The 72,089-nt window shown below is 31.8% G+C and overlaps 3 protein-coding genes and 1 long non-coding RNA gene across 6 annotated transcripts in view; 1 reads left to right on the top strand and 3 right to left on the bottom strand.

Annotated features, from left to right (window-relative positions):
- Positions 1-2,113, bottom strand: part of LOC129903260 (metal transporter Nramp5-like) — a 5,542-nt gene extending 3,429 nt beyond the window's left edge. The window contains exons 1-6 of the mRNA XM_055978768.1: positions 1,922-2,113; positions 1,737-1,815; positions 1,343-1,383; positions 1,165-1,243; positions 470-574; positions 15-124 (exon numbers count right to left, since the gene is read on the bottom strand). Of these exons, the coding sequence (XP_055834743.1) occupies positions 15-124; positions 470-574; positions 1,165-1,243; positions 1,343-1,383; positions 1,737-1,815; positions 1,922-2,026 (519 nt within the window). The 5' untranslated portion in view covers positions 2,027-2,113. The remainder of the gene's footprint in view (positions 1-14; positions 125-469; positions 575-1,164; positions 1,244-1,342; positions 1,384-1,736; positions 1,816-1,921) is intronic.
- Positions 2,114-18,129: 16,016 nt separating this feature from the next.
- On the bottom strand, positions 18,130-38,488 carry LOC129903571 (uncharacterized). The gene is made up of 10 exons (XM_055979124.1): positions 38,381-38,488; positions 21,416-21,979; positions 20,520-20,960; positions 20,259-20,435; positions 19,981-20,061; positions 19,565-19,675; positions 19,292-19,489; positions 18,975-19,243; positions 18,757-18,892; positions 18,130-18,564 (listed from the first exon to the last, which is right to left on the bottom strand). Exons 1-10 carry the CDS (start codon positions 38,486-38,488, stop codon positions 18,130-18,132), a joined length of 2,520 nt encoding a protein of 839 aa, XP_055835099.1.
- Positions 38,489-40,070: 1,582 nt separating this feature from the next.
- Positions 40,071-45,972, bottom strand: LOC129903570 (uncharacterized). Its single transcript, XM_055979123.1, has 5 exons — positions 45,843-45,972; positions 44,040-44,185; positions 43,510-43,739; positions 40,404-40,440; positions 40,071-40,310 (listed from the first exon to the last, which is right to left on the bottom strand). Exons 1-5 carry the CDS (start codon positions 45,970-45,972, stop codon positions 40,071-40,073), a joined length of 783 nt encoding a protein of 260 aa, XP_055835098.1.
- A 16,662-nt stretch (positions 45,973-62,634) lies between these two features.
- Positions 62,635-66,373, top strand: LOC129903085 (uncharacterized). Of its 3 annotated transcripts, XR_008770204.1 has the most exons (6): positions 62,635-62,907; positions 63,111-63,162; positions 64,448-64,563; positions 65,378-65,462; positions 65,608-65,690; positions 66,098-66,373. It is a non-coding gene; the product is annotated as an uncharacterized LOC129903085 (long non-coding RNA). The 3 variants fall into 3 exon arrangements; XR_008770205.1 differs by lacking the exon at positions 64,448-64,563; XR_008770203.1 differs by lacking the exon at positions 64,448-64,563 and having other exon boundaries at positions 63,105-63,162.
- The last annotated feature ends 5,716 nt before the right edge of the window (positions 66,374-72,089 follow it).

The following is a 72,089-nucleotide window of genomic DNA, read 5'->3' as shown; positions in this document are numbered from 1 at the left end:
TAGAGGAAACTTACACCATATCTCTGCAGGCCAATGAATAAAAGAGTACTGACACCAGTGCAAAGAACTCCAACCCAAACAGGAATATGGAACAATATATTAAGAGCAAATGCTGTCCCAATCACTGCTAGTAAGAACACATAAATAAATTATTTAAAAAAGAGTTAGATAAATAATGACCTTATACTTTTAATATAGAAGTAAATATGTTATTATATGTATATATTCATGTAATAATTAATTCAAAAACCTAAACAATAAAAAATAACTCTATATTATATAAGGCAAGTACAGTATAGAACATTATTGTGATAGGTAAAACTAAAGATTCTATCATTTTTCTAAATTTTACAGAACATTATTGAGTTGGTATATATAATTGGATTATTAATTTCTATTTTTCCTTTAAATTAAAGAAAAGGTATTATATATGTTTAATTAAATAATTAGAAGGGTTAAGAAGTGTTGCCTTCAGGAATATCTGCAGCTATGACAGCAACTTCAGCTAGCAACCATAAACAGTACTTAACAAATACTGGATATTCAGCCCTGCATAATTCTGATAAATGTTTCCCTGGAATTTTTTTTTAAAAAAAATCAAATGAAATTCCATAGAAAATATGCAATTCTAGAATGTGAATGTTTAATTAATTATTTGGAGTTGTTTGGTTGCTGGTTAAGAAATGAGTTATTTATATATAAAAACTAACATAGTTAATACTATGTTTGGTAGCTTTTTAGATGTTTTGTATAAAATTCAACAAAACAATATTCGTTCTTTGGTTATCATTTTACCATCCACATATATAAAATATATATATATATATATATATTATTCTTTTTCATCCATTTAAAAATTATCATTTTCTTTTTTAGCAAGTCTTTAATTTCAACATTCTATCTAGCATGTTTAAGACCATAAAATTAAAAATATTTTAGACCAGAAGATTCAAAAATCTTTTTTACTTTTTAAAACTTTGTGCCAAGTGAAAATAGGTCAAACAAATTGAAACGCAGAAAATTTAAGTTATATAAATTTTTATTTTATGCGAGATGAAAGATGGAATAACTAATTAAATTCTACAAACTAATTTTCGTATTACTAATACCCGGCTTAACTCTATTCAACAACCAAACGACCCCTTAATGTTTTGACTAACTTACCAGTGCTTACTCCAAGATTAGCAGCAAGTGATTGAATAATAAGAGCAAATATCAATCCAATGAGAATCACCCAAAGAAGCTGAGAAATTGAGAAACAAGTAATTATTAATTAATTAGACATATATATCTATTAGCTAAGCTTTTTTGTCCATACAAAAGTTTCTCATTTTTGCTTTACCTCATATCTATGGTTTGCTCCTGCTTGCAAATCAGTTTCCACTGTACCATTAATTTCCAAGAATAACAAGTTAGTATTACTTTTAAAACAAGAAAAAGTACACATAGATTAAAATTTTAGGGATGAAAATAAATACTCACTCCGTCTCAATTTATGTAGCACCTTTCGAATTTTTGAGATTCAAACAAATCTATATTTGACCGTAAATTTTTCATATATCTTTTAAATATTTTGAATTGTCAATTACTGTGACTTATAGTACTTTTTACATAGTTGAAAAAGTTTGAAGATTCTATGCGTAAGCTTTTTGGTCAAACTTAAACTGTTTGACTTTCAGAAAATGAAACGTGTCACATAAATTGGATCGGAAGAAATAGTACGAGTGATGACTTACAATTCCCAGGATCAAGATATGCCAAGGAAACAAGGAAACCTGGTCCCACATATGCAAAGAAGTTTTTCCAGCCATGTTTCTACATAATTAGGCAAGTCTTTAATTTTCATGAGAAATATTTTCAATATTTTGGGAGGTCTTAATTAAAGATTATATAAGGATGATGTAGATTAAAAATAAGAAACCTGGTGATCATTATTAGGATTTGTGGAAGAAGGTAATGGACTCTCAGTTACTGCCACAATTCTCTTGCTTCCTCCAATCACTTGGTTTTGCTGTTCATTCTCCATTTCTTTTTCCCTTTTTTCTCTCTTTTTTCACTCACTTTGACTACTAAACTCTTTGTGTTTACTTTAATGAGACTTAGATGTGTCTCCTTATTTATAGTGAACTAGTTTGAACACATTCTTGTTGTGATGTGATGTCAGGTAATTGAGAAGGCAAGGAAAGTTGTGGGATTGTTTTTGTTTTGATTAATTTCTTTATTTGGATGGTGGGGGACGTGTGGAGAATGCGTGTGCATGTGGTGTTTATACCAAATGAAACAATTTAACCTTAGTAGTTATCAACTAATTAAAGTGAAAATATATACGTATATCATTTGATCATAAATAAGTGATAAATATATGTATGAAAGAGTACTACACGTATTTTATATTCATTGATTTAGTATAAATATTCTTTGAATTTAATTAATACTCCCTCTATTCCATATTAACGGAATTTTAAAGCTTTTTTCATTGTTCAAAATAATTGAATTGTTCAAAATTCAAGAGAAATGTTTGAATCTTTTTTCATGTTTACCCTTTCCATTAATGAAATTTTGTAATTTTCTAGGAGTTAAACTGCACTACTTACAAAGTTATTCTCCAATAAGAGACAATTTGTATTTATGATTTCACATTGAATCATCTTTATGAGGCTAATTAAGCATAAAGGTAATAGAGGAAATTATGGTTTAAAGTTTGTCCTTAATTTTTTTTTTTAATAACTTTTGAAAATCAATTAATATGAAATTGAGGGAGTAATTAAGAATAGCATAATACATGACATCAAGGTGAGTCATGGGGCATGCCATTTGGGCAAGAGGGAAGTCTCCTTTAGTTCCTAACAACTTTAGATATTAATTAGGATAAACGATCAAGCTGTAGTATTTTTAAAAAATAATAAATAAATAATCATTCTAGTTCTAACTATTAGTCTGTTGCTACTAATATAAAAAATCCAATCCAGCCAATAGATATTAGCTGATTTGCTGTAACTATATTGGTTGAATCTCCTATAGAATAGGGACTTTTTTTATATATATATATGATTAGTTTCCGTTTTATTCTTTAAAAAATTGACTCAAAAGTTGTACTTTATTAAGTAGGCTATCACAATTTTGGATATGGAAGGTGTAACATTTTAAATGCTGCCTTATGGTTGAGATGGAACATATTAAACCTCCCCCCCCCCCTCCCAACATCAATGTCAAACCTACTAATGAAACAACAAGATCAATTTATTATAATTTATACTCTTCCTCTTTGATTGTTATGTTGTGTTTTGCAAGAGTAAATTTGATTAATTTGTAAAGTTAAATTAGATTATATTAATTTAATATTTTAAAATAAAATTTTAGATATTCAAAAATTATACGAAAAGTACTATAGATTGCAATTTTTTTCATATCAATATGGTGAAAAAATACATCTTAAATATTAGTCAAAATTCATAGAGTTTGACACTCAAAAACAATTATGACAACTAAAAAAAAATAGAGGAAACTTAACAAAATTGATAGCCTAAAGTTAAATCTTAATAAGCGGTCTCAAATATATTTAATAAAATTTGCTATTGAGTGCACCGTGCATCTCATGCCCTGTACGTGCATCCAACGTAAATTAGTAAAAAAATAATTCAAATCGTATATATATTATTGTTAAACATGTGTGCGAGGTATACATCTAAAGTAAAAAACAAAATAGTGCAAGCTTAAAATGATGATGATGATCCTATTTCAATAGACTAGATAGTTAAACTCGAAACAATCGAAACATTGTTTAAACTTGGGACAATTGTTTCTTGGAATAGTTTATTGAGCATAAGAGACTAGTATTATGTAACAACTCTCATGTCCGTTTTGTGATTTTCGTATGTTTTTCACGTTTTATCCTTTTCTATAGTTTCTGTTTGGTATTTATGACTTGTAGGGATGAATGACATGATTTCTAAGGTGATTGGACGGATATGGGGAAGTGTTCCAATTTTGAAGATTTGAAAGTTGAAAGATTTGACCAAAATTCAACATTCTAGGTAAACGAGTCTGGAATGGAATTCCGACTGTTTCATTAGGTCCAAAAGATAATTTTTGAGTTGGTGTGATAGTTGGTTTGAATCTCAAGGCTTTCAGGAGTGGTTTGGGTGATTGGTTTAAAATTGGAAATTTAAGAAACTTAGGGGTCGTTTGGTGTGAAGAATAACATCAAATAGTTTTGAGATAAAATTATGGTGCCACTTAATTTTGTTGTTTGGTTGGAAAATCCGGAATAACTTATCCCGAGATTAATAATTAGTACTGAGATAAGTTATTCCTCTCTTGGGTGGTATAGTAATTCCGGGATAACTTATCTCGAGATAAAATAAAGAAAATGACAAAAATATCCCTTTAAACCCTTTTTATATATCACTTTTCACATTCATGTATATTTACATTATTTTTAATACCATGTATAATAACATTTACAATCTTCACTACTCCTTATTTTTATGATAATTCTTTATATTTTTTAATTGAAAAATTAGGCTATACAAACATAATTTTTATTTATTAATTTATTTGACTAATTCTCATGTTTATTTATGTTTTGATTTCTCTACTACTAAATTACATATTTTTAATTATATATTTTTCTAGTCACTTGAAAGATTGTATTTTATATATCAACTAAAATGAAAACTTTAGTATTGTACAATTTAAGAGTGACATGTGCTTAAATGAAGTGATATAAATAATAAGTCATCTTTTACTTTAACAAATTTAAGATGAAAGTTCTATCTTTAAGCTAAATAAGATGAAAATTTTATTTTTAAGTACATATGGTACCATTATGAGAATGCACACACAAAAATATTTAAACTAAATAAGATGAAAATTTTATTTTTAAGAATGAATAACTAAAGCTTGCAAAGAACATATAAAAAACTAAATAAAGTGAAGGATATATTTATAAACAAATAATTTGTTCTTAAAATTTATGCAATGTATACTATTTTGAATACAACAAAATAAACCATCAATAAAAAATAATTCCAGCATAACTTTCATTCAAACCAAACGACCCCTCAGAGTTGACTTAGATAAACATTTGATCAAGACGTCTCCGGATCGACAATATAATGGTTCAACAGGTCCAAAACGTTGTTTTCAATCAAGTTATATATTTGGTTTGTTTTCATTGGATTTCGAATGAGATCCGACGGTTGATTTCGTGTTAGATCTGATTTTGCGCCATCTGCGCCCTTGAGTTGTACCTGAGGAGTTGCGCCTGGGAAGGCGTTGCGACGAGGAATGTTTCACAATCAAGTTATATATTTAATCTTTTTATTATTGTTTTTGAACATGAATTTTATGTATTATTTTTATATTTGTGTATTTTATTTGTAGGACTAAAATGATGTAAAGATGAAGAAATTTGGAGCACAAATAATTTTTTTTTAAAAAAGAAATCAAATAAGGAAATCAAGCAGGCATGTTAATAGATTAAATTTAAGAAAAAATCACTTATATACACAACTTATTTTATCATATTCTCTAAAATTCATTATCATTTGAAAAAATTACAAAAATTTCTACTTTCTCCTATTATCTGATACATCACTGTACGCGTTGTATCGGGATATCCGATACATCACTTTACATAATATAATACGTGATATATCAGGATGTATGTGATGTTTTCAAAAGTGCCATAAAAAAGGAATTTTGAATAATTTTTAAAAGAATAAGGATAAAGTATAATTAGAAAGAATTATTATGATAAAATTTACTAAATTTAATATAATAATATATAATATACAAAAAGTGCTGATGGAAGGAGGATCAATGCAATTTTGACTTACTTGCCACGTGGAAATATTTGAAGGCAAAGCAAGTTGAGGCGGCGGAAGTAGCAACAACTCGAAGGCGGCATACAGTTCGCAAACTCAATTTGGATTTTGGGTTTCTCAATTTGTTTTAGACTTAGTAATTTTATTGAGATTTTTTATATTTACAAACAGTCCATAAAAATAATTTTTACATACACATCACATAATATAGAACTAGAATTTTATAGTTTGAAATTTTTGAAAGAGTCGTCATGAAGGTCGAAGAATTTTAATTTATTCTTTTTTTCTATTTTATTATTTATTTGTATTATTGCTTTTTGGAAGATTTTTTTGGTATTATTCTTGAATTTTTATGATTAACGCAAGCTGGCTTAAATTTGATTATGTTCTTGAGATAATGAGCAGCTAAATTTCATAAATAGTGTTGCAGGATGAATTAACAAAGTAAGTTTATGTATAGGAGATTCTTGAATGCTTTTCAAATATGTATAGTTTTTTCCTTTGATTTGGTTGTTTTTTATCGGTGACCAACGTTATAACTCGTTTTATTCATACTTGCATGATCAAGGGGGTAATGAATGGGAAAAAGGATTATACAACGAAAATTTGAGGTTACCAATCCTTATCTAATAACTTGAACTTATCAGAAAATAACTATTTTGGGATCAAAGATAAGAATTTTTGCTAGATTTCTTCCTATGACAAGATTCTAACTCTTAATTTGCATTTTTTTCTATATTATCAATAAATTAGTGATTTAATGATATTTGGGGATTGAGAATTTTTTTCCTAAATATTGAAGAATGAAATTCTTAGATTTGAGGGTCGATTAGTGACCGATTTAGCTGATTTTTGATGTATGAGCTCTTCAAGTTATGGATAAATTATTTTTGAAGGAATTTTTTTAATTTGATGCTGGGGCTTGGGGTTAACTTTTTGACTTCATTTTCAAGATGATTCTTTTTATAGTAATATGAGTGTCTATAGACTCGCTTACTCACCTAGATTGCGTATTTGACCAGATTTGAATCGTCAAAGGCTTTAAGGAAGGGCAAAGCCATAATTTGACTTATTTGAATTCCAATTAAGGCATGTTGAGACTTTCTTTCACTCTTTATGAAGTGTTAGTGTATTGTTTGATTGAGTAATGGACAATGAGAGTCCCGTATATATAAAATGACAAATATTTATCCCGATATTAGTGCCATTATTTGGATTAATTGACTGTTTTACTTGTTTAGATTTATTCCTTGCCTTGTGAGCATGATTTAAGGAAATGTGGCTTGTATGATTCATATACATACTATATAGTTGATGGGTCTTTTACTCTTCTTTATGAATTTGGAGTCCGGACTATGATAATATCATGTGATAATATATAATTGTCGTACATAGGACTGCTATGAAGTTTCTAAATGAACCAAAAGGTTGAAAAGTGAGCTTGAAGAAATAAATAGACGTATGTACATTGTATTTATAAAGAAAGAACGAATTAATTGACTTATAATCTGTAATCATGTCTTGATTCTTGAAATGCGTAATAAAAGTTAAATTAGCGAAATAAGAAAGCTATAATTATATTATTATGTATACTAAATTCTCATTAGTAAAAATTACATGACTTGCTTTTCTATAGCATATTATATGGTATTTTCTCACTTCTGAGTAATTATTAATTAATTTTTATTTATTTTCAATCATGTTACATTTAAGGTACATTTGTTTCACATAAGAATTGAATACGATATTTTTATTTCATCCAAAAGCTATCCAATAATAATATGCTTAGTTTTTTTTTTGTTATAAGTTTATGGACTTCTTTTTATTGGGTATATTATGTAGAGAAATAAGATAATTGTAGAGATATGGTCGAGGAATTATTATTTGATCTTCTCAAGAAAATAATATTATAATTTTTTATAAACAAATTTTTATAATACTGGATCGCGCATTAGCATGGGTCTCTTTTACGCTTTTTGATAGGTATTGACCTGAAATCCTGAATTGCTAAAAGGACAACTTAAAGATATGTAAGACCTTTAATGATTAGCCACTCACATGTTTGTCAACCAAACGTTTTTGATAAATTCTCGGAATAGTTACTCATGTTTGAAAAATTGCTATGTAATATATTTTTTTGGACTATAATATCACCTAACTATTTATATCTTCTTCAAAATATATTAAACTAATAAAAACCTTCTTCTTTCCTAGTTGAATGTTATGTCACATTAATTTTTTTAATAATACATTTATGAGAAAAGGTTCAAAACTTAACGACCTAGTTCGGTCGTTATGGGTAGATCATTGGTGAAAGAATGTGGCCAGAAAATTTTTTGGGTAGTGACTAAAAAAATTTAGGCTAGGCCAGTCTCAAATGGAATCTAAGTGAGGGAGGTTTAGGGCAATCCAAAAATGGATTGGGGATAATTTCAGGGTGTGAATTAGTTTTTCTAGTAGCCAAGACATTAAGGAGTTCATAAGGCTTTTCGAAATCGAATTCGGGTAAGTAGAACTCCCGAAATTGAGCTTAGCATGAAAGGATTAGTTCGATATGTCCCTAGGTGGAGGTATGTTGTAAAAAAGGGCCTTTGGGGAAAACATCTGAGCTGCAATATCATGCAAGCCGCTATCGCGGGCAGAATTCACTATAGCAAGATATGTGCTCTATTGCAAGATGCTTGCTCTATAGCGGGTACATTAGGCCCTATAGCGGGGCATCGATCGCTATTGCGGAGCCGCTATAGCGGGATATGGCCGCTATAGCGGGGTAAGTCGAGATTTAGTGCAGAAAAATTTCAAAACCAGTCATTATTTAGCCATCTCATTTTGAAGAACTGCAAGGGCGACTTAGGGCATGTTTCACCAATTTTTCATCGTATTTATCGATTAAGGTAAGCTTATCACTTCCCCAACTTGTAAATTCAATTCTTAAGCTTTAGAATTCATGAGGATAACCTTGGGGAAGGGTTTTGACTTTATTTAATGTGAGAAAAGCCCTAACTTGGGTGGAATGATCATGAATTGACCCGAGGTTAGGATTTGAGTATAATATGAGTTTAAATAGGCAACTAACTTGATTATTTGTATGTATTTATTGTTTTAGACCAAGAACAATCAAAGGTACTGCAAAAAGAAAAAGCCCGGGTTCTTTGAGAGTTTTCAAGGCTTGATTCGAGGTAGATGATGGTTTGTGTGTTTTCGAATTATGTATGTATGCATGCCTACTTCTTTGTAGTATTACTTGTGTAATGCATGTGAAGGAAACTAAAAAGCTAATGTTGGAAATGACACCATATTGATAATCTCATGCAATGACTTTATTTATTTATTTGTGGCTTCAAGTGTTATTGTTCACTGTGATTATGATTGTCGTACTATTTTTGATTGATGGTTGGCTCGGGTACCACGCCGATACAAAATATCTATGTGGCTGGCTCGAGTACCACGTCGGTTGTCACGACCCAAGCCTAGGGCCTAGACGTGACACGGCGAATGAAACACCCAGAGATACCTCACCCAAGCCTCTTAGCATTCATTAAGCATTTCATTGGTAATGACATACAATAATAAGCGGAATAAAATTAAAAAAAAAATATTTTCCATTTGTGTCCAAACATACCTCTACTAATAGATTTGGCGGGGGCTAAGACATGTCCCTATCTCACCCTCAATATAAGTGTCAAGAAATGCCTTAATAAAAGTCTTACTATTCTACATAACACAAGCTTAAAATAAAAAGGATGTCGTTCCCGAAACATGGGAACTCACCACAAGAAATCTTCAACTAACTTGAGCTAGCCACGAGGAGGGGGTCGGGGAGTGACGTCAGTTCCTACATGGTGATATCATGTAGGCAAAAGTATGCGTTAGTACTTTGAATGTACTAAGTATGTGAGTATGCAATGCAATATATCATTATACAATAAGGTAAAATAATGGACCATACTAGAACCTTGTATTCATTCGAAATACCATTTGGATTTATGAAGCTTAGTCAATAAAATATAGAAACCATCATGATTCATAAAAGAAACTTAAATATTTTAGAGGTAGTCATGAGTCGTTATAAGAAACCATATACTTGCAAGATACCATGAATAGTAAATAAGTAATCCATAAACCTTTTGAAAGAAATCATTAGTTTTGTGAGAGCACATACTTTACCTTGTGATAGACATAGTAGACTTTACCTAAATCCCATAATGGAAAAGTCTAATTACTATACATCCCTCATTGTATCAAAATTACCCGATATTCCCTTTTTTTCAATTTTTCTGATACATTAATTTTGTATCTGATACATCAATTATCTAATGAGTAATTAATGAAGATCATCTATTTATGGATAGTATCTTTATATAAGGGATGATTGGTTCTTTAAATCAATTACTGAACTAATTAATGGGATTAATTTGGTTAAAAAAATAACAATTGTGTAGTTGAAGATTCAAGCAAAACAAAACAGAGCATAAATTAAAACCAACTTCGATTTCAATTTTTTTTTCCAGTTTTGGTGATACATAAGTTATGTATCTGATACATCAATTGTTAAAAAAATCAATTGTTATGTCCATGAAGATTCAAACCAAAAAACAGAGTGTCGTCCTGAATGAAAAAAACAGAGCATCAATTCATACTGAAGTTGATTTCGATTATTTTTTCACTTTTGCTGATACATAAGTTATGTATCTGATACATAACTTTAGCTATAGAATAGTTAATGCACATCAACTATTTATGGATAAAAGATTGGCTCTTTATATCAATTATTGATCTATTAAAGAAGGCGACAGTTATGTACATGAATTTTGAAGCCAAAAGTCAGAGCATCGTCTCCAAGGAAAATAACAGAGCATCAATTCAAAGCAAACTTCGCGTTTCATCAATTAATCGATATGAATATCCCGATACTACTGAGACATTCTGGAGTTTGGCAATCCAATATTACTTATGAACAATACAAAAGTGATGGAATCGTTGTCGGTGATAATATATCTTACTCAAATCTAAAAGCAGCAATAGCTGCTGAATTGAGTGTGGATGAATCAGAGAAAAAAATTGAAATCCGATACATAGTTGAAGGTAACTCATCGCCAATATATATTCGTAATGATATGGGTGTTAATTTTTACATAGAGTTGAAGAAGAAAAAGCCTGGTTTCGTGAATTATCCCCTGTGCATATCAAGCTTTGATATAAAAAGATGTGAGATAAAATTATTCGACAGTACATCTGGAGCAATCGTTTGTGCCGAATCAAATGTGAATGAGTCCCACATTTTTGGTTTAGAAGAATCTGGTAATGTTGCAAATTGTTATATAGCAGAATTGGAGTTGACGAACTACATAGATGATACAAATGGTGCGGAAGTGAAGGAGAATCAATTCTATAAGGATAAAGCAACTCTAGTTGATGTAATGGCCAAATACAAAATTAATAATGAATTTAATTTCAAGGTTAAAAGATCCGACAGTAAAAGGTATGCGCGTATTCTGCAGTTGGAAATTTTGATGTTGGATATTATCCAACAGTATGTATCAGATACATATGAATGTGTGTATCTGATACATTCTTAAAATAAAATAATTTTTCCTGTCATGATACATCGAAACTCCATTACTGTAACTCAGTTAAAAAATGATAATAATGCTGTCAGTATGTATCAGATACATATGACTCTATGTATCAGATATTTTTTTTTTTAATAATACATACAAAGAAACATGTATCAAGTACATGGGTTGACAGACTTCCTATCAATATGTCACTTTATTTGTTGATATTATATATGAAAAAATATTGGTATGATACATGTCAATTTTTTTATACAAATGCAGTTATGTGTTAGTATGCCTTTCAGACGGCTGTTGTTGGAGAATGAAAGCTTCATGTTGGAAAAAATCTGATATATTCAAAGTTAGATATTTCAATAGTGAACATTCATGTGCATTGAGAGATAGGATTTTCAACAAAGTTCATGCTACAAAGGCTTTTGTTAGTGCATTCACAGCACCTAAATTGGTTAATCATAAGAGAATTGTCACCCCTAATGATATACGAGAGGATATTAAATCAGCGTATGGAATTGATATTACCTATCAACAGGCATGGCGTTCAAAAGAGCATGCTTTGGAGATGTTAAGGGAAAAACCTGCTGATGGATATAGACAGCTGCCTGTATACATACATATTCTAAAAACCATATATCCAAATTCGTACATAAGTATGCACAAGTCATCAACTGATGAGTTCATGTATTTGTTCATAGCGTTAATGTAACACCCCAAATATTTCTACGCCAAGGCCCGTAGCATTTTTCATGTACGTATAGGATCGTACTCGATGAATTTAAAGGGCATTCATGAGTTAGGATATTCCTAAGTAATTCAAGGGTATTATATGTGATTTAGGGTCATAAGGGATCCCTACAACCAAGCCAAGTCCAAAGAATTCGTTTCGGCTAAGTTTTCGAATGAGTTCATATAAGGGTCAACTTCCAATGACCATATCTCTTTGAATATAAATAATTGGGTGGACCATGACCTATCAAATTAAAGGTCTTTGAGTCTTCTTTCCAACGCCACCGAGTTTGCCTCATTCCGAGTTTGGAATCAAAAGTTATGACCCTTTTTCCACAGACTATCGCTGCAGTGGGGCTTGGCGCGACGCGCCACTATAGCGCCCGAAACTAGCCTCAGTAGTTTGGGTGCTGGCGCGGCGCGCCAGCTATCGCGCCAGCAGGATTTTTGGCCCATTTTCCAGATTTTCTTTGAGGAAGGGCAAGTTGGACAATTCCCTAAATAATATATACGGACTTGGAACATTTTTAGGGTCAATTTCTGCACATTTTCACCTCCAAAGAACCCTAACTTTCACCCTCTTCTCTCTCAATTCATCTTCAACAAGATTTGCCCTCAAAAAAAAAATCAAGGATTCAAGCCTCCATTTCTTTTCAAGTTTTTTATTCAAGAGTTGACTCCTCAAGGTATGTGGGTTTTCATCCATGGGTTCTTCCACCCATGGAGCCCAAATATTTTTCTCAACTTTGTATATAAATTCTAAATGATGAAATCTTATGGTATTTTACATGATGATTCAAAATGCATATATTATGGTATACTTGAAGCTTATTATGTTTAAATGGATATGTTGACTCTTAATTTCAAGTGATGAGTTTTTAGGGATTTTCATACTACGATTTCAAATGTATAGATTGTTGAATATTTGAAGTTTATTACCTATATTGACTTATGTTGATTCATATTTACATGAAATGGATAGTTTATCAAGGTACTTATATGAAGGTTTGAAAGTAGTTTTAAAGTGCATATGGTGGGTTATTTTAAGATGTTTGATTAGATGCATTCATATCACTCTCATGCATACAAGTATTCTTTAAATGTATTTGAAAGTTATATGAAATGAACCCACCTAGTTCTCTTATGTTGAAATGAAGTTGGATTGAAAGTTTGACTCTAAATGAAAGTTTATGAATCAAATGCCTATATTTAAGGGAGTCTTGTGAAATGATTGAATGATTGATTGATAAAAGGGCTTCTTAGCCAAATTAAGATTTCAATGTGAAAGGACAATTCTCACATTGAATCAAATGAAATGTCTTTATGAAATGCTTGATTGATAAAAGGGCTTCTTAGCCAAATTAAGGTTTCAATGTGAAAGGACAATTCTCACATTGAATCAAATGAAATGTTTAAGGTTATGATATGACATGTTTGACCTCCCTATAGGCCGTCAATGCTTTTGAACATTTTTCCAAAATAGAAGGTCCGATTAGCATGGTACCTGGAATGCCATCACTGATTGTAGACCTAATTCTCTTATAAACCAAGGTTCATTAGTAGAACGGTAAATAGAGCATGGTAGTCATGATGATATTATAAACCAAAGATTTAATGAGTTATTCCACCGATGATGATTTGATGTCTAAAGTTATATAAATACTTATGTTATTATGATACTTAAATGTTATTCTACTGAGAGCTTACCTAGCACCGAGCTGGACAAGAGGCGAATACCCACGTCCCAGAACTACGTGCCACCGTAGGTATAAAGGAGATAGAGGCGAATACGCAATCTCTAAGAGGCGAGTACCCAAAATATCAAGGCTTAGTGGTGAGTACCCAAGTCTAAGAACTAGAGGTGAGTACCCGGTTCACATAATAGCTTAGTGGATCCACTTAGGCATGACGGAGTCTACCTTGGCAAGTAGTCTTCCCCTTTCTTCCGGTGTAGGGTTAACATCGGGACTCCATGTTATGGCTCACATGGTTTATGTCGGTTGATGGTCGCTCTCACAAAGGTACAAAGTCCCTCTTCCAATGTTTAAGATATATCATATGATATCTACTATGTCTATCACAAGGTAAAGTATGTGCTCTCACAAAACTAATGATTTCTTTCAAAAGGTTTATGGATTACTTATTTACTATTCATGGTATCTTGCAAGTATATGGTTTCTTATAACGACTCATGACTACCTCTAAAATATTTAAGTTTCTTTTATGAATCATGATGGTTTCTATATTTTATTGACTAAGCTTCATAACTCCAAATGGTATTTCGAATGAATACAAGGTTCTAATATGGTCCATTATTTCACCTTATTGTATAATGATATATTGCATTGCATACTCACATACTTAGTACATTCAAAGTACTAATGCATACTTTTGCCTATATGATATCACCTTGTAGGAACTGACGTCACTCCTCGACCTCCTCCTCGTGGCTAGCTCAAGTTAGTTGAAGATTTCTTATGGTGAGTTCCCATGTTTCGGGAACGACATTCTTTTTACTCTAAGCTTGTGTTATATAGAATAGTAAGACTTTTATTAAGGTATTTCTTGACACTTATATTGAGGGTGAGCTAGGGATATGTCTTAGCCCCCGCCAAGTCTATTAGTAGAGGTATGTTTGGACACAAATGGAAAGGAAATGTTTTTATTTCTGCTTATTATTATTTACCATTACCAATGAAATGCTTAATGATTGCTAAGAGGCTTGGGTGAGGTACCTTCGGGGGTCTCATTCGCCGTGTCACGTCTAGGCCCTAGGCTTGGGTCGTGACAGTTAAGGCCCTTGATGAGGGGATTTCAGTTTTGTCGACCAGTAGTTGTTGTTGACGGTGCACATCTTGATGGACCTTATAAAGGGACGTTTGTATCAGCTAGCACACTTTATGGGGCAGGTATTACTTTCTTATACTGTTTCTTATTGAATAACAGTGTGTCATCTCATTTTTCACGTTTGTTGTGATTCTGATGAATTCTAATAACTATTGTATCGCTATTATTGATTTATTAGGTGGCATATTGCCGTTGGCGTATGGTATTATTGATACGGAAAATGATGCATCATGGACGTGGATTTTTCAGAATTTCAAGAATGCATTTGGTCAGAGGGACAATATGTGTGTTGTATCAGATAGGAACGAAAGCATAATCAAGAGTGTAAGCATGGTATTTCCCAATGTTCCTCATTTTGCATGCATATAGCATATATGGAAAAATATGTGTACTAAATACAGAAGGAGCAAAGCTGTACTAAGTGACATCTTCTATTCAATGGCCAAGGCATACCGAAAAGATGAAGTCGATAAATTAATGGCCAAAGTTGAAAGAATCGATCAACGGGTGGTATAATATTTAAAAAATGCAGGATACGAAAAGTGGTCAAGGGTTCATGCCACTGTCAACAGGGGTAGAATGATGACTTCTAACACCGTAGAATGTATCAATGGATGTCTTGTTGAAGCACGAGAGCTGCCTATAATTGACTTTTTGGAGCAAACGAGAATGTTATTTGGTTCTTGGAACTGCAAAAATAGGGAAATAGCATCTTATACAAAACATACTTTGGGTACAAAATTCGAAGATATCCTAGTTTCAAACACGATCAAGTGTTCGCGAATGAAGGTACACAATACATACTTTCTGATACATATATACTGATACATCAGTTTTGGCACATGATACATACTTTCTGATACATACTTTCTGATACATATATATTAATACATCAGTTCTGATACATTATTTCTGTAATTGATACATACTTTCTGATACATATATGTGAAATTTATTTCTTGGTGGCTGATGATTCATCAGTTATGTATAACATGTGCTAATTAAATAATGAAACTTCAATTATGATACATAAGTTCTACATTTGATACATAAGTTCTGATACATATATGTAAAGATTATTTTCCTTCAGGCTGATGATTAATCAGTTATGCATAACATGTTTTAAATATATACTAATAAATCAGTGTAGATACATTAGTTGTGTAGATGATACATAAGTACTAATAGATATATGTGAAGTTTATTTATATCAGTTTGTTGCTTCGTCATTCAGGTATAGCCTATGCTCATTATACACTGATATATCAATTCGGATACATCAAATGTGTAGTTGATACATAAGTACTGACACATATAAACATAACATGTTTAAAATACATACTGATACATCAGTTCTGATACATCATTTCTGTAATTGATACATACTTTCTGATACATATATGTGAAATTTATTTCTTGCTGGCTGTTGATTCATCTGTTATTTATATCCTGTGATAATTATTACCCTTTTACATCAGTTCTGATACATAGTTGTGTATGTGAGGAAGCAGTACTAATAGATATATTTGAAATATAATTCCTGCAGGTTGTTGCTTCATCAGAATATCTTTATTCTGTTTACGAATTAGGTATAAGATACATTGTGTGTCTAGAGAGAAAAACATGCACTTGTGGTAGATTTCAACTAGACGAGATACCATGTCCACATGCAATTGCAGTGTTGAAGAGCAAGAACATTACTGACCTGCACCCATACTGTTCTGATTACTACAAACTAGAGGCGTTGGCAAATACTTATGAATTACCAATGGTTCCAATGCCAGATAAGAAAGACTGGACTGTTCCGAAGGAAATTTTGGAAGAATTTGTCTTGCCGCCAATATACAAAAGGATGCCAGGTAGACTAAAGAAAGGAAGAAAAAAGTTCGCTAATGAGAAGATAACAAGTAACACAAATTCTTGTGGACGTTGTGGCCACGAAGGCCACAACAGAAAGACTTGTAATTTCATTCCTAAATAGATATGATGTTTGTGGTATCTCGGTATACATTCTATTTGAATCATATAATAACATCTATTTTTATATTTTATATTTGAGTTTGACACGTGACATAAATATAAAAATCTTTTTTCAGTTGATATGTATCAAGATTATAACATTTTATTGCTATAATGTTTTTAAAAATAAAATACAGGACGTCTATCGGTTCGCCTTAACTTGGATAATGAAATCTCACATGGTTTATTTTTTGGATCGTTATTTTTCCAAACATAAATATTCTTGTCTTTTCGACAACCATAATTACACAAGAGTTGTGGGTGATACATAAGATCTTATTTGATATAGGTTGTAGATTATCATATGCAGTAAATCTTGATAAATACGAATCTGATACATAAGCAAGATGTATCATATACATTAAATCTTGAGACATAGAATTTTTATGCACAAAATTAATGTATCGGAATCATTAAATGTTGAGAAATGAGAATCTGATACATGTGCATGATGTATCATAATAAATAAACTGGATTCATGTATCAGAATTCACAAAATGTGACACTTATGAATGTTATACTCGATACAAGTTTGATACAGTAGAATATAAAACATAAACTTTGATTTTATATTCGATTTTGAAACCAGAGAAAAACATAGTAAATCTGATATATGGAAATATTAAAACATATTAAATCTGATACATTACAGTTTATGTATCAGATACATTAAAAGAATCAGAATCACCTAAAATGTTTACTATAAAAAAACTATTGGACATCAATCAGTTCTCCTTGGCTTGGAGAGATGTCTCTCCTAGGTTTTTTTGGATCGTCGTTATTGCTAACATAACCATCCATGGCCTTCTGACAACCATATCTCCATAAGAGTGCGGCATATCTTGAACGGAAGAATTCAGCGTTTAGTCCGGTATTTGGAATAGAAATTCCATCACTAAGATATTCAGCAAAAATGGCCAGGAAAACTCCACAATCCCTGCAAAGAAAGGAATACACAAGTTTAAAAAAAGTAAAATTGACATATGAATAATTTAGGTATACATAGCCGATGTTAATACTCACAAGCTGTCACTTTCCTGTTGTGCAACTCCTTCAACATACTCAACTGCAAATGGGTGATGTGGTTCAATCATGTTACCGGTTGATTTGTCCTTGTATGAATCAAGAGACGACTAATCAGAACGTTCGTTGTTGTCAAAGAAACCACTGTCTTGCAGGTATGTTGGTAGCATTGCTGCTATCTTTTGGATCTCTAGGAAAGGGTTGCTACTTCTTCGTCTAGGCGATGAATCATACACACGTATCAAACTCTCTTTCAAAACAACTACCGCAAGAACCCAATGAAAATCCCTGTCGCAGTTTACTGGAATATATACCTCATCTACCAAATGCCATGGCAAACCGGCTGGTATTGAGAAACCTCTTATTATATTCTTCACGGATCTCTCGTGATGAGCTGTAACAGTGGCCCTTGCCATATCTTCTTGTGTAGAAATGTTAGGTGGAAGGTGATAGTAGCGTGTGTGTGCATATTCGATGTAAATTTTGAAAATGCAGTTTGTCGTTGTGTATCGATACTGATTGCTCAACTGCATCTTCGATTTCTTCTGAAGGTAGTAAAATATTACATCGATGTGCTGCACATTTTAAGAAAGTATTAGTTATATAACAACTAGCATCATGTATCAGATTATGTATGTATCAGATACATTTATCTATATATGTATCAGATACATTAATATGTATGTATCAGGTAGTAAGTATGAGTTGTATCATATTATTTATGATGAAATTTTTACTTCATCGTTCCAGCATCTGTTCGGCTGTGACATTAGGTAGAACCAGTTCTTATCTTTAGAAAATGCCACTACAAAGTCCATTTTTTCAAAGCCGAATGTAGAGCACTTAGATCTGTAATGATCCTCCTTTGAATTCCTGAATAGAAACTTGTAGTTTAATAACATAACAAATATAATATACAACTTGTATGGTTATAAGTTGAATATATCATACTTACTTGTTGCCATGTGATTTTAGTAGTCCTTTATCTATCCATTGAGAGTAGTCTGTGACAAGCTCGGATGGGGGATGATAGCATATACCAAAACCTTCAAAAGGGTGTGTTTGATGCATAACAGCTGACAAATTTTCCTTTCCCTTTTCACTCGACCCAAAGTTTGAAAGATACGGCGACTGTAAGATCTTCGAAGGAATCTTGCTTCTTCGAAATGGTGTCTTCGCATAGTCAGACAATACATTGGCTTTTGATAGAAGAGTGGTTGGTAGCTGGCTATCGCGTAATAGACATTAATCCTGAACTTGCTCATGACTAACAGCTGTCAATGGCATGGCTGGTAATGTAAGTCCGTATATTAGAGAATCTATCACATCCAGAGTTTCGGTCGAAAATGGTGCTGAAGTATTGGATTCTGATGTGCTTGGTTTGATTTTTTCTTTTTCAATCTCCTCAACTTGCTCTTCTACTTTGTCAGTTTTATCATCGGCTACTCTTCCATCTTTCTTTCCAGTGTTCTACACGTAATGTATAACGTCATTAAAAAATTTAATAATGTTGACTTTATCTCAGTAATGTATTTGATACATTACCTGTAATGTATCAGAATCAACAACAAGCTGATCAGTATCTGATCTTTGTGGTTCCATTTGGTGTGCTGATACATCCTTCAATTGTGGTGTAAAAATTAATGTTTTCGGTTCCTACAAATGTTAAAAAAAACAATTACTTAATAAAAAAATGCGGATATCATACATTATCTTAAAAAACCAATTACTTAATAAAAAAACTGCAGATATCATACATCATCTACTACAATGTTATGTTGTGATACATCATCCACCTTTTGTATCTTGACGGATGGTTCATCTTTCTGGATACATAATAACATTTACTTATGATATATATGTACTAAATGTCTAGATATATATATATTTAAAGAGGTTGAGCTTATATAAAATATATATATAGCATCAAATTGTTCATCAATTTGTTTCTGATACATTACCTTTAATGTATCAGAATAAACCTGCTGATCAAATAATTCAGGAACATCTGCTGAAATTCTTTGTTCCGATATATTGTCCACCTATTTTATCATGGTGGATGGTTCAGGTCCATGAAAACATAATAACATTTACATTTGATACGTGACAATGAAAAGTATCCAGAAGTTTAAAAGCATAAATATCAAAAATTACATGATGTATGTACCTTAATATCTTCCTGGACATTAGATTTGTCATTTTTTTGGAGTGGGTCAGATTTATTTGCAAAATTGTGCACCTCCAATCCAGTAGGTGCTTCTTGTTGTTCAACCACATGGAATATTTGATCAAAATCATCTGTTTTAACTTGAGATGATGTGCCAGTCATTCGGTTCGCCATACTGTCGATGGCTTTCAAAAGATCAATGTGATTTGAATCAATTTTATTCTCCAAACGCTTGAACTTCCGGTCAACCTTGATACATGTATATGAAAAATCAGAATGTATCACCTAATTAAAAGTATATTGAATGTGATACATCTTAAAGTAAAAACTTACGTATCTCTTTAGAGACTTCTTAATGGACTTCTTCAATGCTTTGAATTGTATATGAATAATTTGATCCGAATGACCGGAAGATTCACCTCCTACAGCTGACTTCGCCCCTGGTACATTGTCAGGAGAAACAGGCTTTTCTGATTCATTTGGTGGTATGAAATCCTTGTGCATGTTGGCTGTTTCTACTTGAATTGGCTTTTTAGCAGGGGAAGTCTTCATTCTTTTGGAAGAAGGTGGAGAAGATTTATCAGCGACATGACTGGATCTCTTTAATAATTTTGTGGGTGGTGTTGTTGAAAAGTCCTCAAATCCTGGGACTTCATGAGGTTTTCTGAAATTGACCTTGGCAGCCGATGTTGAAGCTTCAGGTTTCTGTTGGCTGCCATGAATGACAATAGAGTCCATTTCATGTTGAGATTGGACAATGTTGGAGCATGGATACTGCAAAAAATATTGATTGATTGTCAGAAAACAATTGAATAATTGATAAATGTTAATGCTGATACATAAACATGATGTATCAGAAACACTAATCCTTCATACATGCTAAACTGATAGAAAAACAACATTATCTGATACATAAATGCAGATGTATCATGAGATGTAATTCTTGATACGTTATAATTTGATACATAAGATAGAGTTTTCATTAGCTGTAAATACTGATAAATGAGTTTCTGATACATACAATTATATGTATCAGAAAGGTTCTATAAAGTATATGTATAAGATACATTATATGTTGATACATTTATATCCTGATATATAAATATATGAGCTGATACATCTACTTTATGAATCAAATTATACTGTAACAAGGTCATGAATATATAATGTATCTTAGATTTTATGTATAATGAATCAGTGCATAAACGAATAATATTCAAAGCATGTACCTCACTGAAGATGGTAGACATGAAGGTCTCAAATTTTGGCTTCACGGTGACAACACGCCAGTTAAGAATTCTGGGAATTTTATTACCCACTCTTACAGCAATTTCAGAGGGAACTTGAGATGCACATTCATATATCCAAACATTCAGAGCGTATGGCATGCCGCCTAGACGATACATTTGTTTGGCATTTGAAAACTCCTGACGCATTCCTTTTATCAATTTTGAAAATGCTATTTTTCCCCATGGATATTGCTCATACCTACCATCTTCTACCATCTTAAAATCATCAACTGATATAGGTGCATCACCTAGTTGAGAAAAAATAAAAGTGTGGATGAAATAGAGAATGGCCATCTGAACAGCGTCTTCGTTTGTTTTCCATCCTCCAACTAGAAAACGCTCAACGAAACGAGCTTTGTTGACTCCATTTTTGGCACCAGGAAAATATAAAGACAATAATCTACTTGTTTGGTCATCAGAATACCGAAAGTCATTGATATTACCGGTACATCGCAAACCAGTAATGATAGCAAAATCATTTATTGTAAATCGTAGTATATTACCCTGCACATGACGAATGTGCAATTCTTCTTTGTTTTTTTGGTCTACCTCAAGAAGTAAGAGGCATTTGATGATTTGCCCTTGAAAATTGCAGTTTGGCATATCTAAGTAGTGACCAAATATGGATTGCCTAAATAACTTTATACCTTCTTCACCTATTGATGATTCAAAATCATCAAGAAAATTAGCCCTATATGCCGTTCTGAATCTCAATGGGTGGGACGGGATCTTCTTGATGATGTATTTCATTCCCTGCATTGACATGAAAATAGTTAAATACAACTTGAACTTTATACATAAATACGATGTATCATATGCATTAAAATATCTGATGCATGAGATGAGATTCTGATACATACAGAAGATGTATCAGAAGCAGTTATATATGCTGTATCAGAAATAGTAATTCTCAAAAAATTGCATTTGAAACGGACATTATGTATCTGATACATAAATGTAGATGTATCAGAATCATTAAAACTTGAAATAATAGAAACTGAGACTTAAACATAATGTATCAGAAATAGTAAATCTCAAAAAATTGCATTTGAAAAATACATTATGTAACTGATACATAAATGATATGTATCAGCTTCATTAAAACTTGAAACAACATAAACATGATACATAAATATGATCAGAATCATTAAAACTTGAAACAACATAAACGCGATATATTCTGATACATAAATGTATATGTATCAGAATCATTAAAAATTAAAACAACAGAAACGGACACTTAAAGATGATGTATCAGAAATAGAAAATCTCCAAAAAAAATCCTTTTAAAAAGACATTATGTATCTGATACATAAATGATATGTATCAAAATCATTAAAACCTTCACAAAATTTTCATTCTAAAACAAAAAACTTAATTGAACACATACCTTTGGGAGATTAGGGCGTGTTGTAACCCCTTCAATCTTGTTGTCTATTTCTTTGGGTGCATGTTTAACTGTAGCTTTCGACTTCAATTTCTCACGTAGCTTATTCATCACTGCTGGATCGTTACGATATTTGGATCTAACTTCGTCGTAACCTTCCCAAGACGAATTCGAACCAGGAGAAACAAGAATTCCTTGATTTTTATTGGACTGTTTAAGACCATGAACGGATTCCATATGTATTATTGAAGGTATGAGAAATAAAAATAGAAAGATTTACAGAAGAAAGCAAATGATAAAAATTTAGAAGATTTTTCAAATATTTTCAGAAGAAATCAAAATATACAAATTTTAGGAGAAATCAGATTGAATGAGGATGAAGTGAAATTCCATATAAGGAAAGATTAAAATATACCTTATTTGGAACCTTGAAATTGATTAACGGTTGAAGAGTATCAAGAGCAAATTAGGGCAAGGATGAAGGAAGATTTGGGATGTATCAGTGAGGTATAGAGAGAGAAAGGAAAAAGAGGGAATTTGGAAATTTTTTGGTGCATATGGGAATAAAAGTAAATATAGTAGGGGAATATGTGTAAAAGGGTAATTTACCCTTATAAGAAACCATATACTTTATTTTGTGATAGACATAGTAGACATCATATGATACATCTTAAACATTGGAAGAGAGACCTTGTACCTTTGTGAGAGCGACCATTAACCGACATAAACCATGTGAGCTATAACATGGAGTCCCGATGTTACCCCTACATCAGAGAAAAGGGGGAGACTACTTGCCAAGGTAGACTACTATATGCCTAAGTGGATCCACTAAGCTATTGTATAAAGTGGGTACTCACCTCTAGTTCTTAGACTTAGGTACTCACCACTAAGCCTTGATATTTCGGGTACTCGCCTCTTAGAGATTGGGTATTCGCCTCTATCTCCTTTATACCTATGGTGGCACGTAGTTCTGGGACATGGGTATTCGCCTCTAGTCCAACTCGGTGTTAGGTAAACTCTCAACAGAATAGACAAATTATAAAACATAAAGTCAATCATCGTGTGGGAGGGTCCATATCTACTACCCGTCCATTCTTCATAAGAACAAAATCATAGAATAGCTCCTTAACTTTGTCTCATGTGATGTGAGTGTAGACATTCCTTCATCACATATCTTTATCCATAAAAATATCTTTAGGGCCTTAACTCACCCTATCATTAATTTACTTGAATATTATAGACTCATTGTTCACAAAACTTATTTGCAAAGAGCACATTTAAACTCATTTGTAGACATTGTCAAACATTCATTTCAATTTTTGCTTTATCATAAAAAACTAGGTGGGTTCAAATAAATCAACTTTCAAGTCATTTAAATCAATGCTAGCATGTATGAGAGTGAAAGAATTTATCATTTAAAACATCTTAAAACAACCCACCAATATACTCTAAAACTACTTTCAAGCCTTCATAGAGGGGCCTTGATAAATCATCCATTTCATGTAAATAAGGATCACCATAGGTCAACATAGACAAACAAACTTCAAATATTTAAGAATCTATACATTTGAAATCATAGTATGAAAATTCCTAAAATTTCTTATCACTTAAAATTAAGAGTCAATACACATATATATCAATAGGAGTAAATAAACTTAAATATACCACAATCTATGCATTTGGAACCATTATGTAAGATAACATAAGATTTCATCATTTAAAAATGGAAATACTAGATTGAGAAAACTTTTGGGCTCCATGGGTGGAAGGACCCATGGATGAAAATCCACATACCTTGGGGACATAAAATCTCTATGAGAACTTGAGGAAGAATTGAGACTTGAATTGGAAACCCTAACCTTGTCTTGAAGCTCTTGGGAGAATTCGAGAGGAGAGGAGTTTAGTATATTGAGTCTAATTGTGAGAAATGAGAGGTTTAGAAGGTTTAGGATCTAGGGTCAATTCAGTCCCCAAAACGACCTCACTTTGGGAACAACACAAGAAATGACTAAAATGACCCTAAAATCTGGAAAATAGGCAAAAATAACTGCTGGCGCTATAGCTGGCGCGACGCGCCAGCACCCAAACTACTGAGGCTAGTTTGCCTCAAATTTCTGCAGAGATAGTTTGTGGTAAAATGGTCATAACTTTTGATTCCGAACTCATAATGAGGCAAACTTAGTGGCGTTGGAAAGAAGACTCAAAGAAATTAAATTTGATAGGTCCTGGTCCACACAATTCTCTATATTCTAGGAGATATGGTCATTTGAATTTGACCTTTATACGAACTCATTCAGAAAATTAGCCAAGACGAATTCTTTGGACTTGGCTTGGTTTTAGGGATTCCTTATGACCCTAAATCATATCTAATACCCTTAAATTACTTATTAATTAATCCTAACTCATGAATATACTTTAAAGTCATCGAGTGCGATCCTATACATACCTGAAGAATGGTTCGAATCTTGGCGTAGAAATTTTTGGGGTGTTACATCGGTACAAGATATCTATATGATTGTCTAGGGTACCACGTCTGGTATAATTCATAAATAGTTGAGTCGGGTACCATGCTAGTATACTAATAGTTTGTTTGTGGGTTCAATGAGAGGACCAGATATGTTCTTTGTGTGATCATGTGGGACATGTTTCATTTATTGGTGATTCAGGATATTGTGATTGAGAATCTGTATTATGCTGTGACTTGATATTTATGTGTTGACTTATTTTACCATGTGCTAGTTGCTTGTTTACATTTATGTTTTGGAATTGGTCATGTAATTCTATCAGTACACTGTGGTTGTGTATTGATACTGCACTTACTCTTTATTTATTGAGTGCAGGATAAATTTAGGTGCTCAGTTGAGAGATACTTGTTGAATCCAACGGTGAACTGGTTCTTTCAGGCCGCTATTGTAACACTCTGTGCTATTTTAACTTAGATAAATTTTGAGAATCCAGATAAAAGTGAGAAATCAGTGGACTGCCAGTGGTCTACGACCCACTCTACGACTCGTAAAGTGTTCTACGAGTCGTAGAAGAGGATCGTAGAACCCATCCACACTTATCCAAAACTTTAGTCTTTAAGGTCCCTTCTACAAGCCTTGTTACAACCCGTAGAGAGTATTATGACCTGTAGGGTCATTCGTGGAGTTGAGTGGCACATTCTAGTAGCTATTGCAATATGCATTTAGACCCTACAATAGGGTCTACGGCCTGTAGGAATTTGCACGACCCATCAAGGGGTCCATAGACCCCAACCCTTTTTTCTTCAGTAAAGTCCACGAGGGAATTTGACGACCCGTCTTAGGGTTTACGACCAGTAGAAGGGTGGTCGTAGACCCATTATGCAATTTCCAATAGGTCCTTATTTTGGACCATAGTTTCTTCGAGTGACCTTCTACAGTCCGTAGGAAGTCCAAGCTATTTTGGGATAAAAATTAATCCCTTATCAGTACCCAACGGGATTTTTCTCTCATTAAGACTTAGAATCTTTTTAGAGCAAGAATTGGAGAGAAGGAGAAGAGCTAGGTTCAAGAGTTTCAAGCAAGATCATCAAGTTTTGCTTAGATAATCTTCATTACAGGTGTGTAAGGCTATCAATATTGGTGTAAGACCCCAAAAGTTAGAAGGCCAAACAAAGGGAAAATGTTGCAAAAATATTATAGAAAATCACCTGGTGCTAGTTTCTATGAGCTGTAGGAAGGCAGTTATAGAAGGCCCGAGAAAATTTTGGATTCTGAGACGAGCCAAGTTGACGGATTGTAGAAAGTTTGAAGAGCTGTATAAAAAGCTCGTAGGAAGGTCCTGAAAAGTAAAAATTTCACTAAGTGTTCGATCACTCTATGAGTAGGTCCTACAGACCGTAGAAGTTTCTACGATCCATAAGGTTGACCCGTAGGAGGTGATCAGAGACTTGGTTTTATGTTTTGGAAAAAGTTGGCAGTACGAATGGGACTACGACCCGTAGGATAGTTGATGACCCATAGACCAAGTTGTAACTTGGGTCCTGAGTTTTGGAGATTTGGATAAGTGATGTGATATTCTACGAACCATTTCTACGACCCGTAGAAGAGTCAACGACTCGTAGACTTGACTCGTAGGGTCAAAGTTGCAATTTCAGTAGCTCAAGTTTTAGTGCACTGAGTTCGACGAAGGGTCCTATGACCCGTAAACTTTGGTCGTAGGCTAGACTTCAGAGATCAAGGTTTGGAGGTCTTATTCTACTACCTCAATCCAACGACCTCGTTGAAGGACCTTCGACTCGTAGGTTCCAGTTAGAGATCAACTTTCATGTACTTACATCATTCGACATTGCATCTTTTCATGATGCAAACACATGTGCTAGAGATCATCAATAGAAGTACCATTAAGGATCATTCTTTGTCAGGTATTGATGAGACCTCTTTGCATTCGGATGCGCTCTTGAGTCTTACTTTCAGTTTTTATATTATTAAGTATTTGAGGTAGTAATGGATCTGTTTCGGTACCTATTTCAGAGTCACATTATAGATTTCATAGACTAGTTAGACAGAGTTTGAGTTTATTCAGTTTTATTCATTTGAGTTATATTTTGAAAACATTGAGTTATGTCTTATATATATTTGAGTGTTGAGATCTTATTTTGAGAAGTTAAGTTCTTATACTTATTTATGCCCATCTGAGTTACTTTTATGAGTTAAGTCTTCCGCTTAGTGAGTTAGCCAGACCAAGGGTTCGCTTGAGAACCAATAATTATTTCTGAGTGTCGGCCACGTCTACGGTGTAGACTTGGGGCGTGACAGTCATGGATTCCTCTTGTTTTGTAGTCCTTTCTTTTTGGACTCAATCATTCTTACACTTTAGTTTTATGCTTATTGTGTGAGGTTCTATCCCCATATTCTAGACTTTATTAGAACTTTTGGTACTATGACTTTCAGGTTTTAGGGGTTTATTTTTTGTATATTATTTTTGTTAATTATTGGGTTTATGGAACTCAAGCTTTTATTGGTTTTAAAATTGTTTTACTTTCATTTATTGCGTGTTTGGGAATTTTAAAGTTGTTTGATGGGTTAAGTTAGGTTAAACGTTAGTTTTTCCATTTGAGGATTAGTGTGGGTGTCACTCACAGCGGTCTGGGTCGTGACACAATATGATATCTAGCTTTGAGAAAAAGCTCATGTATGACATCCGTTAAAAGTTTGGCTCATTTATGCTATTTTCGTTTGAGAAAAGACTCATCCATGTCATTATGGATTAACTGAAAACCCATTTGTATTTAGCAAAACCATTTTATCCACATGGAGAACAATGATTCAGTTAAGTAAAGATGGACGAAGGGAGTACTTCACTACTCCCTTCGTCCATGTTAGATTGACATCTTACTAAATACAGTTATCCCATATTGCTTGATCATTTACTAAATTAGGATAGAATTAATTAATTTTTTTTCCATTTTAACCCTATAATTAAATGACATTTGGAAGTTTAAACAAATTTTGAAGATCCAAGATTATTTTTTTCAAGAGGCTAATTAATTACTTTGATGTTTGAATAATCTATGTACTTACTTCGTCCCATATTAGTTGATCACTTTTCATTTTACACGGTGTTTAAGAAATCATAAATAAGAAGATAATTTTGCTAATTCACCCCTTATAAAACTTCTTGGGAACTTTACAAACAAATGTGAACACTTTGAAGAAGAATTAATTGCAAGAGTAATATAGAAAAAGAATTAATGAATGCTTTCTTGATTTAATAAGGTGGTCAACTAATATGGGACAAATGGAGTATTTTTTCTAGGTTATTTTTATGTGCATTATTATGAACAAAGGGCAAAATAGTAAAGTTGATTAATTTATTAATGATTTCTTAATTACTATTTAAAATAAAAATATACCCCATTTAATATGGAACGGAGGGAGTAATATGTAGCTCTGCAATATCTCTTTATCTCATCAGATCAAGGATTAAAGGTAAGCACGAGGGCTAGGGGATACAAAGGATTCATTCGTGCCTCCTTTATTTTTGTCAAAAAAACTATATTGTAGATATAAAGTTAAAATTATATGTTATATGTGTAATAAATATTGTCCCTTGACCTTTTTTTTTTAAATATATGTTTACTTCTTTTATTTCAGTGAAAAATCTTAGTTCATCAAATAAATTATATTTTAATTATTAACCAACATAAGAGAAGTCAAATCATAAATTTAGAACGCAAAACTAGTACTTATATAATCAAATCAAATTAAAGTATCATACCTAATACTATGGAGAGGACAAATGTTAAGTCGTGTAAGAATGTTAATTCCATAAAAATGGCATGATTAAGGACTCAGCCCTTTTCTAATCCATGACGTTGTAACTTGTTTACCTCATTCCTGATGTCTACTGGGATTCTATTTTATTTTATTTGAGGCAACAACAAAAATAAAAAGAAAATTTGTCGGGAGATAATTGATAAAGATGTCTATTTTAAACTAGATACTGGTATAAAAAATATTAACTAGTTTTTTTTTATAATAAAGATGAAATAATATTAAGCAAGTGGCTGATCAATTATTCAATTTGCATTATCCACGACTTATTAAATCATGATGTAATTTCGTACACCTAATTTATCGTCGTGCTTGTGCTTGCTTCCGCTGGCACTATTTTTAAATTTTGAACTTTTCCTGTTGCATTTTACAATACTAGAAATAAAAGTTTTTTCCCACCGTAAATAAGTGAATGATTTGTGCAATAAAACATAATTTTTTCATTTATTTTCTATCGAACCGATTCACTGAAAAAATTCATGATGAAAAATAAATTCTAACTGAAATAGTGAGAAACTTCCTAATTTTTTCGTATAAAAACCTTACTATTTTTTTTCCATTAGTTCAATCAAAATATCTATAAAAAATAGCTATTGAACATTTTATAGTAAAAATATTTAATGAAAAAATAATAATCTTTTAGTATTGCAAGGTCTTCTTTGTTAGTTTTTGGAGTGTACTCCAAAAGAATATGGCATATTGAAAATATTTTAATTTTAAATATATTATATTACTTTTAATTATATTCTCCACTAAAAGTCATAGTAGTATGTTCAGAACCACAATTCTTATAGTAATAATTTTGGTATGCATTTGACAAACTGTTTTTTTAAAATAAAATTCTATATTTAATTAAATATCTTCATATAAAATCATGAAATGGATAGAATTTTTTTTTTCCTTAAACTCTATAAAATGATACATCAAACAATTGGGCAACGGTAGTGTAATCCGCCGGATGAAAATATAAATTAACTCAAACAAGCAACGCATGTTAAAAATGAAATAGTTGTCCCTTTGGGGACATCCGATAAAAAGAATTAAAATGAGATAATTTTAAATAGGATGGTAGTTAATCTCATTATTAATTAATGCTAATACAAATGTTAAATTTTCTAGTATCAACTTTGAAGTTAAAAAATGTAATTAAAGTATGCATTGTACTATTACTTTACTTCTCTCATAGAATAAGCCAAATTAGTAATCAACTAATCTCAACATTAGTACAATTTTTAATAATAATTTGTTGTGTGTTAGTGTAACCAACTAATCTCTAAACATTAGTAGAAATTTTTAAGGATATTGTATAACTACCCATTGAATTATGACCGAAATTTCAGCGACAAAGTTTATATTACTCCCTAAACTATTTTAAACAAATATACCCTAAAAGCTGACGTGACATAGAGAGTGTGCACACTCTCTTGAAGGCAAGTGATGAGTGAAAGAATTGAACACATGCCATTTTTTAATTGATAACTTTATAATTAGATAGTAAACATAATTATTGATATTAAAACTTATATATATTTAATTATTTTCCTTTCTTTCCATATAAATATTTATTTAATTTCTTCCTCAATTTAAAATTTATTTTTTTCTTTAATTAATTTCTTATCTTTTCACTTTTAATTATTAAAAAAAAATATTTGTATTTTTTAAAAATTCATTAAAAAGTGTCCTTTAATTTTAACGTTTTAATTTTTTTAAGTTTTATTTGATTTTTTTCACTTATTTTGATATCCATTCAAAATTAACTTATTTTAAATACAAGGTATTTGGAATTAAATTTGAAATCAAATTAAAAGGAAAGACAAAGAAAATAAAATCAATAGAAAAATAAAACAGAAAAGACAATGAATGAAGTTAAAAAAAAGTTTAAATACATGAATTTTTTAATTTTTTTTTATGTGTATTAACTTAATTTAAATACAAGATAAAGAAAATAAGAATATTTGAAAAGAATTAAAAACTTTAAGAAAAAAACTATAATTTTTTTTAAAAAAAAATAGATTTACTGACGTGGCAGACGAGTGTGTACAAACACTACTAATTTACTTGATTGAATGTGTCACGTCAGTATAAAAGGTGCACAAAAATACAGAAAAAGTGAGTTTGGAGGGGGGGGGGGGGGATTATAACATCCTAATTAAGTTAAATGTGTCACTGAAATTTCGATTATAGTTTGAATGTACTTATGCTTTATCCTAATTTTTATAATAAGTCGTTATGTAAGCTGGTCTTCTATCGGTAATCAGGAACTCTTATCAGTAGTCGTTATGCCTTTCAGAATGTTTTATTACATTTATAATTATGAATACCAAAACTCATTCTAAATATACTTTTCTAAAATTTGCCTTTCAGAACTCCCTGAGTAACAGTCATACCCTTGATTTTTGGGATATTAATTATTAGGCTGAATTCATCGGTGACCATTTAAAGTTGACACTAATTTTTATTTAGATATTTTAATTAGACTTTGTTGATTTAAAACACCTTATGTCATGCTTCGTTGTATCATTTTGATATTTTTGACTAACTTGACACATAATGTGTGTTGCACTAATTCAGAGTGCATGAAGAGCTTTTTTTCGTAAAATAATTTTTTTTTTATTGACTCTTTCTTCCCACCACCATCCACCTACTCCACCACCATCATATCCTCCCCTTCTATGTTACCACCAAGATCACCCATCTTTGTCATTTTCTTCTTCCCCACCGCAAGAACCATCAACTTTTCTCCCTTCTAATCATCATTTATAGTAATAGGTACAGTAAATTAAATTTGGGTTCTAAAATAATTTTTGATGAAACTCCATTTCTAAATATCCATAATTTGAAAATCCTTTTTGGTGCCAAAATTTTCACGATCCACAAAAGCCCCAAAAATCGCCACTAAAAGGCTATAGCAATGATAATTGGGTCGTGGCTAGTACTTTCATAACTAAAGGTTTGTTATGATGACAACAGAGAGTCGCCACAATAAACTCACATTTGTGGCGACATATCACCACAATAAGTCAAGTTGTATGCTGCAAAAATAGTTTTTACATCAAAGATCTTGGTCAAATCGCCACAAAAAGTAAGATTTAGTGACGACATAGTCGCCGCAAAAAGCTTAATCTTATCGACAACAACTTTCATGTCGCTACTAAAAAGCATATTAGTAGCGATTCTTGTTGTCACAAAACCAATAAACTATCAACAACAACTTCCATGTTTTGACCAGGAAAAAAAAGACTTTTGTAGCGACCCTTGTCGCCCCAAAAACTAGTATACCATCTGTGACAAGTTTTACTTTGTTATAAAAAGAACAACTTTTAGTGGCAATAATAATCGCTATAAAAATTGCTAAATTTGTCCTCTCTAAATCGGATTTCCTACCATACAACAGCCAAAAATGATAGCAAATTTTTAATGCAACTGAATTCTCTAAAAAAAATATATAGTTATTAAAAGCATCCAATAGCATTCTACAAACTACAAAAGTATTCTCAAGTCGTATATTTTAAGTCCATTACCAGAAAGTTAACTACATATTGTATAGTACATAAGTGACATTGTATGCATATATAGATATGATTTTTTTAAAAATGCTTTCATAGCACGCCTTCAAGCTCTTCTTTGGTCGGCCCTATTGTTTAAGAACATTATCCCTGCTATTAAAAGAATACATAATCATTTTGAAAAATCTCACAATCTAATGCTAATAATAAAAAGGATGACATAGAGCAATTAAGATTTTAAAAATCAATGACATAATAGTTCAAACACTTCTCAAGATAAATTTAAAGAAAAATAAAAATGGATCAAAAGTCATACACAGATAAAGAGCCCCCAGTACAATATACAGAAAGCAAATGTAATTGAGAGTGAAAGTGTGAAGAAAACACACAAAAGGAAACAACTAATACATCAAAAAAATTAACGGGTTGAAGTTAATGAACTTATTAATCATAATTGAATAAAGGTTTGCCAGCCAGTAAACTCTTTCTAGAGCTAAGTAAGAAGGATCAATACTTCATACTCCTATAATTTTTCTAGCTTTTGTTGTCAACAGGGTGAACTGGACTAAATTTGTTAGTTCAATAGTTAAATCATTACAGTAATCAACAAAAGAAAAAAAACAAAACACCAGCCATTATTTTTCTTAGGAAAGAAGTTATCAAACTCATCAAATGTAAAATCTAGAGTGCTAATTAGCGCCTTATTGCAAATTACAATGGACACAAAACAAACCACCAACCAAAGTTGGTGCTCATAAGTTAATAAAGCAACAAAAAAACATGCATTTAGGAATTTTTTAAAACTCTATTTGTATATTTCGCTTGCCAATATATAGACAAGGTAAGAATTTTTCAAAATTTATACATTTAAGAATTTTTCAAAACTTATACAAATCAAATGTATTAACAAATCATCCACAAAAATAATAATTATATACAAATTCTGAATTTATACAGTTATGAATTTTTCAGAACTTATGCAAAAAAAATGTATCAACAAATCGTATACAATAGCTAGGGTAAGCATATACAAATTCTGAATTTATACAATTAGGAATCAAATTATACAAATTGAATAGCAAATTGATTAAACTGTAGCCGTGTTTAATAATTAACTAAAATTATAGCTTAAGTACATAATAAACAATTAAATGTTTGCCACATCACATAATTTCTCCTATGTTTTTGGGTCAAACAGTAAACTATAACAAGTCCAAAATCATTTTTTCCAGAATCTAAGAGCCTATTTGACATTGCTGTTGCTAGGTCAAAAGTACTTATTTTGAGATAAAAATATTTTTTAAAAAAATTAAGGTGTTTACCTAATCAATAAAATTGCTTTTAGTTGGAAGCAGAAATAATTTTTTTTGCTTTTGGGGAGAAACTCAAAATTTTTGCTTCTTGAAAAAAGAAAAAGCAGAAGCAGAAGCAGAAGCAGAAAATTATTTTTTTCAAGATCAAACTATCCTTGCCATATATACATATTTACCAATACATCTATTACATTTATTTATTATTGTGGTGAATTTTCGTATGTGATGATTTAATTTGTGGAATGATTTTTAAATTTATTTTGTTTGATATATTAATTATATTTAAATATTATGTTAATATTATATCAGTATTAATTATTTTTATTTATGTATGTATAATATTGATTGAAAATTTGAATATGTACACTTTAATTTAATAAAATAAAAATTTTATTAAAAATTATGTAATAGATGTTTAAATAATCTATTTTTATAAAATAATCTTAATATTAGAAGTAAATTGATACTTTTCCTTTTTCATAATTTTACTCTCAAAAGCACTTTTTAAAAAAGATTAGCTAAATACAATATGCTTATCAAAAGCACTTTTCAAATGAATTAGCCAAACATAAATTATATATTTCGAATTTCAAAGTTTCGACAAATATAATGGCCCACAAAATCAAACCTCTCAGGGTGAAAAACTAAATTTCTTAATTTGTTTAGTCGAACTAACCTTCCAAGGCAACTCTGCATAACATCCCTACCCACATAATACAATATATTAATTAATCTTCCTAATTACGTTTTCAATTGTATTGGTAAAATTCAGAGAAATTTTTTCTGGAGATCGATATATGGCAAAAAAAATAATCAACTTTGTGAAATGAGATGTAGTCACACTCACCACTAATAAAAGGGATGGTGGAGTAGGTATCCAAAATTGCAAGAGCAAGAACTTAGCTCTAATATCAAAACTAGCAAACACCACACGTACATGTTTCAAACTTACTATTCAATATCTGAGTTACCTACAGAAGGTTAGATCACTAGGTCACCTCCTAACGGAGCAATACAACATAACAACATATCTCGTACCAAAGAAAATTATTTTTTTTGCCTTCTTAAATTCTATATTTATAAGAACTAAAACAGTAAAAAGATAATAATAAACTAGCCTGGAATAAAGTTACTGCATAATTCTAACAAACATTGTCCTACCTCATCCACAATTATTTGTGCTTGTCCCATCTCTATAATAGGTTGTGAAACTTTAACTGATAAAGAATTTCTCTTATACATTTGAGGAAAGCTATATAAATAATTATCACACCATGAAAGCCCCTCAAAATTATAAAGTTAGCTAGGTCTAAAATAACATTAAAAGAGGCTATTTTTCGAAGTGATATGACATGTTAACATATTCTTTCATACCAATATTCAACAGTATAGTTAGATGAAAAACAAAAATATACATTGACCCAACTACAATATATGCAGAGAAACCAAGGCCTTGTTGATCTCTGCCATTAAAACCTAATATATTTCATGAACAAATACTACTTGTGTTCAAACATGTGAGATCATTAATGCTTCTGTCCCCACGAACGCTGCATCTTGTTGCCGCTTTGAGGCCGTTTGGATTGTCTTATAAGCTGTTTTCAACTTTTTTGAGTCTTTGACTGGCCAACTTAAAGTCATTTTGTGCTTAAAATAAGCCCCAATAAATAGTTGGGTTTATTTGGATGAACTTATTTTAAGCAGTTTATAAGTTGAAAACAACTTATAAGTCAAAAAAAAAGTTGGTCTGCACCTACTTTTTTTTTAACTTATAAGCAGTTTTCAACTTATAAACTGATTAAAAATAAATCAATCCAAACAGGCTATATAATTGAAAATAGAATAGTTGTTTGGAAAAAAACAGACATTACCGGCCAAACTCTACACCATTTTAGAGATATGATTAATACAATAACATTTCAACTCCCAATAGAATATATTAATAGGTACAAGTACCTTATCAAGTTGCAACAAAATTTAACCTAATCTCTTTGCAGTCTCTTTCTATTCCATCAAGAATGCTTAAAAAAATTTCATAACCAAAAATGCAAAAGTAATTCAATACAAATTCATAAAAGATAAAATTTTACAGATCATTGAATAAAATACTGATGTAAGCTGTCGTACAAACTGATGACAAAAGGGAAAAGCCCACAAAAAGAAATAGGAACGAACCAAAAAATTGTCATGATTGTGATAAGGAATTGAGCACTTTAAATTGTTTTTCTTTTGACATGGTGAATAGAGGAAAAACTGACATGGTGAATGGAGTAGAAACTACGAGGAAATTATAGTTTCTTTTCATTATTTTTTTGTTGAAGATCTAAAGTAAAATTTCTAAGGAATTGACCACGTACATATATTAGGGATGAAATTTATCACAAAGAAGAAGATAAAAAACTACGGTTACGATTTGCCTAGTTTGTATAATTAGTTCCCAAAGATATACAACAGTTTGAAGGACACAAGAGTGGAGAAAACATGTTTAAAGGTAAAGATAAAATAAACAAAAAAACATAAAAGTATAGAGGAAAACATAAAAGTAAAATTTTGAATTTTAAGGCTGACACATAAGCGGGTCTAAGATTCTCTTTTATATATATATATATATATATATGTCTTGTGGTAGTAAGCTTCACACTTGCTTTATATATACTTGTGGTTTTGCATAGTGGGACTCTCGTACACATTATATCTCGCTACTCGAGGGATCTTTTATTGGTGATAAGTATGTGCTAATTTTTCTTAAACTGATATAACATAATACATTTTTTTTCAATGGCTACAAACCGCTCTCTTTTTTCAATATATTATTTATTTATTTTGATTAAAGAAGATTTTATATATATTTAATATGCATCAGTACAAACCACGTGGTTACAAGGCCTACTATTAGTGATTAGTACTAGTTAAACTATTAAACAAGCTACTATATATATTACATTCCAAGGGTTCCTTTCGTAAATTAAAAAAACTAGTTAACCCGTTGTCATTCTTCCATGGCTTCGGCTACAAAAAGAGGTGGTGTTGTCCACTTCACAAAAAAATCATTTGCTTTCGATCTTGATCCTTTCTTAGCTAGAAGGTCCGCCACTTGGTTATACTTCCTAAGGTTGTGTTTGTTCGGCGAACTCTTCAGTTGTTGGATTACTTCCATGCATTTCAGTACAATGTTAGAGTAGTGTTCAGTTTCTTCATTTATTAAAATTGTAGCTTCTCTTCAGTCTTTTGCTTCTCTTAAATTTCTCCACTACGTCTTTTTTGATGGTTCTTTTGATCTTGTCTTGTTGAGTTCTTAGTATAGATACCTAGTAATGTCGAAGCCCATAATGTATTAGGGTTAGTGGAGATTCTCCAAGCTAACTTACTCAGCAATGCATTGTTCCTCGGCTTACTTTTCTAGATTCCTATTTTTTCAATCTATTATATCATCACAGGTGTCTCAAAGATAATACTACTAAAATATGTGCTTTAAGACTGCAAAAGTGAAAGACCCAAAATTTTATTATATAACTTGGGAAAGATACTTTCAAGTTAATAAAATGCTATCCATTTATTTGTAATACAATATCTTGGTTCTTGTTCTCAAAAACCTTATTGGTAAATAATAAATTGTAAGTAGTTTAATTCAAAGTTTTAAGATATCAAACAAAGTACTACTATAATTTAACTAAGAAGTTAAAAAATTAAAAAATATAATTTACTCCATTCCTAATGTCACGACTATATAAGAAAATAATGTTTTTTTCTAAATATATAATGTAACTTTGTAATACATATAGTTGTATTGTTCTAGTGGTTATAAGAAGATTTTTCCTAAAGAATTAAAATTAATTGTAACTTGAATATTAAGAAGATTTTTGCTAAAGAATTAAAATTAATTGTAACTTGAATATTGAAATACAAACTTAATAATGTGGAAAGAAAGTGTATTACTAGTCACTATACAAGAAAATTATAATTTTTATATTAAAAAGATTCTAAAAAATAATATTTAAATCTATATAAAAAGGGCAGTCCGGTGCACTAAAGTTCCCGCTATGCGCAGGGTCCGGGGATGGGCCCGACCACAAGGGTCTATTATTTGAGAGCTTAATCAAATGAATGAATATATTAGATTAAATTTCTATCTCTGATATTTTTTATATATATAATAGAATCCTCAGTCCGGTGATGTGGCATTCTCCTAATCAAGGATTTTCACTTATATTTTGTTCTCATTTTTAACCTTTTCCTCCTATTATTTTCCTGCCTACAGTTTCTTGATTTTGAAATTACAAATCGGTGCTTTGATAACCATATACTCAAAAGTTTCACCCTTTCAAAGCTTGTATTAACAATTAAAGACACGCACCAATTCAATAATCACAAACTAATGTGTTTTTATATACATGGCTAACCGCCAGGTCTAACGATGTGGTATTTCGACCAACAATTAACAAGAAAACCTCCGACAAGAAATACGAATGGGCAGTAACATCCTTCATCGTGCTGGATACATCAGCCATTAAATTTTCTAAACCCAACAATAAAATATCAACGGCAACAAAAACAAACATTCGCCAGAGTTATCTTTTTCTCAAATTTTCATTAATGTGTTTCTTTCAATGCCAAAAGATAGTGCTCATGGATCCGATGCCCATCTCAACATAACAGTTGTATCTCAATCAGTTTTGTTTTTCCTATTTATTACTCCTCTTTTAATTTTTCTACTTAATTTATTTGATTTTTCTATATTAATTTTTTAAATAAATAATAATAATAAATTATTTTGTTGTTGTAACATAGTTATAAAGAAAATATAAAAACGACAAAAACGCATCAAATTTATAAGTTTTTTATTTGACAAAAAAAATATAATTAAGTGAAAATGTGAAAGTATAACACCATGGGAGAACTTTTTTCTGATTAATGATGTTAATTCATGAGTATAAACTTTTCTATATAGTCTTTCATTATAGCCAAATTGTAATGGAGATCATTTAACCCAATGTAAGCAGATTTTTTTGTGCAAAATATGTTAAGAAAAATATCCTATATTTCTAACAATTGTATAGGTTGGGCTCGATTTTCACCCTTCAACCCGCCACAATTGTGGTCTTTCTATGAAAAATAATATTGAAAGAAGTTTTGATTTTCTTAAGTTCTAACAATAATCTTCATGTTTATTACTTTATGTCTACTATTAAAAAAGACTCATTTGTAAGTTTAATGAGGTCATTCATGACCGCGCGAAGCGCGGGTCCATTATCTAGTTAGTACATATATATACTACTTCATTGGTTCTGATTTTCTCTTTTTTCCATACATTCGAGCAAATAGTCATGTGATGCCCACCATAATAATTAGAGAAAACACGTAAACACACCACTGAAGTTATTTCATTTTTTTTAAAAAGACACATTAACTTTGCGGGCGCCCTATTACCCCACAAAACTATTTAATACCTTTGTAAATGGACCATTTTGATCCATTTTGGCCCGGCATCTGTCAACACGCAAATGACACGCGTGAGGTTCTTTTTTTTCTTCCCAAAACCAATAAAAAAGCGTCACATTTCATTCTTTTTCTCTATTAAATACACCTTCTTCTCCAAATTCTAAAATGAGCCGTTGAGGCCATTTTTGTACTCTCTCTTATGAAATCAGCCCAAAAGGTAAGAATTTGATTTAATTTATTGTCTGAAAAGTTAATTTATTGTCTGAAAAGGTATAATTTCTTCTTATTTCTTTTAAATTTGAGAAATCAAGATATATTTTGTGTTTAGGTTTTGAAGAAAAATCTTCTTATAATGTCAAATTCAATCTTGAACCGTATTTGTAATGACGCTAATGATCCAATGCTGCGTGTGAAAATTCGATGCAAACATAGAGACTTACTTTCAATGCAAACTCCGTGGTCGGAGGATAATCTAGCTCGAAGATTTTGAACTACAACCAATAGTTTTATCTTGTTTGTTTGGTACCTAACAAAAACAACGTTTGATTGGTACCAAATAAAAGCAAATTCCAATAAAAAACAGCACCAAAATATACACCATGAATATTTATTCGTCAAATACCAACAACACAACATCAGAATGCTCTATTTTCATGGCACATGGGTCTTCCTAGTTGAACTGGTTTGGCTTTGATTAGTAGTAGCAGTTGCACACCTGATTTGGATAACTTTTTCAGCCCTCATTCTTTCTAGATTGCTACTGATAATAGTTGTCTTACCTTTCCATTTGAATTCACGTCTTGGTGTATAGCCAATATCACCAGTAACAACATCAGCTCTCTTTGTCACTCTTGTACTAGTATTGATTACTCTTTTACTTGACAAATCAGGCTGCATAGTCAAATAAGAAAGATAATATTTAAATCAGATGACATTCAAGTGCATATAAAATTTGAATTATGCATATATAAAGTCACTACTTACATTAAAAGTTGTAAAGCCATCTTCAGCTTGATATATTTGTTATGACCCGTATTTTTCACATTAGGACAATTTGGGGATAATGGTAATAATTCAAGGGCAAGGCTATGTTTGACCTTGTTGGATACAAAATTCTTATGACTAAATTGAGATGTGGAAATATTGGAATTTTGTAGGGGGAAAATTGGAATTTCACATGTGGAAATACCATAAAAGGTTAGGGGTAAAATTGGAATTTCACATGTGGAAATACCATAAAAGGTTAGGGGTAAAATTGGAATTTCACATGTGGAAATACCATAAAAGGTTAGGGGCAAAGGTGGAATTTTAACTTGGAATTATTAGGAAAGGTGAGGGGCAAAATGGTAATTTCACATGGGAGCCTTAGTCATAAAATCCTAGAATTTTCTACACAATTTGAGAAAGGAGAAGAGCAAAGGAAAGAAGAAAAAAAATTGGAGAAACAAATCGGCCAAGAGAGGGAGTAAATCAACCCTTCAAATTTCATCCCCCAAAATAATAATTTTCTAGTATTCCTACTAAATCAAAGGTCCTCTATAACATGGTAAATTTATTTTGGAAGATAGAAGGCTTGTTTGGTTGATTTGGGGCTTTGATTAAGTGAAGAAGTTAGAAGAAAAAAAAAGGTAAGAATTAATTTCTTTTTATTATGTTATGAAGGTTGTTTATGTTGTAGTACGTGGAGATGTGTAGAATTTATGAAAATATGGAAGTTTTCATGGTGGGTTTTACATATGTATAAATCCATGTATATGAAGATTGTGGGGGAAGATGAATTAAATTTTTTGTGTAGTATTTTTGTGTAGTATTTGTATAGTAGTTATGATAGTTATTTGATGTTGAAAATGGAAGTTGGATGAAATTTATTGAAGTTGGAAATATGGGTTAGGTGATGTAATTGGAAAAAAATTAAGTTTGTATAATTTGTTAGTTGTGGTTATGATTTTGGGGATATAAATGAAGTTTAAATGGTGTAAAATGGTATTAAACTAGTTTGTAGGAATTATGTAATTTGAGTATGATATTATAAGAATATGGAGGTAAATTATTAAAAGTATGGAGTGTTGTTGTTGGTTGTGAAGTTGAAAGAAGGAAATGAATTTGATTATGAAGTTGGAGGAAGAAAATGAATTATAATAGTTTTGTTGCATTTATGGAATTTTTGGGTGAAATATGGAATTGGTGAATATTGGATAGCTTACTTGAAATACTTTTCACTTATGTTGGAATGAGTTGAAATTAATTATGAACATGAAATATTCATATTTATTTGGAAATGCAAAGTTTGGTTGAAAGTTGTTGCACTAATTGGAAAATTACACCAATTTATGCTATGGTGTGTTTAAGTTGATTATTGATGGAATTGGTGTTGATGTTGGCTTGGTTGTTGATATTGTGGCCGAGTTGTAATCTCGGGGTTGTCATATATATAGGAGAGATTCTGCCGAAATTTTTGTAGACAAGTATTGGAAAAATTGAATTCTTAAAGTCTTATAAATAGTAATTGATAAATGCGACCAATTGTAGATTTTGGAGGAAACGGGAATTGAATTTGGACAACCGTAAAACGTCAAAAAGGTATGTAAAGCTTTACATTTTCTTCTCTTGGCATGTCCTAGATGTAATAGGAGTGAATACGAACCTCGGGGATCACTCTACTCTTTGAAATCGACGCTCGAAAATTTCCCTTTTCTATTCAATAGAATTGAATTAGGTAATTATGAATAGTTTTGAAAAAATTGTGTAAACTTCTAGATTTTGCACAAATGAATTCCGAATACCTTGAAACTCTTCTAAATAATGTTATGAAGTCTAACGCACGTGATTTGTATACGCCACCTCATTTGACCGAGGTGGGCCCCACTATTCCGAATTTTTCTTCGTTATTCCGTTTGAATTACGGTAGGTAGAATTTGAAAGAAACTCTTTGCTATGCTTCCTAATATTATATGAATAATTATTCCGTTAATTTCCATAATATATTTAGAAGTACAGAGATGATTTGGAAAGTACTATTTTTACATAGACTATTGTGATATTGGAAGTACTTGTACTACTATTATTATTCAAGTTTTCTTTTATGATTTGTTATCGAAATTATGCCATCGAGTCTGTATAAATATTTTGTAATTTAAATTGCATTTAGTTTCTCACTACTCCACTCGTGGATACCTCAATGCTTCTTTCACTGAGCCTAGGCCAGGATATGTTTTCGTGCGTATTTCTCTGCATTATTTGCCGTGTCCCGACGTGAGGGGGCAGGTATGACATGTACCATGGGGTGGTAAATATTATGCCATGGAGTTATGCTGTGCCATGTACATATATGTTTGTGATATGATATGATTTGATATGGCCATCTGATATGATATGATTTGTTACGGATATATTCCCTACTCTGGTGTTATGCTGTGCCGTGGTGCCGATGATGGGAGGGCAACCACACTTTGTTCACCGAGTCCCTAATGGGGCCGGATATGACATATGTTTTTGCTTATATGATTTGTGATTATAAAAAGTATTTTGAAATTCTGAACATTTATTTTATTTTCTCCACATACTATTCAGATTATGATTTTATTTATTACAATTCATGCTTTACATATTCGGTACATTTTTCGTACTGACCCCTTTTCTTCGGGGGGGGGGGGGGGCTGCGTTACATGCCCGCAGGTATCGAAGTTCGATTTGCTGATCCACCTGTTTAGGATATTTGCTGCATCGTTGACAGTGCTCCCTTGTTCGGAGCTTGTATTTTGGTACTGACTTTATCTCTGTATATTTAGATATGTTGGTCAGGGGTACGACGGGGCCCTGTCCCGTCGTATGACTATGCTATCATCTGTAGAGGTCTGTAGACAGAGTTATGTTGTGGGTTTTGTATATATGGTTTGGATTTTTGTGTGTTTTGTGACAACCTTTCAACTCTCGTGCGTATATCTATTTTTATGATATATTTAGCAATTTCTACTAATCACTACATTTATTTATTCGGAAAAAAAAATAGACTAATTTGGGATAAGGGTACGTTTGGGTGCTCAAAATTGGGCACTAGTCACGGCCTATGGGGTTGGGTCGGGACAATATTCCAATCCCTACCATTCTTGGCCTTTTAAAAGATCTTGTTTGTCCTCCACTGATGTCCTCATGTTCTACTAGTCTTTTCCCCCTTTTAATACCTCTTCCACTACCTGTTGCTTTAGAACTATTTTGGCTATGTTGAGGCATTCCTCTTCCTCTATCTATGCTTTCATTCACATTTCTTTCTTGACATATTCCTCTTCTTCTACCTATTCCTCGACCTCTATCATTTATATGCTATTTATTGAAATTCAAATATTAGAGTATATATATATATATTATCTAAAATTGATAGAATAAATATGTATTATCTCTGTGTGTGTAATAACAACAGCTGTAGATTGAGCTGTAACATCTGCAGGACTTGAACAACCTCTTCATCTACATCTTCCTCTGCCTCTACCAGTTGCATGCTGTTTATTGAAATTATAATATTAGAGTGTGTGTATATATATATATATATATATATATATATATATATATATATATATATATATATATATATTGTCTTTAAATGATAGAATAAATATGTATTACCTCTGTATGTGTAACAGCAACTGCAGATTGAGTTGTAACATCTGCAGGACTTGAAACACCTCTTCCTCTACATCTTCCTCTACCACTGTCATTGTTTGTGATGGCTCTTGATTTTCCACATATTAGTACTGATATTATAACTAGTTCTTTTACAAATCAATAAATTAACTGTGAAGAAATTTCAGGTGGTTGGGTTGAACCACTATCTTTTGCTCTGCCTCTTGCTCTACTAGTAGTCTGTATATTTATATATATATATATATATATATCAGTACATGTACATTAGCTTACATTTGAAAATAACAAATATAGACAAATAAAAAATACTTGTGTCTGAGAAGATGTTTCAGTTGGTTGACTTGGACCACTGCCTCTTGGTCTGCCTCTTGCTCTTCCATCGCCCTATATGTTCATATATTAATGAGATACATGTACATAGAACTTACATTTGAACCACTCAAATAAAAATACTTGTGCTTGAGAAGAAGTTTCAGCTAATTGACTTGGATCAGCTTGATCTCTTGTAGGGCATCCTCTTTTATTATGTCCTTGTGTACCACATTTGGTAGAAGTCATAACAGCACCACATTTGCTAAGCTTTTCAGTTTTTCTACTTTCATTTGCCTCCTTTTTTCTAATTTTACTTGGTCTTCCAGATAGATTTTTGATCTTTGATCACTTTACACTTGAATTATTTGATATTGGCCACGTTTTTATGTTATTCATTGGCTGAATAAAATAGACATATGTGGTGAGGTAGGTCTCCTTGCTATAATAACTATCCACATAATTGATTCCAACTCCTTGTAATGCAGGGCAGCAACACCATGAGGACAAGGAATGCCCCTAAGTTGCCAAGATTTGCAACTACAACTCCTACTAACAATGTTCACTGTATGTGTAAAATCAAAATGCTTAATCTCAAAATCTTTTTTTTCATTCCAAGACAAGTTGTATTGTATAGACTTGTCAATATTTTCTTGCAAAATCTTCAGAAACATAGGAGATATATTAGTGATCCAAGTGTTTGAGAACTGTCTCAAATCACCAATTCTTTTCATCATCTTGACTCTAATCTCCTCAAGTATTGTGATGATTGTTTTATATCTTGCAGGCAGTATCCATGCATTAAAACTTTCTACTATATTGTTGTCCACAATATCACATTTGCTACGGTCTTAAAAATATCTTTTACACCGTGTATCTAAGTTGTATCATAAAAGATCATCCAAACATGTCTTTCACAACTTCTTCATTTTCTGTATATTTTTCTTTAACTCAGCTTCAAATGTAGATTTAGCAATCCTTCAAAATACTCTTTTTCTTTTTACTCCTTTTCAGTTTTTACACCAATTTACAAGAACATGTCTTACACATTTTTTGTGTTCAACTATTGGCAACACCTCTTGAACAACAATTTTCAATCCCTAACAAAGCAACATAACAGTTGAATAATAACTAAAATGCAAAACTGAAAAAAATAAAAAAGATAATAAAACAATAAGATATCAAATAGTAAATATGATAATACCTTTTGCATATCAGTAATGATGAAAAGTTGATGCCCTTATCCAAGATCAAAATCATTCTTCACTAGGTCAAGAAATCATGTTTAGGTATATTGATTCTCAACCTCAACAACTGCCCAAGAAATAGGCAACATTTGGTTGTTTCCATCTCTACAAACGGGCACAAACAACTAGCCTTTGCACACACCTTTGAGGAAACACCCATCACAATCAATCAACCTCCTAACACCTCAAAAGAATGTTTTCTTTGAAGCACGAAAGCAAACATAAAAACCTTGAAAGATTTTCTGTCCAATTACATCTTCTTCTCCAACCTTCACAACACAAGTGCTACTAGGATTACTCCTCAAAATCTCATCTTTATAATCAAAAATCTTACCATACTCCACAATGTGATCACCCATGATTTTTGTAACACTCTGGCCCTAGCTTTTCTCATTGTTGTCCTACCAACATGGATATCCAGTTCCTTTCTAATAATTTGCTGCAACAACACAATGATAATGTTTGGCTGTTGAGTTATCCTTTCTTTGTATTTAGTGGCAAGAAACTTTGAGTTGCACAGGTAGTTAAAAGTTGATGTCAAACACCTATGGAAAGGGTTGTATATTTTAACTATGAAATCACCACTATTTTTTTCCTTACTTGCACACAACAATCAAGGACAAGTCTCTTTGCAACATCTCACTCTAACTCTTTCAGGCTCATTGACATATTTTGCAATTTAAATCTTTTCTTGGACTACATATTTTGTCACTACCAATCTAAATTTCTCAACACTTCCAAAAATCAGACCTAATTCCAACAATCTTTTCACAAGTTTTATCAAACACAACTCTATTTGAGGTTTTCTTTCTTTTAACAGGTTTATGACTACTTGATCAACCTCTTCACCATCTCCCCAACCTATTTCATCATCTATTTCAAAGCTAGGAACTTCATCACTTAGATAGTAAAGTTCATCACCTCCTAACTTACCAACTAAGCTTTCTCTAATACCAATATTTGTCTCATCATACCCTATATCTGAACTCTTTTTACCAACATGAATCTGTTCTGAAGTAGTACCTCTATTTCTCATATGTGACCTTTTGAAATGCTTATTGCTTGCTCTTATATCAATATACTCTTGATGGGCATCACTGTCAACCTCACTATCTTCATAAGTATCTCCTTCATATCCTGAATCAACTTCCAATTCATCATCTATTGGTTCATAATCTATTATAAGATCAGATGAAGGAGGCACTGTAAAAGGAGGAGGCACAATAGAAGGAGAAGCTTTAGTACAAGGAGGAGGAACAGTAGATGGAGAAGCTTCAGTTGAAAGAGGATGATCAATAGATGGAGAAGCTTCAGTTGAAAGAGGATGAACAGTAGATAGAGAAGCTTCAGTTGAAGTAGGAGGAACAGTAGAAGGAGAAGCTTCGATTGAAGGAGGAGGTTCAAAAAGAGTATTGAATGTTTCAGAAGGACTAATATTAGGGTTACAAGTCTCATCCTCATTTAAAAATTCCTCACCTACTTCACTGTCCCTTACAACGGGGACAAACTTTAATTCAAGTGGGACCTAACAAGACTCATTCACCCCATGACAAACATACACCTCAACCTCATTCTCATTTTTTATCATGTTGAAAATATCAAATATAACCTTATCACAATTAATAATAACCAGTAGCCCATCCCACTTAAAAAAAAGTCACATTATGTTGTATATCCTAGATTCTTTATGTAGTCCTTCAACTCAAAGTAAGACATTCTATCAATATCTACTTCTAGGAATTCTATCACATTTCCCCCAATATATTCAGGTGGGGGATCAAATTCAATTTTGCCCCCATGATACCATCTTAAAGTTATCAAAACAAAAGACATTTTCTGAAAAAGCATGTAAACAAGAGAAGCACAATTCAACCACACACATCTAGAAACAAACACTAACAAAATCCTAACAGTAGCAATTGGTCGATAACAGAAAATACTAACAGTAGCAATTAGCTGATGGCACAAAATCCTAACAATAGCAATTAGTCGAAAAGACAAAATAACTAACATTAGCACTAAGTCGATAACACAAAACCAACTATAATAAGTCGATTCTAACACTTTTACACTGAAATAATGCCTAAACATGTGTTTTCCCCAACAATAATAGCAAAAATACAATCTTTATCAATACTAGTGTAGGTAAGAAAATTCTAACCTGTTAAGTCGATAACAACTATAATAAGTCGATTCTAACACTTTTTACACTAAAATAATTTCTAAAAGTGTGTTTTCTCTAACTATAATAGCAAAAATACAATCTTTATCAAGAAAATCCTAACCTGTTAAGCTTGTTTACTCAGCTAGAACTTCACGCACATCTCCACAGATGCTAAAATGGATCAAAATGGTCCATTTACAAAGGTATTAAATAGTTTTGTGGGGTAATAGGACGCCCGCAAAGTTAAGGTGTCTTTTTGAAAAAATGAGACAACTTCAGTGGTGTGTTTATGTCTTTTCTCTAATATTTAAGTTCTAAGGAAAACACTTGCGATTGATGATCACTTATTTCTGCGGCCGAACAATGAGAATATGTTATGAGTTAAAACAAAAGTCGCGGGGGTATGGGTGGGGGTGGGTTGAGAACGAGCATAGTATGACCGAATATAATTGTGTTGGGATGATTTATCATAGTATTCCAGGCTTTAGAAATACTGTTGAATCGCATGAGAGACTTGGCTGGAAGATTTGTTAAGATATCCGATACTATGTTGTCATGAATTTCCATAACTCTAGAAAGAAAGTGAGGACAACGAATTAACTTAAATATTCAACTTATATCCCATAAAATATTAAGGGCTCTCCTTAATAATTTAGGATCCTTCTCCATCAATATTTTTATGAAAAACTTTTAGTAACCCTAGCCACGATGTTCCATTAATAGGTTGCAGTTTATATACATGAATTTAAATTTGAACCAAAAAGATCCTATATTAAAATCTAGTTTGGACTATAAAATTGAAATACATTTACCATTAAAAGACAAGGACGGCTGCAATGCATTGTAAAAATGTTTTTGGTCTTGGGCCCCAAATATTAGGGGGGCTATTTTTTAGTTTACTAGTTAGGAATAAATCCAAAAATAAAAAATTATTAGAACTAGAAAGGTAGGTAGATCAAGGGTCAAAGTAGAAAGTAAGTAGATAGCTGAATGTTGTCTAAAATTTATCACCAATAATATTATTACTACCTTTCTATATGTTATCTTGTTCTGCAACTCTATTATTACATGTCGTTTTTTATGATTCAGTTATTTTATTATTTGTTAATGTTATGATTTATTTCTCTATTATTTTGATTTTGATTTTGATTTCTTCACTACTATATTTCTTTTTGATAATTGTTTAGAACTGTTTTCTAATTTTCAATCACCAAATGATCCAACTAATATTTACAATCTGTTTTCTCCACTAGTATGTCTTCATTTTCTCCACAAATCACTTCATGGAGTGTATTTAACTTTCTCCTCTTAGCAACTGGACTACTATGTGAAGAATTTACACATGACCCAACTCCAGAGTCATCAGTTCTGTAATTAGTATCAATTCACCATTAAAATTAATTGGTACTCCCTCTAATTCAATTTTGATTGTCTTGTTTTAACTTGACACCGACTTTAAGAAAATAAATAAGACCTTTGGTTGAAATAGAAAGAGTAATTGATATCAACTTAAACAATAAAATGCAATTAGTAACTGATAAATTAATCCCTTTTTTACTTGTCTTGTTGGATTAACAGGATTAGGTGAAATGGGGAAAAAAAGATTGGCATCACACATTTAACATAACAACATAACTTGACCATTAAACAAGAGGATCCCACCAAATTAACATATTTTCTGTGGATGCAACATAAAAAGACATTCCATGGTATCCCTTTAATTGAAAGAAGAACAATACCTCAATTAAAACAACTCTCTTAAATAAGTAGTTCACTGTTATGGTTTCCTAATAAATATCTCCATTAGCAATCCAAATTAAAAGATAATTAATCTAAAAGATTAATAAGGAAGGATTTCCAATCAATAGAGCAGTCATACATAACTAGTATCCATCTCTTTTTTGGTAAGAATATTATTATAGGTAATAATTTGTATCCTTCTCATTTTTGGTAAGAATATTATTATGGGTAATAATTTGTTATATACAAAACTAACCAGGGAATGAATTGATGCATGTGTTTGATCACCATAAATACAAGAGCAACTATATATAATTCATTGAATTTCTTCCGTCAAGAATATAACATGCCTTAGTACTAATTACTATACCATTTTATTTTCAATTTTTAGTAACAAAACAAATTATTTTCAGAATAAAATTACTCATGTTGTTCTCTTTTATTTATTCACAATGGATACTGCATACTGTTAAAAATTAATAACTAAAGTACATATTTTATTATAATATTATCCATATTAATTAATGTATACTTTTTAATAGACTTAAAATGTAACGATCCGAACCATCGTTATTTAGGTACGACAAATTTCGTAAAAACTAAATTGTCCAAACCCACACCATCCCGTCAGGGGCATAATCCCGCCACGGCGGTGGTACCACAGCGGGATGGGAGCCGCCACAGCTGAAAAGTCGGGGACAGAATTAAAATATGTGAAGTCATATTTTCTCCTCTTTTCTCTAAGTGCCAAAAAGGCGAGGATCACCCCTAGAAATCCTCAAAATGCTTCTCTAGGCTTGAGAATGAGGGAGAAGGAGATTCTTAGCACAAGGAAGGTTACAACAGGCAAATTTTAGGCCTACTCCCATCGTTCCATTGTCCGAAAGCTAGGATTGAAGCTACAATACCTCTCTAAGCTACTTGGTGCCAAGGTAGGCTACGTTTTCTTAATTGGGTACCTTTAAACTTGTGTCTATCGCTTAATATAAGTGTAATTGATGGGAGATTTCATGTTTAGGCCTTCGGGGATGGAGTATGGGCAGTTGTATGTGTAACCTTAACTGTTAAATCCGATGTATACCATGTGAGGAAGAATTGTCTTGTGAATTAGGAATGGGTGATGGTTGTTTTTCCCCATCTATGTTATATCTGCCTGTTGACTGCTTCATTGAGTGCTTGCCCGTATGAGAATAGGGGAAGAAGTAACGAACATAATGAAATGACTAAATGTGAGAAATTGTATATTATGAACCTTTTAATTGGTTGTGTAACTACGTGAGACTGTTCATTGTAATTGTAATTATGATTTTGGTTGTGGTTGCTTGGATTAGGTGTCATGTTCTGACACATAATTGGATCGGGCATCATATTTCGGCACATAATTGAATCGGGTGTCACGTTTCGACACATTATTGAATCGGGTGCCACGTTCTAACACACTAACATTTTGGGTATGGGTTCCATGAGAGGACCAAGTATGTGTTAATGGTTCCTTGAGAGACCCATTTGGTAACTGTTATTTCTGAACTAATATGATTACATGTGCAAGGACCGAAGGAGTGACGTAACTATAATTAATCATGCCCATTATGTAAACTGATTCAGATTAAGGACTGGAAGTTCGAGTGGTGCTATATTTGTGATATGATAATGTATCATCTATTTGACTATATTGTGGTTGTCTGTTGTGTTTCTTAGAATCAGGTATGAGATTGCGTATGGTCAAGTGGAGAGTAGTTGTTGCGTTGTTAAGTTAGGATCTAGTGACTTAGAATTTGACTACGTGGTGATCCTATTGTTGTAAGTGACAGTGAGGGTCAGAAGTATCTAGTTGGTATGGTGTGGAGTGACTAGGTTCTACCTTATGAAGAGAGTTTGGTCTAGAATGGTTGGTAAAGCCTTTATATGCAATGGAAGCGGGGTTAGGGTGTGTTGTTGATATATGGGCTTGTGAGAGTAGAAGAGTAGCATAGTGGACTTAGTGGTGATGAGTGTTTTGAGAATTTCCTATGTGATAGAAGAGTTAGGCCTTGATCTGCATTAGACTTGGCAACTGACCAACTAAAAGGGATAAATTTTATGCTTAAAGAGCATTGGGAGGTCATTAGGAGTGGTAAGAGTTTGTGCTTAAAGGTTTGGCGGTGTATTTTCTTGAGAGCATGTTTCCTTCTTGTTGTTTCTTTTATATTATGCGGTGGGTATCGGGTTGACCGATGATGCCTACCAGTACGTGTTGTTGTATTGATACTACTCTTACTTTGCCACTTTACATAGTCTGATTGCAGGGTCAGTGATGTTTCATAAGTGCAGACGAAGACAGTCTCCAACAACTTCTACTCTTCCTTTCTTGTGGTGGGAGCTGTGTCATAGTTTATTTTGTACCTACTATATCTTAGTAGCTCTTATACCTGCTTAGACAAGGTTAGTTATTTTAGAAATTCAAAACTGGCTTTGTTTTAACTCAATGGCTCGTAGTTTCACGGATTGTTTTTCTTTTTAACTCCTGTTTTCATAATTTTTCGCATAATTTAATCTGTTGAGAATTGAGAGTTCTTTTACTTAGGTATTAGAGTGGATGCCCACACAACCCGGTAGGTTGGGTCGTGACATAAAAAATACTATGGAATATGTAGTTAATGTTGATTAACTACATAGGTGTGGCCGACACTCAGAAACCATCTCTGGCCTCCGAGAGAACCACTTGGTCTCATCACTCATTCGTTCATCAGCAGAAGACTTAAGTGAAAATAAGAATACTTATGTGGGTTTGCCATCATCAACATCAAATGAAAGAAATAATCCTTAGAAGAAGTAGTTTCAAAGGAGAACCACTCCAATTACATCATCAAACTCTGTCTATGAAGCCTCTAACACTATCAGACGGTGCCAATGACATGTCCATGGCTACCTCAAAAGAAACATAATACTCAACAATAATAAAATGATAAAGAGTTCCTCTGAATACAAGAAGGACTCACCAAATAGCTGGAAAGTAATGATCTTCAACAATGCGGCTGTTGAGGATCTCTAACACTTGTATTTGCATCATAAAACAATGAAGGTCGAATGACGTCAGTACATGGAATGTATGAGTATGTAAAATGCCAGGAAAGTAAGGACAAATATCAAGAAACTCCTCTCAGGAAGACTCGGCTCAGAACTCAACATCATCTCAACATCAATATGTGATGCACGTTTAATAATAATAATAAATGATGATGATGATGATGATAATGATGATAATGATGATAATAATGATGATAATAATGATGATAATGATGACAATAATGATGATAATGATGATAATGATGATGATAATGATAATAATAATGATAATAATAATAATAATAATAATAATAATGATAATGATGATAATAATGATGATAATAATAATAATAATAATAATAATAATTATAATTATAATAATGATAATAATGATAATAATAATAATAATTATAATAATGATAATAATAATAATAATTATAATAATGATAATAATAATAGTAATAATAAAAGTAATAGTTATAGTATTAATAATAATAATAATAATAATAATAATAATAATAATAATAATAATAATAATAATAATAATAATAATAATAATAATAATAATAATAAACAATGCTTACTCGGTTAGGAGTTTCTCTAACCGACAACCATCACTTATGAGCTAGTGATGATATAACGAAGCGATGTCGTTGCCACATCCAACCAATACTTTTCCAGGGTAAATGACATCACCATTTTGGATCTAATCATCAAAGTCCTCTTTTTGGGACTGAGGTATAGCCTTCATCCTACGCTGACAACATAGTTCTGGGGTTTGAGTTAATTAAACTCTTACCCAACTCGATGTTCAATACTACTCCCAAAATATGTGCTCATATTAACATCATCATCTAGTATTATTGGAAAAACATCAAACTCATCTTATTACCTCTTTATCAATCATTACACTTCAAAAAATTATTGGCATCTCATTAAAACATCTTGCTCAAAACATCATTTATTCAAATTCATTTAAACTTAATTCTTTTGCTTTTTCAAAACTCAATAAAATACATATATAGTATTAATTCAAATCACTCTTTTTGTCAATAAATATTAAAAGCCAACATCTTTACTCAAAATACGTGTAAAAATATTCATGAACATCAAATCAATTAGGGTTCATGGGAAAGTAGCCATGAATAATAATTTCAATAATATGAGAGATAAAAATTATAATAATCTCAATGCATAAATATATCTAACTCAATAGAAGAAGAATTAATTCATTTAGAATTCAAGATTTGGATAAAACTCAACTATAACTCAATTACGATGAATTTAAATATTGGGCGCATGGACGAACTCAATCCAATGCAATGAATAGCCTTACATACCTGGAATTCAAAGCTTTACTCCGAATTGAACAGCTTAATGACCACTCTTGAACCCCTACCTTTTTCTCCTCGCCGGAGCATTTTATGTACTATCCGAAGTATAAGAATCACCGAAATAGTATTTCTACACTACTAAAAATTAAAACTATATTTGAGAATGAGTAAAGAAGTGTATAGAGAGAAGAGTTGCTTGAGAAAGCTTGACAAATAAAATGAAGAAATAAGGTGGGTATTTATAGGTATGAAGGAGGGACCTAACAATAAATAAAAATAATTATAAAGGATGATCTTGAAAATTCAATGGAGGATTTTGATCTCATGGATGATGTCAAATGAAGGACTATTGATGTCTGGGTGACGTCAAATGGATCTAGATCTTTCCATGGTTGGTGAGATGAACCTTCCTTTAACGGAATACCCTTTTTCGGAGCTACATTTGAACAAAATAACTTTCTAATTAGTATTTGGTGTCTCCACAAATGACCTACAAAGAAGAAGAATTATATGAATTGTAGATCTAGAAGTATATTTTCATGTCGTTTAAGAATCAACCTATTTGGAGCATCCTACCGTGAGATATGATTTTTCTTCTACAAACACTCCATTTCGTCACAACACCATATCTTGCAAAAATTAATTTATTTGACCTACGTATCCTCCGAATCTTAAGATATGGTCTTAATGAAAGTTGTAGGTAATGCCGTTGGGGTTATTCAGAAATTTGAATCACCTAATTTGGACTATTTTAAGAAAGGTTATGCCCAAAATACAGAAGTAATATCATTTTCGTCGAGAATTGAAACACCACATACAATTTTAGGGGGTGTTACAGTTTTCTAATATTTATCACCAATAATATTGTCACTACTTTTCTATTATGTTATTCTACGACTCCTTATTATCACTTTTTTTTTGCTTAAGTTATCGTAGTATTTGTTATTGTTACTATTTTATTATTATTATTTTTATCATAGTTTCTTCTTTACTATATTTCATTTTGATAATTGTTTAGAACTGTTTTATTTGGATTGAGAGTCTTTTGAAAATAACTTCACCACCTTCACAAGGCAGGGACGAAAAATCTGCTTACACATGCACCAACCTCTCCAGGGTAGGACTACCTTAATCACCCTGCGTACGCATGCACCACCCTCTCCTGGGTAAGAGCTATTATCAACCTACAGTAATCCTCAACTCTTGAAAACCAATGTGAATTATATATTATGACCTTCATCTAAAAAAAACAAATACAGTATTTCTGAAACAAATATTTGGTATATTCTTTGCCCGTGAAAGTGCATTTATGCAAAGTCTCATTCCTATTACCAAATTAAAGAAACAATTAAAATAAGGAAATTTAGAACAGGATGTATTTAATACTACTATATATTTATAATTTTGTTTTCTGGACAAATACAATTAGTCCTATACTAATCAAGATAAAAGTGAATCAGGCCATTGTCACCTTCAATACATGACTTCTGTATTAAACATAGTAGCAAATCCCATGGTAATCTAACCAGACAAAGAGTCATCACATGCCAGAATGTAATGACCCGTTAGTTCATTTGAGAACGAGTCCTTTCTCTTTCATAAGACACTCTTTCTGTAAATTTAAATTGAAAATTTTGGATTTTTCGGTAACTACGATTAATTAGTTAATGGATGATTTTTAATAATTAATGTAATTGGTGGGCTAAAGTGTTAGTTTAATTAATGCAATTGGTGGGCTAAAGTGTTAGTTTATTTAATACCTTATACCACTTGTCCCATAGTTATTAAAATAAGTAGTAGGGTTTAACAATTTTTAGATCATAAATTGAGAGAACAAAAGAAGAACGTGAATTAGAGGAGAAAGGAACGCGGCTTCCACCCATAACAGTGAAGGAAACCACCGCATCACCAGTAACAAAAGTTGCAAATCAATCAGGTAAACGATTGAATCAAGGGTCATATTATTACTATTATTATATATTTTCTAAAGGAAAGGAGACTAACCAACGAATTATTGTTGTTTTGATAAGTTTCTGGCTTGAAATAGTAGGCAATAAATTGTATTTAATAATTAGGTAATAATGACAATTTTGAATAGAAGTTAATGATGGCCAATGAGGGGTTAATTATTGGGGATGTTAGTTTGTGATACATTTTTGTATAATGTAGGCAGCCTGCATATTGATTTCAGTATCAAAGGTTACTGTCGGCTTGATTTAGTTCGGATTGGGAGATTTTCTTATGGTTATGGTATTATGATTCGAGTTTTGATATATTGAGATAGATAATTAAATACTAAATGTATTATATTATATAAATACCATTAGATTTATGTTACTTGGAGGAATTAATACTTAACCCTAGGCATGAAATTGAGAAAATATAAGATTTGATTATTAATTGGCATCAAGATTTGGAAACTTGATTATAGATTTGGGTAAGTTTTTGGGTTTAGGCTATACGTATATTAATATGGACATGGTTAGTTTTGAAATCTTATTGTGTTTATTTATTTGACTAGATTACATTGATTTGAAAGCCCAACGAAAGGGGAAGACTCAAGTCTCGGAGTGATTGCTTGATTATTTGAGACAAGTGAACTTCTAAACCTTAGTTTAAGTTTGTAGATGCTAGTATTTCTTTGTTATATGCGTTGGGGAGTAATGAGAATTGAACTGGGTTATTGACTGTACTTACCTTAAAAATGGAGATGAGAGGTATAAAATGGAAATCTAATGACGTTGGTGTGATCGATGTGATGAGATTATTGACTTATTTTGGATATGTGAAATGACTATATTGATATGAGATGTGAAAATTATTATTGATATCATACTATTATTGTAAATTATATGAACATGAATCAATTGCATTGGCTCTGATATATTGTGCAGAGACTGAAAATGATATGAAACAATGGAGTCGGGCCACACGCTCCATTGCAGGTATTATGAAACAAAGGAGTCGGGTCAAACGCTCAGTCGCAGGTATTATGAAATAAAGGGGTCGGGACATACGCTCCGTGGAAGGATATGTATATTGAGGGGACAGGCCACACGCTCCGTGGCAGGTTACATGGACAGAAATGTCCTCAATGGGTTCCGGACTGTTATTCAGTTGATGTGCACCGATAGGACAAACATGCATTATTTCATTGCATTGCATCGCACCTTTATGATATTTGTGAATTGTGTTCACCTCTCATTGCTCCATGTTTACTGAATTTGACTTGATATGATTCAATTGCTAATATTATTGCCAAGTATTCGTGAACTGCGTATTATTACTGTACAAAAATGTAGAGTTGGACTGATTTTTATGCAGGTTGTAGTTGAGGAGGTTCGATTGGGAGGGAAGGAGTACTTGTATCTATTTAGCTTTGCTTAGTTTTAGTTATCCACTTGCTGAGTACCGTGTTGTTTGGTACTCACCCCTTGCTTCTACACTTGTGTAGGTTGTAAGCCCGGACTTGCTTGTATTATATTGTTTCCTACTACATCCGGGGCTATTATCTCAAGTGTTGAGGTAACCGTTACATCCATCTAGCAGACATCTCTTACTCTTTTATTATGTTTTAGTCCTATTCTAGAGACAAAGACATTGTGACTGTATTTTCTTTTGTACTTTTATAATGTACTAGTGGCTTGTACATATGACAACCAATCTTGGAGGATTTTTGAGTTTATTTTACGTGTTTTTGATTAAGTTAAAGTTCATTCATTTCATTTTCTTCCGCATTTACTTTCCGTTGGGTAATAGGCTGACTTGTCTCGATGGGTTGAGATGAGTGCCATCACACCCTGATTCGGATCGTAACAAAGGAGAAGGCTAATGTAATCTTTTCATTTAATTTTATATCAGACAAAATAAAATAATCCTTTATGTTGACTATATTAATAACAAGATTTTATTTTAATATTAAAGAACATGAAAAACCTCTTGACTAATATTCAATTCCCAAATGATCCAACAAATTACAATCTCTTAGCAACTGGACTAATATGTGATAAATTTGCACATGACCCAACTCCTGAGTCATCAGTTATGTAACTTAAGCATGTAGCATCCTACACACCAATTGGACTTTGAGGAAAAGAAGCACTTAGACTTTAAATAGAATCAGATAATTTTTGAATCAACTCAACACATTTCATCACTTTATCCTGCAACATAGAGAGAAAAAATGAAAGAAAGTATTAATATTAAGCATATGAGTTAAGCTAATCAACATGAAAATGGTAGGTTATGGGAAAGTGTAAAAATTACAAAATTGTACTATGCTTTTTTGACCACCTTTTGTACATGCTGAACTAGAGCAGATATTGCTTTCTCACTGCTTATTGTCTTAGTTTTAACAGCAATTGTGATTGCCACAGCTGCTGCAATCTCAGAAGGCTTAAATTTCAAGAAGTGAATTCCTGCATTGAATTTTCATATTGCACCAGCCAAAACCAAATAAATATATCAGTCCGTTTTCCGCATTTTACTTTATTTTAGTCAACTTAATTAATTATGTCAAGCAAAAAAAAATGAATGAATTTTACCTTTTAATGTGTTTAGTATGAGTTGTACTGATTGATTAATTGAAGCAATTTGATCAATATTTATCTTCTTTAGGAAATAATGTATAAATGATAATGGGGTGATAGCATGCATTCTCCAATTCAATTTGCTCAAAACATGGAGCTCCATTCTTTGTATGGTTTCAGCTTCAAACACAAACTTTGCATCACCTGTTACCTGACATTATTGAACAAGGAAAATTCACAATAATTATTAAACCAAAATAGTAAATTGACAAGTTGAAAAACAAGACAACCAAGGTATTTATATATACACACATTTATATAGAAAAAAAAAGTCACCTGTAAATCTAGAGATAAAGGAACAGTTCCCTCCATTTTGGTAGCAAGAAACAAACAAGCTACACCTAGCAATTGCATCATCCAAACTTTGCCCTTCTATGAAATCAAGAACAGATGTTATCAACAATGTGATTGAATAAAAATAATACAAAATTCAGTAATTAAGAAACTTACATGTAAGTCATAGGTAGAAAGGAACCTGTCAAGGTAGTTGACACACAAACATGCACACATTGGTCCAAAACGAAAATGTGAATGAACCTGTTAAAATTAATTAGTACTCCCTCTGATTCAATTTGAAAATAAATAAGACTTTTGATTGAAATGGAGGGAGTAAATGATATCTGCTCAAACAATCAATACAAATAGTAGCTGATAAATTAACATCTTTTGTGTGAATGTAACACCAAAAAAAAAGAAGGCATTCCATGGTATCAGTTTTGAAACAAGAAAACTTACATCATTAATTAAAACAACCCTCTTAAATAAGTAGTTCACTATTTTAGGTTCCTAATTAATATCTAAGTGATTAAGAAGGAAGCATTGCTAATTAATGAGTACTCTATAATCTAAAGAAAAAAAGGTTGAGAACCAACCTTGGCAATCCATTCAAGAATCTCATCTCTAGCATCAATATTCAAATCCCCATTTGTAAATCTTTGAAAGTAATGAACAGCAGGCATATGTTCACCTTCTTTTTCAATCATCAAACTTAAACACTCTTCACTCTCAAAAAATATTAATGGTGAACTAATCAAAGATTCGTCCACGTAAAACCTCTGACCATTTAGATGATTCCTAAGATTTTTCTCCACAAATCCATATACAATATCATTGTCCATACTTGAATAAAAAATGGTCGATGTATCTAGTGACTAAGTAGAAGAGAAAGGGTGTTGAATTGAGAGAACTTGAAAAAGGGTGGCCAAAATATACTAGTAGAAGATAAGATGAATTGGAAAAAATGTAAAGATTAGAGAGAAAAGGTGTGGTTTGGTCATTTATTTATGAATGATTAAGAGAGAAAAGGTGTGATTTGGACCTTTATTTATTTCATAAGCATATATATTTGAAGATTTTTACAATGAATTGTTTCACACTGAGAATTCATACATAACCAGTATCTTTCTCATTTTGGTAAAAATATTATTTTAGATAACAAATTTGTTATAGGAATGAATTGATGGATGTATTTGATCACACATTAATACAAGAACAAATATATAGAATTCCTTGAATTTCTTCAGTCAAGAATATAATGTGGCTTAGTACTAATTACTATACCATTTATATTTCCCTCACTAATTTAAGCTAGAAAAAAATCGGATTCCCACTTATGCTAAAGAAGAAAAAAAAGGGAAAATTTATTAGATGTTAAATTCCCTTTTACCTATTTCATTTGAAGGGTATGTTCGTAGATGAAAGAATTAGTTGACTATAAAATTTGTCTTGTTCTTGAGATAGGGACACGTGGAAGGTCAACTTAATCACTAGGTCACTAAATTCATTGCTTGGGCTCCACATTTTTGGGGAATCCTATTTTTCTTTAAAATGTATTGTACATATTATTAAAAGGAAAATTATATCTACTTCTAAATTTTAAAATAAATAAATTGGGTAGGAAGTGTTGGAAGATCATGATACTTCTCAAATATCAAAATTCTTGATCAATGGAGGAACAATATCGTCATTTCTGTTTAATAAAATACCAAAGTGGATTATTGACTCATTCTATACTAGAAATAATCGAAGAAGATTCTTTGATAATTCAAATTTTTATTTCTTAATGATATTCCACGATCAAGATATATATATATATATATATATATATATATATATATAAGGGAAAGCTAGTTTTCTAGGAGAATGGAACAATTTTGGGTACAGTTTCCTCACATGGGAAATTGTACTTCCTTATTTATCTCTTAAAAGTTTACACATATATTATTGTGTACCTTATATCCATCTTACTATTCTCTCTTTAACTATTTTTATTCTCAATATTGAGCTCTCTCATGCAAAATTTATTGAGTTATTTTTACTTACAAGTTACAAAAGAACAAAATTTGATTTGTGTTTTCTTCAAAATTTTAAGAATTGCAACAAGCAATCTTTATATACTGAAGGAATGTAACATTATTTCGATATTGACATTCAAACTTATCAAATTCTTGAGCCAAATTTTATTATTCTAATTTTATTTGATAGTTTTTCTTAAAATTTATTGTTGTTGATATTCTTAGTTCATAAGTATATATTTAGGTTATATATATTTTTTTTTACTAAGCGATGAAATTTTTTAAAAGATTTTGTACCTAACCTAACTCTTAAATTATTGTCACAGACACGTAAAAAAAATCGCATTGAAATCATTAAGATTTCTAGTACCACAAATAAGAGGTGCTTTAGTGAAGATCCAAAAACTAAAAGTGAAGTTTTTTGCTTAGCAACATATGAGCTTGCAATTTTTGAATTTTTATTGGGTAGGCATATTTGATATGACATATTATTTGTGGTTTATTCAATTAGTAAAAATTTACAATCTAAGGATATGTATATTGATGTTGTCATAAATTAGTTAAGAGGTCTAATTTCCTTTATCAAAAATATCAAGAAGAAGGGTTTGTGATTACTATGGTTTCTGCTAAGGAAATTGCATCTCAGATGAATATAGAATTCGAATTTCGTAAAAAAATGCATAATATTTAGAAAAAAATAATTTGATAAAAATATTAATAACGAAATCACAAAAGTCCCCTGAAGAATCTTTTAGAGTTGATTACTTTTTTATATATAGTAGACCAAACTATTTTTTCACTTTAAAATAGATTTGAACAATTTGAAGTGTATAAAAATATTTTGATTTCCTATTTAGTGGTAAAAATTTGAAATCATTAGATGATGGGAATTTAAAAATATATTATCTTAACCTTGAACTTTCTTTAACACATAATAGTTATTTTTATATTGATGGTTTAGATTTATTTTTTAAATTAAAAGTGTTAAAGACAAATAATACAAGTAGAAGATAATGATCTAATGGAAATACTCAATCAAATAATTAAATGATTTCATTCTTTTTCAAATGTATATATTACTTATAGAGATTGAATGTATTAGATATATTATCAATTGAAAAGAAACAAATTGATAATAAAATAGTAATTAATGACTTTACATCTAAAAAAGATAAAAAAATAGATTTTAAATAAAAATATATTTAACGATCTTTCTTCTTTTTAAAAAATAAAAAATAATTAGAACCTCTTTCTAAAGTTTAACTTTAAACCCCCGTCTTGTTAAGTCGTACCAGCACATGGACTTGGATTCATTGTTGAAGTTTAATGAATGATAACTGTAAGTGTGCAGTTGTACTAATTTTGAGACGCTTCTTATGTGCAATTTTTAGTAATAAAACAAATTTATTTCCAGAATAAAATTCCTCCTGCCGCCATTCACTTTCTTTATTCACAATGGACTTTGTACACTCTTAAAAGAATAAATGAAGTGCATATTTTATCATAATATTATTGATAATAATTAGTGTATAGTTTTTAATAGACTTGAAAAATAATTTTAAATGTGTAGCTAATGTTAATTAATGAGACATGCGATAAAATTAATGATAGACTAAAGATTTGAAGACAAACTCTAGAATCTAAGAGGTTTAAGCCGAACAAGAATAAGACAAAGTAATTTGAATGCAAATTTTACTATAAGAAAAACGTTTATTTAAGACCAACATTTAGGGACGAGATAATAATCTTGTCTCTAAAAATTCATGTATAGAGACGAGATTCTATTTTGGTCCCTAATTCTATATTTTTATTGGGAAGATACTAAATCTAGTCTCTCAAGAAATTAGTACCTGGTCCCAAAATACAATTTATAGGTGGAAGCGGGAAAAAAAGTGTCCTAAAAGTGATACTAAAATATTAAAAGCATAAAACTTTTCACCAAAACTCATCAAGCGCCAAAACTAAGAATTATTTTTCTAAGAAAAAACAAAAAAAAGCTCTTTGTTTCTCAATACAAATCCCATTGATATACTTTGCCCTAGCAGCAGCTCCTCTGCAGATCTCTATTCTCAGCCAACATTCATCAAAAACATTGCAGTTTCTCAAAAGAGAGAAAGCACAACAAATTGTAAGTCATCTAGTTTGCTCAAATATATTTTCATCTATTCTAATATTAGGTATGATTCCTCTTTTGCGAATTGGTCTGTTTTTCTTTTCTAAATTTGCTTTACTATTTGTTTTACTCAAGTAACTCTTCATCTTGAACTTTACAGCTCAAAGTTTCATTTTCCTATCTTTCCTCAGTCTGTTTTTTATTTTTTTGAGTGTTAGCTGTCAAATGAACATTGGGTACTCACCTGCAGATCGAATCTAGCATTTTCAGGTATTGCTTTTATGTGTGTTTTTAGTATGGTATAAAGCTTTAATTTTTGTTTGTTGGTTTATGATTACTCTTTTTTTGAGTTTTTGTTGGATTGTACCGAGTGCTTAGATAGGGGGTACTTGGTTTTGGCCTAAAGGGATTTTGGTGGTTGTGGTTGTGTTAGTGTATGCATAAAAATTTGTTCTTTGTTTGTTTGTTTAGTTGATTCTACTTTTTTTGAAAATTTTGGTGGATTGTACTGAGTGTTTTAGTGGGTATACACTGATTTTGCGATTTGGTGACGGTGGGTTCATGATTGCATTTTCAAGTTTAGGATGACTCTTTTTTAGAGCTTTTGTTGGATTGTACTGAGTGCTTAGATGAGGGTACTTGATTTTCACCTAAAGGGGTTTTGGTGGTTGTGCTTGTGCTTGTGTTAGTGTATGATTAAAACTTTGATCTTTGTTTGTTTGTTTAGATGATTCTCTTCTTTTTTTTGGAAAGTTTTGGTGCATTATACTGAGTGTTGTGTATACTGATTCTGAAATTTGGTGATGGTGGGTTCATGACTGCATGTTTGCATTTTCGGGTTTTTGATTTTGGTTATGTCTGTGTAAGTAAGGTTTGGTTTTCTTTATGTTTTTTTAGATGGATCTTTTGGTGTATGTTGATTTTGGGGTGTTCTGTATGTCTGCTTTTTGTTGGAATGTTGAAACTGTGTAGTTTCAGTTGATGAAATTTTGGCTTTGGGGATGAATGTATTCCGGTGATGTGGAAATGATACTTTTAATGCTTCTATTTTTGGTTCATGATTTTAAATTGTAATTGGTTTGATTTCTGTTTTGGATTTGATCTGTAAAAGGTTAAACATATGCCACCATTAGGATTCTAGGAACTAGTAATTACATGTTAGAAGGCCGTTATGCACAAGGAATATGAAACAGATTTCTGGTAATCCATGAAAATACTATTGCCAATTGACCAAAGTGAGAGAGTGATACATAAAAACTTCGTGGTTCTTGAGAAAGTGTATATACAAGTTAATACTTTATTTCCTTCATCTACTAATCAAGTTAACCAACACACCCAAGAAGTTGAAACAAGTATGTTTTTTCAAATCAATTGAGATTTTAGTTACATATATAACTGAAATTAAATGCCAAAGCTTTGTTTGGTCGAACAAAACAATTTCTTATTAACAATAACTTATTCTTAATGGGATTACACTTTTTTGATCAAACAATACAACATATTATTGATTACAACTTATTCCCAACTTATGCCCCATGATGTATATTAACTGTAGAAGCTACAGATGCTGAAGAAATAATTTTTGCTGCATCATCTTCAACAAGGGCTAGTTGCCTCTCATTAAGCTTTAATTCCTCAATAATTGCAGCTGCAACTCCTTCAACTCCTTTTGTAAGTTGTTGTATTATTGAAATATATGTACCCCTTTATTACAAAAATATGTTGGATAAAACATTCTTATCCCTTGAATATTTAGCTGAAGCTTAATCTAGGGATGTATGACTGATTAACATATAGTGTCCCTTTTTCAAAGTCTCTTTGGGTGAAGATTTAGGAGTACATGCTAGAAATGTGATTCAGTTATTGATATTCCATCTGGTCAGGACCTTTAAACTCTATTTTTTTTGTAAAAGCTACACGTAAGTTTCGTTTTACTGCACTTGCTCCAGTTTATCCAAATTATACAGTCCTTAGTTCTTAATTGCTTTAGAATTCTGTACAGTGTGAGAAAAAAATATGTCAAGTTTTAGTTTATAGAATTTGCCACTTCTCTGGTTAATTGTTCATTTTGTGATGTTATTGAATTACTTACTGCAAAGTATGAATCTACTGATTGACAATGTACATAACCTACATTCGAAACCCCTTGCCAACGAAAGTAAGGGGTTTTCCTTTTGGGTCGGGCTCGTCGCACTGAGATTGCCTAGTGCTGGTTACCTCTCTTGTATGGTTTACGAGCTATTGCATAAGAGCGGGAGTTTTACCTTGTGCGCACCCAAAGTAGGACTGTGGGTTTCCCTTGTCATAAAAAAGAATATACATAACTTGTGTACATAATTACATTTTATCAATTATTTGTACTTCTATTAAACTTGAGCTTATATAGGCTGCTAAGAAAGATAGAGAAATTGACTAGGGAATCTTATGGTGTTGTATGAAAATCTTGAATAACATCCTATTTTATTTCTCATTCTTCTATTTTCAGACTTCTTCTTGTCCACTTGTTCAAGCAGACAATTCATAAATGTAGCAACTGCTTATATTAAAGTGAACTTAAGATGATGAGAAATGTAAGAATTAACTTTGACAATGCAAACTAAAGCAAAATTAATTTCTTGTTTCATTTTCAACTATTTTCGATTGTACTGCTATCATTCATAATTTGAATTTTTCATATCATGGCATATCACCCTACATTTTTTCTTATGGTTCTAGCTCATGGAGAGCTGCTTGATATGGACTTTATTCTACACGTGTGAAGCTCTAACATATACTCCTGTGCTTTCGGATTTCCTCGGGTATTTTTCTACTCTTGTTTCCTTTTTGAGGGTGTTTCTTTGATATTTGTTACTCTTATTATAGACAAAGTAGTTCATATTGGTGAAAAGAACATCCGGAACTTTTTTCTCTTCTTTCCTCTTTTGTGTTTCCATAGCGCTTGTTCATCTCGATGTCCTTCTTGTTCATTTTCTTTGCCATTGCGTATGTTTATATTTCTTACAATCTTATGTATGGTTGAATAGTAGCAGTAACTTTATCAAATTGTCTTCTGTTGTTATAGAAATATTTTGTATCTATTGCAGTTGCAGATTAGCTAGGAACCAAAAATCTAGACTGCAATATCTTATTTTTTTTGTCTACATTGAAATATATTGTGTGTATTGTTCTTTTTTTCTAAGCAAAATTTGTTTTATACGTTCCACAGGATTTGAATATTTTCGTTTACAAGTCAAGATGCAAGTTTGAAGACATTAAATAAGTTTTGCCAAATCGGTCATCCTTTCGCTTGGATAGTTTGGCAATAAATTTCATTATATATTTAGAGATGTTAGCTTTTTGGCTAATGAATTGTGTAAATATAGTGTTGTGTAATCAGTATTGCATGTGAGATGTTTATCTATAGTTTTAAATAATACGATAGATAATTTTGTATATATGCATTTGATTATCCATATTTAAAATTTTTATAATATCTTAGACAAGGAGCATGTATTATTTAGTTGCCACATTCTGGCCATAAATAATTTTTAATATCATATTGTAAATAAATTATATGTAGAACAAAAATGTAAAGTCACTTTTAGCGATGAGTATTGCTTCAGTCCTTAAAACTCTTCAAGGACTAGATTTTTAGTCCCAAAAGGCATTAGAGACTAGTTAAGCTCTTTTTGAAATGTGTGTTTAAGGACCAGAAATGTGGTCCCTAAAAAATTTAGGGACTAGAATTATACCAGTCGCAAAAGATATTTTAGGGACCAGTACCTAAACTCGTCCCTATAAGTCTTCAGCAACGGAGCCTATAGAAAAGGGATATGTAGTCCCAAAGTAATTTTGCGACCAACTTTGTTTCCATCTCTAAAACCATTTAACGACCAACAAAGAGAGCCTGTTGCAATTAACTTTTAGCGAAGAAGGCTATTAGGATGGGTGGCGACCAACCTTTTCCTGTCGCAATAGACCATTTGGGACCAGTTTGGGCCTTTTAGGGACCAGATTTCCCTTCCTTAGAGGCTGTTTTTATTGTAGTGCTTAGTAATGGAACTCACGAAGCATGACATCGAAGTGAAGATTAATACACAAGTCATCCCTAAGAGAGGGAGTTTCAAGCATCCCGGGTTTAATAATCCAAGAAAATACAGAGATTATATATAATGAGGTTGTTATACATCACATTGTGTTGGAATACTAACCCCCTGATTTGTCAAAGGAACGTGTATATTCTATTTGTTTCTTTGCGGATTATTGGGACTATATTATGTAAAGAAAATAAAATAATAACACAATACTTTATCGTGGAAAACCCCGGCATATAAAGGATAAAAACCGCGACCTACACCTCTGTAGGATTTAACTTCAACTTCACTAAACTCTAAGTCTCAACGGTTTAAGATTACAAACCTATGTAACCTAAGGAATTATTAACTCTAATTCCTATGAATCAACAATCACCCTTGACTGTTGAATCTACTTCAAGTTATAGATTTAGATTACAAATTACAATCTTAGGAACTAACTCTAATCCCTAAACTTCAACACAAACCTCCCAAGGTTTATGTTCCAAAGTATTCAAGTTGTCCAACTTGAAAACTATATCCCTACTTCAGTTTATGCATCACTGGATCTAAAAAGTGTTAAAGATACAACTCGATAAAATGCAATACAACTAAACTTGACTTAAGAACTATAAAGCATATGCCTATGGATCAGGTTCTTCAATCTTGTTTTCTTGTGTTGGTTGCACTTAAATCTTCAATCAGAACTCTCTCAAATATAAATTATCTCTTACTTAAATTCATTCTGCTTGATGCTCTCTATGTAAGTATGTAAGGTTCTTTGTGAAACCATTGTTGTATTTATAGATGTTTGACTTCTGCTTCTTTGAGTTGGAGTCAATGTTCTTTTACTGCTTCATTTTCCATGTAGACTTGCAAGATCTCTCCTTCTTTGAGTTAGAGTCGGTGTGTCCTTTTAATATTTCCCTTTCCTTAGAGGAATCCTTTTTTTTTAAAAAAAAAGAAACTTTATCCAACTGGACAGGTCATAAACGCACTCCATCCACCGCCTTAATACTTCTACTTTGCGTGGTTGACTTTCTCCTTATCCAGTCGAACTTGATCTGAAAGGAACATGTCGTAGAAACCTTTTTCTTTCATTTATTTCTCTTTTCAAAATCTTTCTCGATCTAACACATTGGAACAAGACGGACGAAATAGAGGCTAGCATTTGGTGTCTTGTGTGATAAAAATGTGTCCCACTACTTAAAGGTATGTTTTATATATAGAGTGGTAATCAGACCATCTACGTTTTATATTATGGAGCGTTATCCAATCAAGAACGTGCACGTCCAAAACATAAGAGTATCAAAAATAAGGATGTTAAGATAGATTTGTGAACATACTAGAAGAGATATGATAATTAATAATGAAGATATTTAAAATAAGGTGAGAGTGGCTTCCATGATGGATGGACAAGATGAGAAAAACCAGACTGAAATGGTCCAGGTATGTGAAAAGGAAATACTTTGATATCCCCCAATGAAAAGGTGTGAGAGAAAACTATGGTGAATATGAAGAAAAGTAGAGGTAGGTTGAAAAAATATTAGGAAAAGGTAATTAGACTGGACTTAATATATCTACAACTTATAGAGAACATGACCCCATATAGGAGGGTATGTAAATTAGGAATCAGAGTAAAAGTTATGTAGGTAGTTGAATGATGTTCTCTATGATATTTAGTACATAAAGTAGGCAAGAAAATTGTTTGGGCTTGTCTTAGCAATTTTCATTCAAATTATTTATTTAAGTGTTTCATATTTTATTAATTGACCCCTTTAAATACTATTGTGAAAGTCAAATTGGTTTGTTCCTCTATGAAATATTTTAAACAAAGTGTGTCAATTCGAATGATTTTTTTTATTTGCACATGATTTCTCTTTTTGTTAATTTTATAAGTGAAGATGGTCCAACATTTTTTTGGTTTTATTTGGTAAGGATAATCTTGAACTTCTTTGGAGATACTATCAATATTATATTTCTTTTTTATATAAAGAAAGAATTCAAAAACATATTAAAAGATTTTTATTGTCACGATCTGAGTTTACACCCTCGTTGTAACACGGTGCTTAGAACTATGAGTGGTCCCAAGCTAACCATTGTCATAACACATCAAAGCTTATCATAAGAAAACTGAGCGGAAGGTGAAACATATGCATAATGGTCTTAATAAAAGATAACATATCCATGAAGATTGAAAACTAATGTCTGAAACAAGCCTCTAATATCTGAATTAAAGGAAATAAATTTGCTGGGACATGGCCCCCGACTGTTATAACTTAGTAAAAATCTACTATATGAATCCTCCAATAAGGAGGACTCACCAACTACTGGTTGATAACTGTTGTTACTAGCCTCATGTTTGAGAACGAGTGCCGAAATCTACATCATAAAAGGATGCAGCGCAGAGAAGATATGTGCCAGTATGTGGAATGTATTCAGTATGAAAGGATCACAAACATACTCGTATAACATATCATAAAGGATATAGTGAAACAAGGTTTTCAAAGATTATAACATAATGAGAGAACTTTGAAAGAAAAAAAACAGTTGGAGTTCATGTTTTAACTATCATTAAAATCTTCTTTCAAAAGCATATATATAGATGCGTCTATTTCATTAATCTTGCATAAAGATATATATATACAATAGTATACTTTAAATAACCATAATGAGTGAAGATCATATCATAAAAATGCATAAAATTGGAGAGTTTCTTATAACCGAAATACACCAAGTGAGCTCATGATGTCCAACAGCTAACCCTGTTGAGAGGGCTACCCTATACCTTTGTCAGGTATAGGACTATATCTTATCTAGATGTATCCACTAGTTTTTGCCTCTCAGGGCCATATGGAGTTGCCTAACAAAGCGGTACACTCAATTCCTATGTTGGCGCGTAGTTATGAAACTTGGGTCTTTCTAAAACCTGTGTCTTCTCGGCAATAAATAGTCCTCCTAAAACACATAATTACATATTAATGCTCATAAGTATAAAGATATTCATATATTTGAATCATATGTGAGACTAAGCTCAAAAGTCATATCTTAAAAGGGTCTGAATATGGGCTATAGTTCATATCATGCAAAATTTCATGCTTAAGAATCATAAGGTTTATGGAACCATAAAAATCATGTTAATTCAGTATAATAAGACTTCAAAAATCAAAACGGAAACAATGAAAATATGAGTTAATGAAGGAAGATCATAATTTCATAAAAACCCTAACTATACTTCATAAAATCTTGCAAATCATATAAAAAGAAACAATCATTTAGTCATGAGGATGAAAGGATATCCTCATTGAAGCCTTACATACCCGGAAGGAAAAACACGAACTTGAAATCTTAAACTGAGGCTTGAATGTGAAGAACCTTAGCTTCTTTCTTGAGACAACTTAGAATGTGGAAATTTGATTACTTGAGGGTTGGGCGTGAATGGAGAAATTATTAGGCTATAATATAGACTTAGGAAAGTTAATTGAGGTTAAATTTCAAGAATACCTTTCTAGGAACGTAAGAATAGCATAAAAAATAATTAAAAAGTGACCTTTTATGAGTCTCGTTGGCCAAATTGGCGAGTTAGAGGTATCCTAGCCGAACTATTTAGTGAGTCACCAAAAGGGCGCTTTAGATCGCCTAAAATAACAATTTCTGGAGGTTTTCAGGTCCATTTGTCGAGCTCAATCGGTGAGACGCCAAACCATTCGGTGAGTGGCCAAAAGGGCAGGCGAGCTCGCCAAATTATCCGATCCGGACATGCTTCAGTAAAACAGCTATTACTTTTTACTCTGAACTCCAAATGAGGAAAACTGGGTGGAGTTGGAAAGAGGACATATATATTTAATTTGATAGGTTATGAGCCACCTAACTCTTAATATTCTGAGAGATATGGTCATTTGAAGTTAACCCTTATATGAACTCATACTAAAATTTAGCCATTGAAAAGTTATGAACTCAACTTAGTGCTAGGGGTTTTTTATGACCCTAGACCACATCCGATATACTTCCTACACTTGGTAATGGGCCTCAACACACATGAGCAGGTAGGACATCAGCTGATCCAAGCTTGTATACTTACGATAAATGGTTCGAATTCTTAGAATAGAACTTGTGGGGTGTTACACTTACAATTAATAGTTCCACGCTAAGAATTCAAAAAAATTGATATTTTACTATAAAAAAATAGTACATATTAAAACTGCATTATACAGTTGCAGTCATTTTGATAAAAATATTATTGGTAAATGAATTGACTTGACATTGATCACAAATTAATACAAGAACAAATAAATATTTATTCTCGAATTTCTTTTGTGAAATAATCTAAAGAAGATGACTTTTGATACTAAATCATTTTTGATTCCCTCACTAATTAAGCAAACTTCAACTACATACATTTAGAGAAGGTGTAATGGGTTTCATAAATTCCTAATCCAAATCCAAATAAGACACCAACCAAATAAGAGCTCCTAATCCACCAAATCCTATTGTGCCTCATACTCTTGCAACCATACTGAGAGCCCAAGAGGCTATGCAAAATGCTCATATAGATATATGTCCTATAATCACTACAAAGCAATGTTACCCTGTAGTTGTATTTTCAGAGGAAGATTTCATGGTTAATCTTACAGTAAGGTGTAAATATACCCTTATTAGGAAGTTTACCCATACTATGCCAAAAATGGAAGTGATCAGAAAGGAGTTCATTCTCCAAACTGAACCTAAAGGAGGTATGAATTTATCTCATTTTAACTCAAGACACTTATACATTGACTTAGACAATGAGTTTGATCATTCTACAGTGTGGTCAAAAGGATAAATGTTCATCTAAGGCCAACTCATGAGATTACAACTTTGGACCTCCACATTTAAACCAGAAGAAGAAACTCCACTGGTCCCTATATGGGCAATCCTACCAGAACTTCTTTGGCACTGTTATTGCTTGGAAGTGGTCACACCTCTATTGTCCCCAATTGGAAAAGTGTTATTCTTGGACTTAGCTACCTATAAGAAAACTAGGGGCAGTGTAGCTAAAGTTAAGATTCAAGTTGACCTTACCAAGCAAAGACCCCAACATGTCTAGATGGGATTTGATAAAGATGAGAATTGCAAAGGTAGGTGCCAGCAAATTCAATATAAAAG

Source organism: Solanum dulcamara, chromosome 9, assembly GCF_947179165.1.
Source record: "Solanum dulcamara chromosome 9, daSolDulc1.2, whole genome shotgun sequence".
Lineage (NCBI taxonomy): Eukaryota > Viridiplantae > Streptophyta > Magnoliopsida > Solanales > Solanaceae > Solanum > Solanum dulcamara.
The sequence above is the reverse complement of the archived record's forward strand: the minus strand, read 5'-3'. Positions and strand labels throughout refer to the sequence as shown.

Coding starts and splice junctions, on each gene's coding strand:
- LOC129903571 (XM_055979124.1), bottom strand. CDS start 38,488: ATGGCTGATGTATCCAGCACGATGAAGGATGTTACTGCCCATTCGTAT. Junction 21,980..38,380: donor CCACATCGTTAGACCTGGCG/GTTAGCCATGTA, acceptor CGTCATGTGCAG/GGTAATATACTACGATTTAC. Junction 18,893..18,974: donor CTAAAATCACATGGCAACAA/GTAAGTATGATA, acceptor GTTTCTATTCAG/GAATTCAAAGGAGGATCATT.
- LOC129903570 (XM_055979123.1), bottom strand. CDS start 45,972: ATGGGTGATCACATTGTGGAGTATGGTAAGATTTTTGATTATAAAGAT. Junction 43,740..44,039: donor TTGCTGTTACACATACAGAG/GTAATACATATT, acceptor TTCAATAAATAG/CATATAAATGATAGAGGTCG. Junction 40,311..40,403: donor ATGGCTTTACAACTTTTAAT/GTAAGTAGTGAC, acceptor TTGACTATGCAG/CCTGATTTGTCAAGTAAAAG.